We start from the raw sequence: 72,089 nt of genomic DNA on the forward strand, positions 1-72,089 counted from the left end.
GGAGGTGAGGCCTGTCCAGGGGTGCAGAGGACTAGAGGCTTGTTCAGGGGGTCAGAGGAGGTGAGGCCTGTCCAGGGGTGCAGAGGAGGCGAGGCCTGTCCAGGGTGCAGAGGAGGTGAGGCCTGTCCAGGGGTGCAGAGGAGGAGAGGCCTGTCCAGTGGTGTAGAGGAGGTGAGGCCTGTCCAGGGGTACAGAGGAAGAGGAGCTGAGGCCTGTCCAGGATTGCAGAGGAAGAGAGGCCTGTCCAGGGGTGCAGAGGAGGTGAGGCCTATCCAGGTGTGCAGAGGAAGAGAGGCCTGTCCAGGGGTGCAGATGAGGTAAGGCCTGTCCAGGGGTGCAGGGGAGGAGAGGCCTGTCCAGGGGGACATAGAGGAGGTGAGGCCTGTCCAGGGGTGAAGAGGAGTAAAGGTCTGTTCAGGGGATCAGCGGAGGAGGAGATGCCTGTCCAGAGGTGCAGAGGAGGAGAGACTTGTTCAGGGGGTCAGAGGAGGTGAGGCCTGTCCAGGGGTGCAGAGGAGGCGAGGCCTGTCCAGGGTGCAGAGGAGGTGAGGCCTGTCCAGGGGTGCAGAGGAGGAGAGGCCTGTCCAGGGGTGTAGAGGAGGTGAGGCCTGTCCATGGGTGCAGGGGAAGAGGAGGTGAGGCCTGTCCAGGGGTGCAGAGGAAGAGAGGCCTGTCCAGGGGTGCAGAGGAAGAGAGGCCTGTCCAGGGGTGCAGAGGGGGTGAGGCCTGTCCAGGTGTGCAGAGGAAGAGAGGCCTGTCCAGGGGTGCAGATGAGGTGAGGCCTGTCTAGGGGTGCAGAGGAGGCGAGGCCTGTCCAGGGTGCAGAGCAGGTGAGGCCTGTCCAGGGGTGCAGAGGAGAAGAATCCTGAAAGGGGTGCAGAGGAGGTGAGGCCTGTCCAGGGGTGCAGAGGAGGTGAGGCCTGTCCAGGGGTACAGAGGAGGTGAGGCCTGTCAAGGAGTGCAGAGGAGGTAAGGCCTGTCCAGGGGTGCAGAGGAGGCGAGGCCTCTCCAGAGTGCAGAGGAGGTGAGGCCTGTCCAGGGGTGCAGAGGATGAGAGGCTTGTAAGGGGGACAGGGGAGGTGAGGCCTGTCCAGGGGTCCAGAGGAGGCGAGGCCTGTCCAGAGTGCAGAGGAGGTGAGGCCTGTCCAGTGGTGCAGAGGAAGAGAGGCCTGTCCAGGGGTGCAGATGAGGTGAGGCCTGTCCAGCGGTGCAGGGGAGGAGAGGCCTGTCCAGGGGACATAGAGGAGGTGAGGCCTGTCCAGGGGTTCAGAGGAGGAAAGGTCTGTTCGGGGGGTCAGCGCAGGTGAGGCCTGTCCAGGGGTGCAGAGGAGGTGAGGCCTGTCCAGGGGAGTGCAAAGGAGGTGAGGCCTGTCCAGGGGTGCAGAGGAGGAGAGGACTGTCCTGGGGTGCAGAGGAGGAGAGGCCTGTCCAGGGGAGTGCAGAGGAGGTGGGGCCTGTCCAGGGGTGTAGAGGAGGTGAGGCCTGTCCACAGGTGCAGAGGAGGTGAGGCCTGTCCAGGGGTGCAGAGGAGGTGAGGCCTGTCCAGGGGGTCAGAGGAGGTGAGGCCTGTCCAGGGGTGCAGAGGAGACAAGGCCTGTCCAGGGTGCAGAGGAGGTGAGGCCTGTCCAGAGTGCAGAGGAGGTGAGGCCTGTCCAGGGGTACAGAGGACTAGAGGCTTGTTCAGGGGGTCAGAGGAGGTGAGGCCTGTCCAGGGGTGCAGAGGAGGCGAGGCCTGTCCAGGGTGCAGAGGAGGTGAGGCCTGTCCAGGGGTGCAGAGGAGGAGAGGCCTGTCCAGGGGTACAGAGGAGGTGCGGCCTGTCCAGGGGTGCAGAGAAAGAGAGGCCTGTCAAGGGGTGCAGAGGAAGAAAGGCCTGTCCAGGGGTGCAGAGGAGGTGAGGCCTGTCCAGGTGTGCAGAGGAAGAGAGGCCTGTCCAGGGGTGCAGATGTGGTGATGCCTGTCCAGGGGTGCAGGGGAGGAGAGGCCTGTCCAGGGGGACATAGAGGAGGTGAGGCCTGTCCAGGGGTGCAGAGGAGGAGAGACCTGTCCAGGGGTGAAGAGGAGTAAAGGTCTGTTCAGGGGATCTGCGGAGGAGGGGAAGCCTGTCCAGAGGTACAGAGGAGGAGAGACCTGTCCAGGGGTGCAGAGGAGGTGAGGCCTGTCCAGGGGTGCAGAGGACTAGAGGCTTGTTCAGGGGGTCAGAGGAGGTGAGGCCTGTCCAGGGGTGCAGAGGAGGCGAGGCCTGTCCAGGGTGCAGAGGAGGTGAGGCCTGTCCAGGGGTGCAGAGGAGGAGAGGCCTGTCCAGGGGTGTAGAGGTGGTGAGTCCTGTCCAGGGGTGCAGAGGAAGAGGAACTGAGGCCTGTTCAGGGGTGCAGAGGAAGAGAGGCCTGTCCAGGGGTGCAGAGGAGGTGAGGCCTGTCCAGGTGTGCAGAGGAAGAGAGGCCTGTCCAGGGGTGCAGATGAGGTGAGGCCTGTCCAGGGGTGCAGGGGAGGAGAGGCCTGTCCAGGGGGACATAGAGGAGGTGAGGCCTGTCCAGGGGTGAAGAGGAGTAAAGGTCTGTTCAGGGGATCAGCGGAGGAGGAGAGGCCTGTCCAGAGGTGCAGAGGAGGAGAGACTTGTCCAGGGGTGCAGAGGAGGTGAGGCATGTCCAGGGGTACAGAGGAGGTGAGGCCTGTCAAGGGTGCAGAGGAGGTGAGGCCTGTCCAGGGGTGCAGAGGAGGCAAGGCCTGTCCAGAGTGCAGAGGAGGTGAGGCCTGTCCAGGGGTGCAGAGGATGAGAGGCCTGTCCAGGGGTGCAGAGGAGGTGAGGCCTGTCCAGGGGTGCAGAGGAAGAGAGGCCTGTCCAGGGGTCCAGATGAGGTGAGGCCTGTCCAGGGGTGCAGGGGAGAAGAGGTCTGTCCAGAGTGCAGAGGAGGTGAGGCCTGTCCAGGGGTGCAGAGGAAGAGAGATCTGTCCAGGGTGCAGAGGAGGTGAGGCCTGTCCAGGGGTGCAGAGGAAGAGAGGCCTGTCCAGGGGTCCAGATGAGGTGAGGCCTGTCCAGGGGTGCAGGGGAGAAGAGGTCTGTCCAGGGGGACATAGAGGAGGTGAGGCCTGTCCAGGGGTTCAGAGGAGGAAAGGTCTGTTCAGGGGGTCAGCGCAGGTGAGGCCTGTCTAGGGGTGCAGAGGAGGTGAGGCCTGTGTCCAGGGGTGCAGAGGGGGAGAGGCCTGTCTAGGGGTGGAGATGAGGTGATGCCTGTCCAGGAGTGCAGAGGAGGTGAGGCCTGTTCATGGGTCCAGAAGAGATGAGGCCTGTCCAGGTGGGCAGATGAGGTAAGGCATGTCCAGGGGTGCTGAGGAGGTGTGGCCTGTCTAGCGGTGCAGAGGAGGTGAGGTGTCCAGGGGTGCAGAGGGGGAGAGGCCTGTCCAGGGGTGCAGATGAGGTGAGGCCTGTCCTGTGTTTGGGTGGTTCATAGAAGGTGGGGCCTGTCCTGGAGGGATGCAGTGGAGATGAGACCTGTTCGTCCAGGCAGGGTGGTCGAGAGCTGAGTTTAAGTTTATTAATTGTTGTCCCAAGAGATTTGTGGAAGAGTGGAAGTTGTTTGTAAACTGGCCAATTGAAGAGCCACAGAGTGAAGCGCCTCAAAATATTTTATTATATATTACAAGAGATGAATGCATATTTACAGACAATATTGCAAAGTCAAAGACCGGGTGAAAGAGGATGCATCATTTAGCGTTGCATCCAAAGGTTAGTGCACATATCCAGCAAAATGTGAGGGGCTGCAGACCAATATTCTGGATGAGACTTTGTTGTAACCAAAGTACTCTAGTGACAATTTTATTACTAAGCAGAAAAAGATCAAAATAAAAATAATGATGGCTCAGACAAACTTTTTCCAAACGGGTGATGAAAGTGGTTCTCACGGATTGTATTCTCGTTTTGATTCTGGGTTTGTTGCTGGTGTGAATTTGGATATGCACGGCTTTGGTGTGCAGAATAATGATGCTCAGCATGTGCAAGGAGGAAATGGTGTTCCTCTGGGTCAGGACCGCACTGGGAACCCAAACCAGGCCTGACAATTTTGACGGACCAGCTCCCTGCCTCTTTTGTTGCTGGGGGGTGATATAGCAGCATCACAGCAAAACCAGCCCCCAGTGACCTGCACTGAACAATCGGTCCCCACTGTTCCAGCCTCCTGGGGAAACCCAGGAAGCCCGTTACGGCCAGTGCGGCCCCGCTTAGGGTATAGGTTTTACTAACAGTGGCAATTTAAATACCTCAAACACTAATATTGTGCAGAGTAAGACATGATCCTTGCGATTTGTGCACGAACCTGGGAAACTGGAACATGAATCAGATAGCACCGAATGGGATGTCTCAGTCAATGGTCCCAGCCCAACTGGCCTCTGTACCGAGCATGCAGATTCAAAGGCAGATATATTGGAACATGCCTTCAGTCCCGATGGCCCCACAGCCCAGTGCAGACTAAAACGCCAAAATCTCAACAAATTCAGAATTTCAACAAATTCCTTTAGTGATTAATAAGGATTTTCCACATTTTGCATCTACACTAGGAGTTTTTACTGGACTGAATCAGACACAATGACGGTGCCTGAGACGGGAGAAGGGTTGCATGCTTGGGGCAGTCCTAGAGGTCACCCAGAGCGGCCCTTTTGTAGAAGAAGAAAATGGGAATCCAGCATCTCTTTTAATTTTAATCAATAAATGTGCTACCCGTTCCACAGCCAGACTGATGGGAGCACCCAATCCACCCCTCTTGGGAAAGGAGTCCAAGTTGTAGGCGTTTCTACTAAACAACTAATAAGCTGTCAGCAAATGTTCCCGTACAAATTGGGTCAATGTGATTAAGATCCAGTTATGACGTTAGGGAATCACCTTGTAAAATTACTTATGGCTTTTTGGGGAAGAGTCACAATTAATTATTCATTTTGTAGGTGTGGTTTATTACATTACATTATGTTGTGCCATGTTTTCATGACTCTTCATTGATTGCTGTCAATTTTACCTCATCATGAGCCATGTCAATAATGTGTTCTCTCAGTCTAAAAACGTATAAAATGTACTGGTTTGGGATATTTGCTGGAATTGTTTTATTTTACACTTTTCCTAAAGGCAGACTACATGTCATTCCTCTTACTGATTTTGTACTTAATAACTTTTCCTTGATTTCTAACTAAGCATGTCCTATGTCAGTTTGCCATTTGATATTATAAAAAAAGTTTCTTATTACTTAGCACACATTTATTGTGGTGGTCTGTCTATTGACTTTACAGCTAAAGTTGTTTCTGATTCTGGCTTTTGATATACTTTAGAGGTTACCATTATGTGATCCTCCTGCAAATATTATGATAATTATTTCTCTGATTGAGTAACCATGTTTTTGCCTTCAGTAATTATTTGAAACCTTTAATATAGCTTTGTAGCTTGTTGTAGCTCCAAAGGCAAGGGCCTTTACCAAGGGAGCGGTCCTTTAATGGGCAGTATTGCCAGCGAAGGCTGACTATAAGGTCATTACACTGTTTGCCCTATGAGGGCAGAATGTGTTAATTAATAAAACAACGTTGTCTCATAGACCGAGGGGCTTGAAACACCTCCGGTACTCCGAACTGCTGTAAGTGTGAATGTTGAACAGTTAACAGCCGCAAGCAGGACCACGGCGGTTAATTGTTGAACATTCACAGCAATAGCTGGTAAAGGAGGCTGAAGTCAGCCCCTGGCTCTCCCTGGGCGCGGCTAAACTGCTTTTCATCATGCAGGTGAGTCGGGAGATGCAGGAGATGAGCAGAACCCCCCTCTTCCCCCTGAGACGCCAGTGACACTGCAAACTGCGGGAGGAGGAAGGTGTGTTTCCTGCTGCAGGTTCTATCTTCTGCCTTCTCCTGCCCAATCCATATATTTTGGAGAGGCAGAGGCTGTGTATTAGGACATTGTAATGTTGAGAGCAGCGGGCCTATATCAGGTTTTAGACGCTTCTGCTGCTCTGTTGTTTTCAATAGATCTCAACATTCCGATGTTCTAAGCTTTGTCTTATAAAGGATTTATTTCAAATTCTATTCCTTGGGTCACCATCCTATATGGCTCATAAGACCCTGACCCTCCACATCATCCCTTTAGATAATTTATCAATAAAAAGCGGCAACACATTGATGCCTTGTTGCTTCCATTGCTCAGCATTCAAACTCTACATCAGCTTGAACTTGAATTGCAGTTTCTCCGAGAGCATGGTTTGTATAGATCTAAGAGTATGGTTGACTGATTTATGAAGTGTGGGCAGAATTATGTACAAGGACATTAACATACCTTTGCTAACCAGATTCTTTTGATTTGCAAGTTTCATGATCTGTAAATGGAAAGATGTGGTTATGAAGTGGACTGGGTTGTTAGGGTTTGTTCTCTGAGACTGTGGGTGCACTCTATATTCACAGAGACCTTTTCCAGCAAGGGACCATGGTTCTTGGTGAACCAAAAAAGTACTTATTCATTAACCATAGTTGCTTCACAATGGCCTCCAGAGAACAAGAGATTCTTTTGTTTTGTAAGTTCAGGACGGTTATTTGGAAGATGGGCTGAAGTGTGATTGCCGACACAAAACTATTTCTTTCCTTCCTTTCAAGGTATTCTGGGATGACCAGGCAGTGCAGCGTGGCTGCCACCCTTGGAAGAACACAAAATAAAATAACTGCCAGGTAAGAATTCCAATAACTCTAAGTTTCCTTTTCCCCTGTTTCTTCTTTCGCTATTCCCTTTCTTGTTCTCTGTTTTGTTTTTGTCTCTTCACTTCAACATTTGACTCCCTGTGTGCACTATTCTTGTTGTTATCAAACTTCTTATAATTACCATGTTGGGTTGTAGTGCAAGGTCAGTTCCTTTTAGGTCAGTTTTGCCCAGCAGATCCTTAACTATTGGCACATTTGTCTCCTCCTCTACACCACGTTATACTATCCTCCCTTTGCCCGTTCTTTCGGCATCTTTTCTCTCTGGATCTGTCTTCCATCTCTTTACGCACTCCCATCCTGCCCTTTTCTGTCCTGTCTACTACAAGCAAAAGACACAGTACATATGTGTGGACACATGCACACAAAGCTTGCTTTAGGGTGGTGCAACCGGTGGAGCCGCACCTGGTGCTGACCTTGGGGTCACAGTGTTTAGATGTAACTTATGGGTTCACACGCATCTGCTGCACAGTTTCCTGTGCTGGAACATGTGGTCAAAGTGGAAGATAGCTTTTTTTCTCTTTCCTCTATTTTGTGTTTTTCTTTTCTTGGCCTTTTTTAGTTTCCTTTACTGTTGTGCTGTTTTTTTCTCTTTTTCAGATGTTGCAGTGCATGGGTCCTGTCGGAGGAGCGTGATGAGTTCTGAGCCACCAAGTAAGTCCTTATCATCCGCACAATTTGAAATTGTGAATTCCACTGAGCTAACTGGACACAGCGTCAGCCTACAGTGGCATTTAAAGCACTGAGTGCAAAAAGGCCAATTCCTTTGGTCAATAAAATGTCCCTTCCTAGATCACTGGAAAAAGGAATATATGAATAGTTTAAGTGAGTAAGGGAGTAAGTAACATCTAATAATTCATTAAAAGAATTACAAATATCTCACTAGCATGCCAGCCTGTTTCACAGAGAGTGTAAATTGATAGTGTTGGCTGCTTCTGAGAATCTGTGGTGCTATATATGTGCAACTTGAGTTTCTTTCTTAAATATGCACTATGTTTGCTCCCCCATCCTTGATTTCCAGTGATCCCAAGCTCCCGATCTACACTGTTTCACCACGATCAGAAATGCAACTCAAACTGATTTCCTATCTTGTTTTTGTCAATACTTTCTTTGTGCAAAGTATATAGTCATAAATATTTTTCTTTGTGTTTATTTACAATCTCTGACTCCGTTTCTACAGGTGACTGAAGCATGAACAGAAAAAAGTTTTACATTTAGTGAAACACAATGAAAAGGATTATTTCAAGTAGAGTTAAAACATTCTGGAGCTCTAGAGAAGAAGCACATTCTAAGTGCCAGGAATGGTGAGGATGTTGGAGCGGAAGAAACTGGTGACTGTGAAAGTTGTCAAATCCCTAAAGTAAACTGACCATAAATGTTTATTGAGTGTCAGTAACTGAGATTGAGGAGAACATTGGGCGCAATTGATGCACACGCAGTGCGCATGGGAATACTCAGTGTTGTAAATTCTGTTTGATGGTTTATGAGAAAAGCTTTATAGACCCAAACCCTCCCCAACAGATCAGCATCCGTGGACGTGTTGTGATGGAACAGAACTGTCAAAAAGACTAATATCCTCGGTTTACAAGTGCAAGCTTTTGTCTCTGTCTCCTGGAGACGAGAGGAGAGAAAAGGTTGTTTAAAAGAAAGTCATTGTAAATGCTCTTTCTCAGATGTCGTTACAGCAAAGACGCTGGATTATCATTTCCAATATAGGAAGATTTTTCCCCACCAAATCTGTATTTTGGGTTGATCCGAGTGGTTTCCAAGTTTCCCAGACCTTCAAACCGTACATGCCTTAGCCGATGAGTGTAAAGTGTAAAAGGCATGTACTGGCACAGAAAGCTTAAAAGGGGCCAGTATTGCACGATTGATAATACATAAAACCACCCTGGCATGCCCAAATCATCTGTCATTACTTGTATGAACAAATACACTTAACAGACAAGCACTACACCTCAAAGACCTCGTCAGGGCTTTTAAAACTCCTAAATCAAATGTAATAAACTGGAGTCACAAAATCACAAGGTATAACTTGGAGAAAATGAATCCACGAGGAGCATCTTAATAAACACAAGGGGCTCCTCAGTGAAAGTTTATAAGGGAAGTTAGATAGGTGTCTTTAAAGGTAGGAACATGTTCTCCAGGTAAAAACTATAATTAGTTAAATACAAATGTTATGAAGATCATCTGCAGTGCATTTTATAAGTTAATGTTGTGTGTAACATAAACAAGTACAGACTCTGGAATCAGATTTAGTCTTAAGATGGCATATATCCAGGAACAGACCCAAATTAGAGAAACAAACAACTTGAATACGAGCAAAGAATGTGAAAGCAGCTTTAGTTTTCAATCCCACCTCACTAAACACAAGAGAAATCACACTGGACAAAAACCCTACCAGTGCCCTGAATGCCAGAAAAGCTTCAGTCACAAATCTTCTCTCATGCAACATGCGAAAACCCACACTGGTCAAAAACCATTTCAGTGCTGCACGTGCCAAAAAAGCTTCAGTTATTGGTGAAGTCTGATTCAACATCAGGGAACTCATACTGGACAAAAAACGTATCAGTGCTCTGAATGCTGTAAAGGCTTCAGTCGGAAATACAACCTTACTGTGCATGAAAGAACCCACACTGGGCAGAAACCGTATCAGTGTTCTGAATGCCCAAAAAGGTTCCATCAGAAATTCAGTTTAACTGTACATGAGAGAGTCCATACTGGGCTCAAACTGTATCGCCGCTCTGAATGCCAGAAAAGCTTCAGTCAGAAAATAACTCTCACTAACCATGAGAGCACTCACACTGGGCAAAAACCTTATCAATGCATAGAATGCCATAAACGATTCGGTCTGAAATCCAGTTTAATTTATCATGAAAAAACCCACACTAGGCAAAAAACGTATCAGTGCTCTGAATGCTGGAAAAGCTTCAGTCAGAAATCCAACCTCACTGTACATGAAAGAACCCACACTGGGCAAAACCCATATCAATGCAAAGAATGCCATAAACAATTTAGTCTGAAATCCATTTTAATTCATCACGAGAGAACCCACACTGGGGAAAAACCTTATCAGTGCTCTGAATGCTGGAAGGGTTTTAGTCATAAATCTGAGCTCTCTCGACATGAGAATACTCACACTGGACTAAAACCTTATCAGTGCTCTGTATGCTGGAAAAGCTTTATTCAGAAATCTGAGCTCTCTCGACATGAGAGAACTCACACTGGGTATTAACTGTATCAGTGTTCTGAATGCCAGAAAAGCTTCAGTCAGAAAATAAATCTCACTAGACATGAGAGAACTCACACTGGGCACTAACCTTCTTAGCTCTCTGAATGCTGGAAAAGTTTCAGCCAGAAATCTGGTCTCACTCAACCTGCAAGAACTTACCGGGAAAAAACCTTGTAATTGTTCTAAATGCAAGGGAAGGGTCTGCTGGAGATTTAATTTGATTCAACATGAAAATCCACAGCGAGAAAGAAAATTGTCAGTGCCCTCAATGTGACAAAAACTTCAGTTGTAAATGTAAACTTTCTACATAAGAGATACAATGTGGGAGAATAAAAGGTGCTCACTGTAAACCCTGGGGGGAGGTTTCAGAATCACAAAACCTTCAGATGAAGCAGCCACAAAGTCACCGCTCCATTGATTGCCCAACAAACCGAAAAGAAAAGCACACAATGAGGGATGGAAATGCTTGTAATAACTTAATTCCTTAGTAACTATTTGTGGCCTCATTCCATTCAGTGTGTTTTGCTCCCTGAGTGTTTATAAGCAATGACTGACCCACAAAGGCCATTCGATCCTGAACTTTGAGGCCACGCTGCTAGATTCAGGAATGCATGTAACCTCAAACTGTTTCCAGATTTAATGAGCCTCACCAGGGAGCTGCAGCAGGAGTCCCTTTGTCGTAGGTTTCTATGGGACCAACATCTGTTCTGTGCCACTTAGGGCTGATCATTGAGAAAAACTAAAGGTGATGGATGGACTGGTAGTTAATCTCAGCAACATCCCGCCACATCATTCTCTAGTCTTTGTGTAACTACAGACAAGGTCAGCCATATGCATGCCACTCTTGGCCCCATCCCAAATAGTCCTAATGACTTCTGTTCCAAAAGGACACAGCCTCGTATTACAAAGATCCACTGTAGGGGCCTCTTTCCATGTTGTTTTTGCTACAAATGGAACCTGCTTCCCATCTGCTGAGGACAGTTTCACAAGCTTTACAATCACATCAGATACACCCAAGAGAGTCTCACAGATAATCAGGTCTATTCATAAACTACTATAGGATGACTAAAATACAAGAAAATGCGATTCACAAACTACGTGCAGTCGTTCTGCCTCTCCCATCTTTTTCTTTGTGGATTTGTCTGCCTCGACTGCTTAGTTTCTGCACATGTATACTTGTGTGTAGTAAATGTGAGAGGGACAGAGGGGAGTGGGTGTAAAATGTGAACTACTTATGAATAAAGGGGAGGGGCTAAGGAAGGAGTAAGGAGGAATTTAGGGAATCACAAGTATTCACCCACAAAGGAGTAAACCCATTGCTATTTATAAACCACAGCTCTAAAGCCACTACAGCCATAATGTACCTAAAACAATTCTAAATGTACTCCAGCTCAGAGCCGGAGTAAGGGCAACAGCACAAACGGCCATCCACTGGAACTGCAACACACTCCCATAAATAATAATGGAGCTACGGAGGGAGGAGCCAAGCTCGCGAGCGTAATGGTCGCCTTTTAGCTCGGCTCCGTCAGCCCTCCGGCCTGACTCGTATATCCTGCTGCATATCCTGTCCAGAGACGACACATTGCAGAAGAATTAGGAACGCAACATTTCGCTCTTACTCACCGTTTGACCCGGAAGCTCCGACGTGCTGCGGTTCCGAAGTTGTGCCCCCCGAATGGACCGGGGCCTCCGTGGAGCTGGGACCGGGGCCTCGCCTATGTGATCCGGCCTGGTGTTGCTGTGACTGTCGGCCCCGGCCGAAAGAGTGAACCACTGGTGAGAGCCGTTGTGCGAACATCCCGGTGACCCTGATCCGGGCCTGCCTTGGTGGCCGTGAGGCTGGTGCGGGGCACGATGCTCCGGGGACTGATCATGTGAAGGGGTCCCCCCGCCGCTGCTCCGTCCGGCGACCCTGGACCCTCGCGCTCGGACTCTACTCGTGAGGAGCGCCAGCGATAATATAGGCGGACCCCCGCACTGGGCGGTTCTCCTTTTTGCACCAAGGCCGCCATTGCTGGGACCCCCCGGAGATCTGTAAAGTCCTGCATTTCTGAACTGTCCCGAAAGTCGCGGAGGGTGGTGAAGAGGCTGAATTCACAAAATGGCTGCCAACGATCTGGGATGTGGATCACCTCGTGACGGCGGACTTAGGTTGCCGTACTGCACGGGGGCATGGACATGTGTGCGTGAGCCTACGATTGGAGATGTCCTTGATGCCTTGAGATCCTTGCACGCGTCCTTGGCCCCCGGTGCCCCTGTAAACTCGCCGCGATCCGCCGCCATCTTGAGTGGACGCTTCTTCATGCTCCCCTCTTGTCCCAGTGATCCCATTGCCTCGCCCCCCTCGGTTGCTACGAGGGTTGTTACCGCTGTTCATCGACCGGTTTGTAGGCCAGTGGCTTTTGCACCTCCTGCTCTTCGATGTTTGGAGTTTCGGGACTTGGATATCGTGCAGGGGCCCGATCCTCCCCGGGTGCCTGAGAAAAATGGTGGACTGCTGCCTGTTTCTGCATGGACGAGCTCGTATTTCTGTTTTGCAGGGAAACCCCCACATCTCCGAACGGCGAGACTGAACTCCGGTCCTTTACTGCCCGTGTTGCTATTGCTGAGACATTTGAACTACCTATTTGAACTTTTGCTCACTTGCAGACTGATTGACCTCCCTGGTCTACGTCTTTATCGTAATTTCTTTCAATTGTGTGCTTGCCTCGCATCATGTTGCTCACTTCACATTGTCATGTGGCGGGTGGGATTTGTGGTTAGGAAAGGATTGGGGTGAGATACACGACTCCCGGTGGATTATTGGTGTACGAATTCGTGGCGCAGTTGCTTATATTCATAGCGCGGTGGGAGACCCCCCCTGTAAGTTTTATGGCGCTAGAGATCGTGTCGTTCTGGTTCACTCGTAATATGATTGTATGGTTGGGCGGAGGGCTGTGGCCGACCGTATTTGTTTCTGCCCTCTGGCTCCTCCCTCCCATTTATTTCCTTTGCTTCATGTCCTCTTTTTGTCTTGTTATTCTTCTTCTCTCTTCTCTCTACTGCATTTCGGGTTCTGGTTTAGGGTGACAGGCACGCTGTTTGGAGGGTAGGCCGTAGCCTTCTGCAGGGGTGCAGGGTGGGGTGGGTGGGTTGGGTCTTATTTGATGTTTTATTTTCCTCAGTTCTATGGCCCTTTTGTATCTCTTTATTGGAGTGCCGCGTCTGTCCTTGCCTTCCATGGTATGTTTGGGGTGGAGTCTGTAGCGTCGCTGATCTTCTTCTTATAGTTCTGCTGTTTTCCATCGCGACTTCCATACCCTCCTCGTTGCTGATACTCCTGCTCTCTCCTGTGTTTCTCGCCACAGGACGCCTGTTTCGGCGTGGCGTTCTTCTTCTTTTAGTCTGTGTTTTCCTTTCCCTCTTTTCTTTCCTCTCTCCTGTCTCATCCTCCCCCCCCCCTCTCCTCCCCTTCCTTTTCACCCAAGGTCAGTATGACGGGTTAGTCTTGGTGTCGCCGCTTATCCGACCCCTTTGTCCTGGTTCCGATGTGCTACTGGGTGGTGGGCATGCAAAGTTGATAGTAATTGCATATTGATTTGTATTTACCGCACCTGTTTTTATACCTATGTATACAGTGCTGCCCCTCCTGCATTGCGGCCCTATACCCCTTTTTGTTGCCAATGGTTTGTTTGGGGAATCCAGATTCTTCTATGTTGTCACTGAGCCTGTCATACTCCTTATCCCCATATTATAAAATTAACCTTCTATGCTCCTGTTTACTGGCCGTCTAGATCTTCTGTCTTCCCCCCTTCTAGGATTGTATTGCTTATGCTCCTTAATGATTGATTTTGTAATGTTCGCTTTAGATCTTTTGACTGCTCCTTGTATTGTGGCCGGCCAATTTGGTTGTAGGCCCAGACTTGTATATCCTTTTTGTACAAATAAAGGTTTATAAAAATAAAAATAAAAAATAAAAATAATGGAGCTACGGACATTAATTAAAACCCCATAGGAAATCATGTTAAATTAAATATTTCAAACTAGTTAAAAATCTAAATAAATGTTATTCAATGGCAAAAAATATCTAAAAAGTTTACAAAATTCATTATTTTATAATGTTTTAATAACATCTGTTTGATTGAAACACTAATAAAACATTAATTTTTAGAAACTTATAATTACATTTCTTATAATGAATGCCCTACATCACATTTAAAAATTATTAATACATAATATAAATGTTAATTTAGGTGGGACACCTTTAATTGAACCTTAAAACAATTATAATCTTCTATATTTTCAACTTGGGTGGAGTTTTCCCTGTGTAAAAAATATAAAGAATATTTCAATTGTTCATTACACTTGTAAAAAATGTAATATTGTTATGTTAAATACAAATGCAAATTTTTTATACTTTAAATATAGAACAACGTAAGAAATGCTACTTGTATTTTAATTAGATATTTAATTGATTTTAAATGTAAAAAAAGTTTTTTAAAGATCTGTTTAAAAATCCCAACTTGGTAAAAATTAAAAGATTAACATATGTTATCAAAAACTAATGAATTTTAAAGTATATGTCATTTTATAACATTCTTTTGAAGGTATATGTAGTTTTAAAAGACGAAATACATTATTTTATCTTTATTTTCTAATGGGTTCGATTTTTAAGTCTCTCCCTCTATTATTTTCTAGGGCAGGGTGTTGCATTACCAGTGGTAGGCCATGTGTGGTACTGCCCTTTCTATTGCTCCACTTCGGATGCAGTAAGTTACATTTGTAAATTTTACTCCACCTCTGTTTAAGCGTGCGCAGATGTGCAAGTCCACCCTTTTGAGTAACTTTATACTCGCAATAGCAAATAGCTAAAAGTAGCAAAGTTACTCTAAGGGCATCCTTGCATGTATAGATTACTCACAGATGTAAGGTACCTTTGTGAGTAGCCCTCGAGGCGTCCATCTCGACCTGAATGTTTCATTTTTGTGGTAATGCATAAGTGGACGCAGCACTTGGGTGGTTATTAGAGCGAATTGGATGACCCTGCTTGAGCACCAGAGCACTCGTCCAATGCACTTGTTTGGCTGAAGAGCGGCAACGAATATCTTGCAGTAATTTTCCTGTACTTCCTTCATCACTCCGTCTCCTGAGGGACTCTTGTAGCAGCTATTTGATACTGTAGTAGTAGGATCAGGTACTTTCTCCATTTTGTTAACCATGTTATCATGATTTGATTTGATATTTACCCTTCTCTTCTTCCTTTTACCTGTTGTTGTGTTCACCGGCACATTGTTGCTGAAATCTCATCTGCTGTTAACTGGTTCTGAGGGGCTGTTATTCTTCATGTACATTTTTATACGATGAACAGTTTTTACCCTCGCTGTACGGCTACAATGTAAGCACAGAGAGCCCAAAATCTGAGATCCCTGCACCTTGTTCTTCCTTTATTGGTATTCTACCTTTACAAGTGGATAACTGAGATATGGGTTTGAATCGTTGATTGACCTTTGAACCTGCTGTGATGTAACTTGACGATTGCAAGTTTCATGTTTGAACCGTCAGCGTGAGCTCCAGTACGCTGCTTGTTCTCACACCATGTTCCGTGCTTTCGCTGGGATCATCAACCTTGAACCAGCTCCATAACTCGGAGCTCTGAAGACTTCGCAGCTGTTGTAACTGCCTGAAGTTTCTCGCATTTTGATGCCCGTAAAATGAGGTTCAACTTGATGACCCAACTCTACTTTGTGTTCATTTTGAACTTCAAGCCACTTCTGTGCATCTCGTCAGCTTCTGGGACTGATTGAGCCCAAAACCTTATATTAAATTCCAGTGTTAATCATTACCAGAAACTGGACTTACTGGTGCCACCTTGAGCATGGCTAATGAGGACAACTACTATTTTGTACGTGGCTCCATCATTGAGTCCTTGGGTATACTTTTTTTTCTTAATTTTCCTTTTTTGTGGTTTTGAAGACAGAACTAACTGTGTCCTTTATTTCCTTTGGGACAGTTGTTTTTGCTAATTAATAATCCTTAAATCACTCACCTGGTTTTGATTTTACTCCTGAGTAATTATTAAATATTCCTTTTTATCTGAACTTGGTTTGAATGTTGAATTTCGTTGTCTCCTTTTACTACATTGTATTGAAATTTGTGACTTCCACTGTTTGCTTTACCTTCGAGCGTGGCCTTATTGATCAAGCCACGTTACCAAAAGCGAGCTAAGGACACTTTAGTGAAAGGCACATTTACCTTTGCTGACCAAAGTATAGGAACAGGAAAGCAAGCTGATTCCAGGAAGCAGACCATCAAGCTGGAAAGGTTACAGTCTTAGGTGGAATATGCACCTACTAGATGCAAAAAGTAAAAACCATGAGGGGAGCTGTTTGCAGCTGTGTCCCCAGAATGTGAGACTGCCGCCCTCTCTCAAACAGTTGAAAGAGCTAAAGATGCACCCTGCAGACATTCCGGTCTCAACAACTAACACTGCCCACTCATGTCATACAACAGTCACACTGTTACCTGAGTCACTTTACCCTGTGCTGTATACTAGCATTTTACAGAAACAAGTTGTGTTGTGTGTTGCGAACAGGCTGTCATCCCCTTTGTATGTAAATGAGCTTCTGTGACCAGACACCCGAGGCTCCCATCTCTTCTAGTGCGGATGATAACGTGAGCACTGTAACGTAAGCACAAACAAAAGCTGTATTGAGAAAAAATAGGCTTCCAAGTCACACAACTGTGGTTATGTAGTTCTTTATAACCGTGGGCAATGAACTACGCATTTCATTAAAACACAGAATTCATGTAAATAAATCCGACTCTGCTACGTAGTGGAGTTAGATACTCTACCCACAACCCTTTGATAAAAACAAATTTTCCTTTACATGCTAAAAAGCATATAACGAATACACAAAAGTGAACTTTGAAAAATACCAGGCAATGAGAGAGGTGAATATTTTGAAGTCACCCCTAACCTAGGCGGAAGTCTAGAAATAAACAGACTGCTTTAGATTCAGCCGCCGCTTAATGTGGGTTTACAACCTCGGGCGTTGTTGTGTGCAGGGCTGCAGTCCCTGCATGGAGAGCATGTGGCTTTTCTTGCATGCACTCATTGTGAATGGGTTTGAGCCTCCTGCGTGGTCTGCAATGCGCACTGTGAGGCATGTGGTGAACCATCAAACAAGCTTATGTAAGGGCACACCAAGAACATGAGAATATTGTGTGAGGCCTGTCCAGGGGTGCAGAGGAGGAGAGGCCTGTCCAGGGGAGCAGAGGAGGAGAGGCCTGTCCAGGGGGTACAGAGGAGGCGAGATCTGTCCAGGGGTGCAGAGGAGGTGATGCCTGTCCAGGGGTGCATGGGAGGTGAGGCCTGTCCAGGGGAGCAGAGGAGGAGAGGCCTGTCCAGCGGTTGCAGAGGAGGTGAGGCCTGTCCAGGGGTGCAGAGAAGGTGAGGCCTGTCCAGGGGTGCAAAGAAGGTGAGGTGTGTCCAGAGGGAATAGGTGGTAAGGCCTGTCCAGTTGGTGCTGAAGAAGTGAGGCCTGTCCATGGGTGCAGATGACGTGAGGCCTCTCCAGGGGTGCAGAGGAGGTGAGGCTTGTCCAAGGGCGCAGAGGAGGTGAGACCGGTCCAGGGAATGCAAATGAGGTGAGGCCTGTCCAGGAGTGCAGAGGAGGTGAGGCCTGTCCAGGGGGCTGCAGAGGAGGCGAGGCCTTTCCAGGGGTGCCGAGTAGGGGAGGCCTGTGCAGGGGATGCAGGAGAGGCGGAACCTGTCGAGGGGGTGCAGAGAAGGCATGTCCAGAGGGAAGAGGAGGTAAGGTCTGTACTGTCCAGGGGGGTGCAGCCGAGGTGAGACCTGTCCAGGTGGTACAGAGAAGGGGAGACCTGCGGAGAGGGGGGAGAGGCAGAGGAGGTGAGACCTGCCACTTGCAGAGAAGGTAAGCCCTGTCCTGTTGGGGGAAGGTTAGAGGAGGTGAAGGCACAAAGAAGGTGAGGCCTGTCCAGCGGGTGCAGAGGAGGTGAGGACTGTCCATGGGATGTAGAGGAGGTGAGGCCTGTTTGGACGGAGGTGCAGAGGAGGCGAGACATTTCGGGGGGGATGCAGAGGAAGTGAGGCCTGTCCAGGGGGCTCAGAGGAGGTGAGTGAGGCCTGTCCAGGTGGTGCAGAGGAGGTGAGGCCTGTCCAGCTGGAGCAGTGGAGGTGAGGCCTGTCAAACAGGGGGAAGTGCAGAGGAGGTGAGACCTGTCCTGGTGTTGCAGAGGTCCTGGGCTGGGGGTCAGATTAAGTGAGACTTTCCAGGGGGTGCAGAGCTTGCAAGGCTTGTCCAGTCCTGGGGGTGCAGAAGAGGAGAGGCCTGCTCCTTCTCGGGAATGTAGATGATGTGTGGCCTGTTTAGAGTGGGTGTATAGGAGGTGAAACTTATACGGGAGAGGTGCTAAGGTAGTGTGGCCTGTCCAAAGGGTGCCGTGGAGGTGACGCCTGTCCAGGGGTTGCAGAGGAGGTGAGGCCAGTCCAGGGGTGCAGAGGAAGAGAGGTCTGTCCAGGGGTGCAAAGTAGGTGAGGCCTGTGTCCTGTGCTGGGGTGCAGAGGAAGTGAGGCCTGTCTTGAGGTGTGCAGAGGAGGCGAGGCCTGACCTGTGTTTGGGGTTTCAGACGATATGTGGCCTGCCCACAGGGATGCAGAGGAAAGAAGGCCTCCCTGTCTAAAGAGTGCAGAAGAGGTGAGGCTGTCCAGGTCGGTACAGAGGAGATAAAACCTGTTATGTGGCGACGCACAAAGGAGGTGAAGCCTGTCCGGTCCCGGTGAGTGCAGAGGAGGTGAGGCCTGTCTTGGGGGTGCAGACGATGTGTTACCTGCCCATGAGATTGCAGAGGAGATGAGGCCTCCCTGTCTACAGGGTGAAGAATAGGTGAGGCCTGTCCAGGGGAGAGCAGAGGTGAGGCTTGCCCTGTCCAGGGATTTGCAGATGAGGTGAGGCCTGTCCTGTACATGGGGGTGCAGAGGAGGTGAGTCCTGTCCATGACAGTACAGGGGAGTTTATGTGTGTCCAGGGGGTTGAAGAGGAGATACGGCTTATCCAGGGGGTGAGAGGTCTGTCTAGGGGGTGCAGAGGAAGTGAGACCTGTCCTGGACTGGGGTTGCAGAGGAGGTGAGTCGTGTCCAGGGTATGCAGAGGAGGTGAGATCTTTCCAGGTGGTACATATGAGTTAAGGCCTGTCCAAGGGGTGCAGAGAAGGTGAAGCATGTCAAGGGGGGGCAGAAGAGGTGAGGTCTGCCCTGCGCGTTCAGAGGAGGTGAGGTCTGTCCTGCGGGATGCAGGGGAGATGAGGCCTGTCCCTGAGCTGGGGGTGCAAAGGAGGTTAGGCCTGTCCTGAGCTGGCGGTGCATTGGAGGTGAGGCCTGTCCAGTGGGGTGCAGAAGAGGTAAGGAATGTCCTGGGGGTGCAGAGGAGGTGAGATATTACCAGGGGGTGCAGAGGAGGTGAGATCTTTCCAGGGGCCGCAGAGGAGGTGGGGCCTGTCCAAGGGCTGCAAAGGAGGTGAGGCAAGTCCAGATGGCATAGCATAAGACACGCTCCTTGCCATGCTTGTGGCAAACTGGTAGACGGGAACATGATTCAGATGGCACAGAATGGGATGTCACAGCCAATGGTCCCAGCCCAACTGGCCTCTGTACCGAGCATGCAGAATCAAAGGCAGTCAAATCGGAGTATGCCTTCGGAACCGATGGTCCCACAGCCCAATACAGAATAGCATGTCAAATTCTCAACAAATTCAGGATTTCAAAAAAATCCTTCAGTGATTAATAAGAAATTTCCACAACTTGCATCTACACTAAGAGTTTCTACTGAGTGAATCAGACACAATGACGGTGCCTGAGGCGGGAGAAGGATTGCATGCTTGGTGCAGTCCTGGAGGTCACCCAGAGTGGCCCTTTTGTGGAAGAAGTAAATGAGAATCCGGCATCTCTTTTAATCAATAAATGTGCCTCCCGTTCCACAATCAGACTGACGGCAGCTCACAACCCACCCCTCTTGGGAAAGGTGTCCAAGTTGTAGGCATTTATAATAAACAACTAATAGGCTGTCAGCAAATGTTCCCGTACAAATTGGGTCAATGATGAATGGCCAGAAACTTAAACTGTGAGTCATTAAGATCCAGTTATTATGTTAGGGAATAACCTTGTAAAATGACATGTGGCTTTTAGGGGAAGAGTCACAATTCATTATTCATTTTGTAGGTATGGTTTATTAAATTACATTTTGTTGTGCCATGTTTTCATGAACAATCATTGATTGCTGTCTTTTTTACCTCATCATGAACCATGTCAATAATGTGTTCTCTCTGTCTAAAAACTTGTAAAATGTACTGTTTTGGGATATTTGTTTGAATTGTTTTATTTGACACTTTTCCTAAAGGCAGATTACATGTCAGTCCTCTAACTGATTTTGTACTTAAGAACTTTTCCTTGATTTTTATCTAAGCAGTTGCTATTTTAATATTATAGAAAAACGTTTTCTTATTTCTAAGCACACATTTGTTGTGGTGCTCTGTCTATTGACTTTACATCGAGAGTTATTTCTGATTTTGGCTTTTGATATACTTTAGTTTTAAATTTGTTTTATTGGTTTCAAAAACAATGACAGGCAATGCATCGCAGTAGAAAGGCATCTTGTAAAGGAAGCATCCGAGACAGACATATAAGGCTTCTCCACAAATCGAGTCGCAAGCAAGGTACATGCGCCAGGTTATGAATAAGCTGCAGAGGTCATATTTGCCAAGTATAGCAGAGACGCACAACTTCGAGAGCAAAACCCTCAAACTCCCACCACCCCCATCCCCCCCCTCCCCAGCCGGTGTGCCACCAAAGTAGAAAAACAAACGTGAAGCCACCCGTAAGGGGTATAGTTTGTCCCATCAGGAGGTCATGGAGGATCTTCAGGGATTTCTGTGAGGCGCAGTAAGCAGAGATATCTGGGACACGTGATCTCATTGAATTCAGTGGAGAGGAGGGACAGCAATGGCAGCCACACTTTCCGAAACGTGTCTGTGGTTTGCGTGAGTGTAGCTTGAATGCGCTCCATGCCTAGCATAAACCAGAGTTTATGCAGCCATCCCGTGTGGGTGGCCTTGGTAGAGGATCCCCAGAGTGACAGAATGTGTTGTGTTGCTGCCTGCATCGCAATTCCCATCTGGCGCCCTCGGACCGATTTCAAGGGGAAGGTGAGCGCGTTGGGGAGGCCTAAGATAGCATAGGCAGGGAAACTTGGGATTTTGGTATCGAAAGTTTTATCTATGTCAGTTAAAACTGCAGTCCAGTAGTCTTTGACTTCCCGACAGTCCCAGAGGAGATGGGTCATGGTGCCCTGTTCCCCACAGCCTTTCCAGCAGAGCGCACTACTAGCCGGATTCCCCTTGTTGAGTCTAACAGGAGTAAGGTGCCAGTAAAGGGCTAGTTTCACCGCCACTTCCCACCCGCTGTGTTATGTGTAGTGTGAGAGGCCCTAAAGTATATGGAGCTCCATTCCCGAGCCGACAATGTCCTCCCTAATTCCGTCTCCCAGCGTCGCTGTCCCGCCGCTCGACCCGAGTTGTTTGGGGGAGTGAGCATCTTTTAAAGGTCCGATATAAGATGTGTGTCCGTTTCTCTTGTCACCAGCCACCACTCAAAACTTGTCATATGCCTGCTCACCAAGGGAGCATAATCTGGGTGCGTGAGCCAGTGCCTGAGTTGAAAGTACTAGAACAAGTGGGGAGAGACAACATCATAACCCTTTGACAGTTCAGAGAGAGGAAGAAAGCCCTGCGGGTCGAAGAGATGGCCCGCCGATCTGCAGCTCGTGCCTCGCCATTGCAAAAAGGCGCGGGGGTCAGTGCCCGGTGGGAATTCGGGGTTGTCCAGGAGGGGGGTGAGCGGGGAGGGAAAAATTGTCAGTATTCTCTTAACTGCAACCACGTCCCACACGCGTAAGATAGTGGGAGTGATGTGAAACTTCTGGAGGTATTTCGGTCGGTCTTGGCGGCGGAGGAACGGGATTTTCCAAAGGGACGTCTGGGCCATCGCCCAATCTTGAAATAACCATCTTTTTTCAGATTCCGGCCTATACCACTCCACCAGATAACGGATTTGGGAGGCTTGAAAGTACTGCTGGAGATTGGGGATTCCGAGACCGCCCTCGTCTACACCGCGATACGCCAGTTATTTGTGCAGGCGCGGGCGCTTACCCCCCCAGATGAAATGGTGAAAGGCAGCCTGGAGATGTGCGATAGCCCCAGCTAGAGGAGTTACCGGAATGGTCTGGAAGATATACAAAATCCAGGGCAGGGCAGACGTTTTCACTGCCGCGACACGGCCCAGCAGAGAGAGCGGTTGTTTTGACCACCGCACGAGGTCAGCCCGAATGCGGGAGGAGAGGGTATCGTAATTGAGGGAAACCGTTGATTCCGTGGAGGAGGTGAGCATGATGCACAAGTAAGGGAGTTGTGTTGTCGTCTGCAGACCTCTGCCATATGATAGGTGATGCCGCGAATGCTGGGGTTATTGCGAATTATTTGCGCCAGCGGCTCGAAGTAAAGGGCAAATAAAAGGGGTGAGAGTGGGCACCCTTGCCTTGTGCCTCTTTGTATTTCAAAGGGACTAGAATAGTAGCCGCCTAAGCGGACACGTGCGGAGGGACGATGGTAACAACTCGCAATCCAAGATTGGAAGTGACCCCCGAGTCGAAATCGGGCTAATACCCGCTGGTAAAAGGTCCAATCGACGTGGTCAAACGCTTTTTCAGCATCGATGGCGACAAGAGCCGAATCCGATTGCTGGAACTGGGCCTTGTTATGTAGAATCCGCTTGGTGTTATCGCTAAATTGACGGCTCGGGACAAAGCCTGATTGGTCGGGTTCCAGAATCCCAGGCAGACACGACCCGAGGCACGTGGCCAATATTCCAGTGAAAAGCTTCAGGTCTAAATTGAGAAGAGAAATGGGGCGAAATGCCGAGCAGTGTGTGGGATCTTTGCCGGGCTTAGGCAGCACCACAATTTCGGCCGCCAGCATATCGGGGGGGATGGAACCCGGGCCAGTAAAGGAATTGAAGAGCTGGGTCAGGATAGGAGCGAGTAGGGAGCTGAAGATCTTATAAAAACCGTCCGAAAAGCCGTCAGGCCCCGGAGATTTAAGAGGGCGGAGGCGGGAGCTAGCCGCCAGTACCTCCTCCAGGCGGATGGGGGCCTCCAGGGCGTCCACCCTTCCCGGGGAGAGTGCGGTAATCTCCGCTGTCTCCAAATAGCTGTCGATATCCCCGCTCTGGACATTATCAGCGTGGTATAGTGAGGCGTAGAAGTCTCTGAACGTTTCCGCGATCTTTGTCTCCCCCACGACCGCCACTCCATTGTGGTCTCAAAGGCCGGAAATCATTGAGTGTTGTGACTTGGCTTTCAGCGTGCTAGCCAGAAGTCGGCCAGTTTTATTCCCCCCGACGTAGTACGAGTGGCGCACTCTGAGAGCCGCAAATTCAGCTCTGTCGGTATCTAGGCTGGCTAATTGGGCCCTGGCGGCTTTCAATTGCTTCCACACCCGTGGAGCCCCGGTGCGACTGTGAACTCTCTCGAGTTCAGAGACCTGGGCAGAGAGGTCCTCTCGCTTCGCTTTACAAGCCTTAGCCTCTGCTGCCGCTATGGCAATGAGGTCGCCACGGACCACTGATTTCAGCGCTCCCCACAGAGCCGTGATTGGCGTCTCCGGCGTGTCGTTAATGGTTAAGTAATCCGTGATACACGAACGGATTTGTTTAGTTACCTCTGGGCGTTGGAGCAGAGTTTTGCGTAGTCTCCACGCCCCCGGGGGACAACTAGGGCTAGGAAGCTCGAGCAGTAGCTCAACGGCATCATGATCGGAGAGGGCGGCAGGGACAATGCTGACGTCAGCGAGAGAAGCGGCCAGGTCGGAGGATCCTAGGAAGTAGTCGAGCCTGGCGTAAGTGTGATGCACATGGGAGTAGAAAGTGAATTGGGACGCAGTAGGGTGCTTAGCCCTCCACAAATCCACCCAGCCCCGCTCATGTAACCAAGCCCTACCTGCACTGGAGAGGGCGCCCGTGTCCCAATACCTGTGCCGGATCTGTCCATATGAGTGTCCAATACTAGGTTGAGGTCCCCCCCCCAAGGAGCAAGAGGGGGTCGGGTGAATGAAGCGCCTCTGAAATGGCACCCTTCATGAAGGGCTCCTGACCTGTGTTAGGGGCGTAAAAGGAGCCAATGGTGAGGTGTTGATCGCCTATGTAAAAGGTGTAGGCAAGGAATCTGCCCTTAATTTCCCCCACTTTATCCCCTATTCGCCCTCTGAAGTGCCTAGAAACCAGAATGGCCATCCCCGCCCTCTTCGATGGGAGTGAGGAGAAAAACTGCTGTGGAAAAACGCGGGAGCGCATCCTATACCAATCTTTCGTAAGCAGGTGGGTCTCCTGAAGTAGACAAATCCCCGCCTCGGAGTTTTCTAGATATGAGATCACTGCCCTCCGCTTTATGGGATTGTTCAAGCCCTTCATGTTAAGGGTCAACACTTTCAAAGCAGAATTAGCCATTACAAATCAGGTAAAGGAGAGGTTTTGTATGAGGATGACAGTGACGCGCCCTGAAACGAGGGTAAAAGATGACAAGCCCAGAATATGGAATCCCCTGTGACACACCGGCTCCCCTCCCCGCCCCCCCACCCCCAAAAAAACTCCCGTCCCCCCCCTCCATCCCCAACCCCAACAAACCCCCAGACCCAATAACCAGCCTCCCTCCTCCCTCCACCCGGACCCCAAAGGCCCAAATGTGTGGATACAATGTCCCAGTCCTGTCAGTCCGACACAGGTCTGTGGTAACAATACCTATTGGGGTGATGTCCACTGGCGGCCTTCGTGGTCCCCCGCCCGTCCCCCCCGCTCAGTGTGCAACAGTGCTGTGATACTCCCCCCCCCCCCGATAGGAGAAATCAATCAGAGGACGATGTCTCTTTGGCCACTTCCAAAATGGCCGTAGCTCTCTCCTGTGAGATGACGTGGGGTTCAGGCTTGAAGCGTAGGTCTGAGGATCGTCTTCGGCCCACCGTTTGCCAGCCTCCCCGGGAGGGTCCCTGGGAGGACCCCACTGGCGATGCGTCCTCTACCATCTCAATGCCCAGTAGTGTGCAGGTATCCTTGAGTGAACGCAGCTGTTGTAGGGCTCCATTCCATTTGAAGATCAAACGAAATGTGTGTCCCCAGGAGTAGGGAACCTGTTGTTTACGCAGAAAGTCCGTAGCCACTTGAATGCCTTCCTCTTCTGGAGAGTGATAGCAGAAAGGTCCTGATACCAAGCGATGGGATGACCGCGGAACTGAAGGGGTTGGTTCCGCCGAGCTTTTTTGATATACTTTAGGGGTTACCTTTATGTGATCCTCCTGCAAATATTATGATAATTATTTCTCTGACTGAGTACCCATGTTTATGCCTTCAGTAATTATTTGAAACCTTTAATATAGCTTTGTAGCTTGTTGTAGCTCCAAAGGCAAGGGCCTTTATCAAGTGAGCGGTCCTTTAATGTGCAGTATTGACTGCTACGGCTGACTATAAGGTCATTAAACTGTTTGCCCCATGAGGGCAGAATGTGTTAATTAATAAAAATAACAGTGTCCCGGAGACCGAGGGGCTTGAAACACCTCCGGTACTCCGACTGCTGTAAGTGTGAATGTTGAACAGTTAACACCCGCATGCAAGACCACAGTGGTTAATTGTTGAACATTCACAGCAATAGGTGGTAAAGGAGGCTGAAGTCAGCCCCTGGTTCCCCATGGGCTCGGCTAAACTGCTTTTCATCATTCAGGTGAGCCGAAACAGATGCAGGAGATGAGCAGAACCCCCCCTCTGCCCTCTGAGACGCCAGTGACACTGCGAGCTACTGGAGGAGGAAGGGGGGAGGCTCCTGTGTGCCCTGCTGCAGGCTCTATCTTCTGCCTTCTCCTGCCCAATCCATATATTTAGGAGAGGCAGTGGAAAGAGCAAGGAAGAGGCAGTGGCTGTGTATAAGGACATTGAAATTTTGAGAGCAGCGGGCCTATATCAGGTTGTATAGGCTGCTGCTGCTGCTGCTCCGTTGTCTTCAATGGAGGTCTAAACATTTCAAGGTTTCAAGCTTTGTCTCGTGAAGGATTTATTTATACTGACCCTCCGCATCATCCCTTCAGATAAGTTATAGATAAATAGCATCAACACGTTGATGCTTTGTTGCTTCCATTGACTGTCTGGTTGACTGATTTATGAACGGTGGGCAGAATTATGTACAAGGACATTAACATACCGATGCAAACCCGATTGTTTTGATTTGCAAGTTTCATGGTCTGCAAATGGAAAGATGGGGGTTATGAAGAAGTGGACGGCTGTTAGGGTTTGTTCTCTGAGTCTGTGGGTGCACTCCATATTCACAGAGACCTTTTACAGCAAGGGATCATGGCTCTTGAACCAAAAAAGTATTTATTCATACCCATATTTGCTTCACAATGGCCTCCAGAGAACAAGAGATTCTTTTGTTTGTAAGTTCAGGACGGTTATTTGTAAAATGTGATGAAGTGTGATAGTTGTCTGACGCAAAACTATTTCTTTACTTCCTTTCAAGGTATTCTGGGATGACCAGGCATTGCAGCGTGGCTGCCACCCTTGGAGGAACAAAATATAATATAACTGTCAGGTAAGGATTTCTATAGCTCATAACAGTCTAGGTGGGCAGGGGAGTAAATAACATCTGATAATTCATTAAAAGTATTACAAATATCTAATTGTGATGCCAGCCTTTGCCACAGAAATTGAAAATTGATAGTGTTGGCTGCTTGTGAGAATCTGAGTCACAATATATGTGCAACTTGTGTTTCTATCTTTAATATTAAAATACGTTTACTCTCACATCCTTGAGTTCCAGTGATCCGAAGCTCCCGATCTACAGTGTCCCCGAGCTGTTTCACCACTATCAGAAATTATACTCAACTGATTTCCTAGCTTGTTTTTGTCCATACTTTCTTTTTGCAAAGTATAAGGTCACAAATATTTTTTCTTTGTGTTCATTGAAAATTTTTGACTCCATTTCTACAGGTGACTGAAGCATGAACAAAAAAAAGAAGGTTTAAATTTAGTGAAACACGCGAAAAGGATTATTTCAAGGAAAGTTAAAACATTCTCGAGCTCTTGAGAAGAAACACATTCTATGTGCCAGGAATGGTGAGGATGTTGGTGCGGAAGAAAATGGTGAATGTGAAAGTTGTCAAATCCCTATAGTAAAATGGCCATAAATGTTTATCAAGTGTTAGGAACTGAGATTGAAGAGAACATTGGCCTCAATTGATTCCCACGCAGTGCACTTGAGAAAAGTCAGTGTTGTAAATCTGTTTGATGGTTTATGAGAAATGCTTTGGAGACACAAACCCTCCCCAACAAACCAGCATCCGTAGACGTGTTGTGATGTGACAGAACCGTCAAAAAGACTAATATCCTTGGTTTACAAGCGCAAGCTTTTGTCTCTGTCTCCTGAAGATGAGAGGAAAGAAAAGATGGTTTAAAAGAAAGTCATTGTAAATACTCTTTCTCAGATGTCGTTACAGCAAAGATGCTGGATTATCATTTCCAATATAGGAAGATTTTCCCCCACCAGCTCTGTCTCTTGGGTTGATCCGAGTAGTTTCAAAGGGTCCTGTAACTCCAAAGTCGCTCATATACCTGTCTTAACCACTGAACAAAAAAGCATATACTGGCACAGAAAGTATAAAAGGGGCCAGTGTTACGCTATTGATAATTCATAAACCACCCTGGCATGCCCTAATCATCTGTCATTACTGGTATGAACAAACATACCTAACAAATGTGATAAACTGGAATCACTAAATGAGACTCATTAAACTTGAGAGAATTCACCCGGGCATAACTTGGAGAAAATGAATCCATGAGAGGCCTCTTAATCAATACAAGGGGCTCCTCAGTGAAAGTTAATAAGACAAGTTAGATCGGTGCCTTTAAAGGTAGGAAAATGATCTTCAGGTTAAAACTATAATTAGTTAAATAAATGTTAAGAAGAGCATCTGAAATGTATTTTAGAAGTTAATGCTGAGTTGTAACATAAACAAGTACACAATCAGAAATCAAATTCAGTCTTAAGATGGCTTGTATTCAGGAACAAACCCAACTTGGAGAAACAAACAACCCTAATAAGAGCAATGACTGTGAGAACAGCTTTAGTTATCAATCCCACCTCACTAAACATGAGAAAACTAGTGCTGGACGAAAACGCTATCAGTGTCCTGAATGCCAGAAACTCTTCAATCACAAATACAGCCTTACGGTACATGAAACAACCCACACTGGGCATAAACCTTATCAGTGCTCTGAATGCGGTAAAAGCTTCAGTAGCAAATCCAATCTCACTTCACATGAAAGAACCCACAGTGGGCAAAAACCTTATCAGTGCCCTGAATGCCAAAAAAGCTTCAGTTTTAGTGGCAGTCTGATTCAACATCAGAAAACTCACACTGGCCAAAAACCTTATCAGTGCTCTGAGTGCCGGAAAAGCTTCAATCATAAATCCAGACTTACTGCACATGAAAGAACCCACACTGGACAAAAACCTTATCGGTGCTCTGAATGCTTTAAGAGCTTCAGTCATAAATCTAGCCTTACTGTACATGAAAGGACCCACACTGGCCAAAAACCTTATCAGTGCTCTGAATGCTGTAAAAGCTTCAGTCATAAATCCAGCCTTACTGCACATGAAAGAACCCACACTGGGCAGAAACCGTATCAGTGCTCTGAATGCCAAAAAGGTTTCTATCACAAATCCGGTTTAACTCAACATGAGAGAATCCATACTGGGCTCAAACCCTATCAGTGCTCTGAATGCCAGAAAAGCTTCAGTCAGAAAATAATTCTCACTCACCATGAAAGAACCCACACTGGGCAAAAACCTTATCAGTGCACTGAATGCTATAAAAGCTTCAGTCATAAATCCAGCCTTACTGCACATGAAAGGACCCACACTGGACAAAAACCTTATCAGTGCTCTGAATGCTGTAAAAGCTTCAGTCAGAAATACAACCTTACTGTGCATGAAAGAAACCACACTGGGCATAAACGGTATCAGTGCCCTGAATGCCAAAAAGGTTACTATCACAAATCCGGTTTAACTCAACATCAGAGAATCCATACTGGGCTCAAACAGTATCAGTGCTCTGAATGCCAGAAAAGCTTCAGTCAGAAATACAACCTTACTGTGCATGAAAGAACCCACACTGGGCATAAACCATATCAGTGCCCTGAATGCCAGAAAAGCTTCAGATTGAAACAGACTCTCACTCACCATGAGAGAACTCACACTGGGCAAAAACCTTATCAGTGCTCAGAATGCTGGAAAAGCTTTGGTCAGAAATCCAACCTTACTGTACATGAAAGAACCCACACTGGACTCAAACCGTATCAGTGCTCTGAATGCCACAAAAGCTTCAGATTGAAAAAGACTCTCATTCGACATGAGATAACTCACACTGGGGTAAAACCTTCTTAACTCTCTGAATGCTGGAAAAGTTTCAGTCGGAAATCTGGTCTCACTCAACCTGCGAGAACTCACCGTGAAAAAACCTTGTCTTTGTTCTAAATGCCTGGGAAGGGTCTGCTGGACATTCAGTTTCATTCAACAAGAGAGAACCCACAACATGAAAGAAAATGATCCGTGCTTTCAATGTGACAAAAACTTCAGTTATAAATGTAACCTTTCCACATAAGAGAGACAATGTGGGAGAATAAAAGGTGCTCACTGTAAACCCTGGGGGAGGTTTCAGCATCGCAAAACATTTACATGAAGCAGCCACAAAGACACCGCTCCATTGATTGTCCAACAAACCGTCTACTCAGAAAAGAACACAGCGTGGGATGGAAATGCTTGAATTAACCTTATTCTATTGTAACTATTTGTGGCCTCATTCCATTCAGCGTGTTGTGTTTGCTGAGTGTTTATAAGCAATGACTGACCCACAAAGTCCATTGGATCCTGAACTTTGATGCCACGCCCCCAAGGGTCTGGAATGCATGTAACCTCAAACTGTTTCCAGCCTTAATGAGCCTCACCAGGGGGCTGAAGCAGGAGTCCCTTTGTCGTAGGTCTCGATGGGACCAACATCTGTTCATGTCTGTACAACGTAGGGATTATTATTGAGAAAAACTAAAGGTGATGGATGGACTGGTAGTTAATCTCTACTAAGCATGGGCGGATTTTGCGGATTGGCAATCCGCGAACTTGCGTATTTACGGATTCGCAATCCGCGAAGATCCGCGAACTCTAGCGGATTTGCGGATTTTTCCGTTTTTTGTGTTGGCGCGTGTTCGCGCCGATTTTGGGACAAGTTCGCAATTGCGAACTTACTTTTCGGCTTGCAACGGCCGCGACTATGTTGTTTCTACGTCTGGTTTATCATCACAGGTTCACAGCACCCTCTGTTTCACCACTGCCACCCTCTGGGACACCCATGCCACCCTCTAGTACATCCTCACAGGCACCTATTAGGTTTATTTATTACTGTAGATTATGGTGGTTGAAAAAAGCTAGCACACCTGCCCTTCTTCAACTGCCATCAATTAATTTGTGTTTCATTAATGTGTCAGTAATTTTGAAAGTTCCAGTCTGGCTGGCACCTGCTTCCTTCCTTATCTGTAATTTGCTTTTTGTTGCAGTGAAATTTTTTTTTTACAGGACCTTTATGGTGCTATTCTATGAGCCTGCTGTTTGGGTCATAGCAGGGTCATAGAATTGTTGCAAACTCTGGAGGGGCCCATCAGGAAGCACTACCTTGAATGTTACTAATGTTAAGTTTGAACTTTTGCACCTGCTCATTGCTTTCATTTTAGCTAAAATCGTTTTTTTTGCAATTTCGCGCGATATTTGGGGCGCGAATCCGTGCGAGATCGATTTCGGAAGCCGCGAATACGTGCGAATACAAAATTGTTTTTGTTGCGACGTGTATGTTCGCGTGATCTTGCGCGTGTTCGCGAGGCGCTTCTAGCTATTCGTTTGCCAAGTTACCCTATCGGTCGTACACGGGCGCGGCCATCTTGTTGGCGTGACGTAATTCCGTTTCCGCCCGCTATGTGTAATCTCGCAAAGTGTGCTGCTCGCGAGTACAATTTCGCGCGTACTCGCAAGGAAAATCTCGCGCGAACTTACCCACGCGGTCGTGAACGGGCGCGGCCATCTTGTTTCTCATTCATTGCTATGGTTCTGGGCATGCTTTCTGTATCCTCTCTCAATCTCTGCCATCCTTTGCTTGTTTGAAGTTTTTTTGATCTAATTTTACTTATTATCTAACCCTCAATTTTTCTAGCTCTATATTTTTGTGTTTTCTTCAGCTTTTATTTACTTTTAAACTACTTTTTTAAACTCTTTTCTTTTCTTCTTCACTATTCTATTTCTTCTTTATCATTTAAGTTTATTTCTGCCCAGACCATGGTAAAGGGAGCCGGGAAGCACCCTGAGAAGGGGAAGGGTCCCGCACCCCGTGCCCGGCTCCCGTGCGGGCGTTTAAGGGGGGAGCAAGTGGTCCCGAGGGAGATCTTCAGCGCGGAGGAAGTGGCGGTACTGATCTTCCATGTCCAGCGCCGCCTCCCCAAGACGATCCTGGGAGGCGGCAAGATCGCGACCGGCTATGGCATCCGGGAGCGCCGCCAGCGGTGGGAGAAGGTGTGCCGGGCCATGTACAAGATCTCTGGGGTCCGGCGCACATATAACCAGGCCACCCACCGCTGGACCGATGTCATGGACCGGGAGCGGGACTTGCTGGACGCGCTCGGCGTAGAGGTCCCCGGGCTTGGTGAGTAGTAGTAGTAGTACATTTACTACTCTGTTTTATCCTGCTCTGTTATTTGCAAATCTTTGTTCTTTACCAAGAGCAATAATGCTGCCGATTACATTGAGGTAAATTATATTTCAAAATCTTCTATGCATTTCATTTTCAGGTGCACTGCTCTCCTTCTCAGTAGCCTTGCTTGCTACTATGCTTCTTTGTTTTGTATGTTGTGTTCAGAAGCATTTCATTGGCCTGAGAAATTATGTATCAGTGTACTGTAAAGAAAAGAACTGCGTAATGCTAGACAGTAAGGGTCATATTTTCAATTACCGGCGCATCCCTGCAAAGTAGCAGGGATGCGGCAGTAATTGTGTGCCATGCCACCACCACCCATTGGCCCAAAACGTCACAGAAGCCTTACGCATCTGTGCCGTAAAGGCAGCGCATTGCTGGAGTTGCGTGCCAACGATGGCGCAGCTCCAGCAATGCTCTGGGGTACCCTATCTCCCCAATGCTGCATCAAGCCGTACGTCGGCTTCAAGCGCGCAGGGTTTGAGTCATGCATCATTGTCCTAAAAATGACTGATTGACATCTTGTAGATTTCCCTCAGCCACTTTTAGGATTCGTTCCTGCGCAGGTACGCCCTCCCTTGCGCCGGAACGCCCCCTGATGGCGCAGGGCTTTACAACGTGATGCATCGCCCATATGCCCATATGTGTTTTTTTTTTTAATATATACGCCGCACCAACACCATGGCGAGTCTTTTGTTCTGCCGCTGCGTCAGAAAAGGCACGCAACAATGGAGGAAAATCAGCCGCAACTTCCGCAAGGGACTTATAAATCAGCCCCAACAGACTGAAGTCCAGTGTCCTTCCTTTAGACAGTCACATGGCTATCAGAAGAAATAGTGGCGGTGGTGGCGGGTGGATTGATAGTTTGAGTATTCACTGATCTGCAAGCAGGATGGACTTTGTCTGTCACGTGTTGCGCACTGCTGCCTGCAGTGCCAGGCCTAGGCAAACCTCTTTAGTAGTCTGTTTATTGAGTTACATAGGAACTTTCTAAGTCAACGTTCCGCAAATCAGGCAATACGAATAACGTAGTATACCACATGAGATAGATCCCGTGGAATAGTTGTCTATCTATTTGCTATTTTTCCAAAATATGTTGTTATTGTTCTTTTGAAATGTTTGATTTGGTTGAAAAATCTCATCCATGTTTTATGGTTTTTCTTTCTTTCATGTTGTACATCAGCTCCCCCCAAGGGCAAGAGGACACAGGAGGAGGGTGCTGAGGATGCAGGCCAGGATCGGGCAGGCGAGGGCTCCTTTGCTGGCCCCAGTAAGTTTACATTTTACTAAACAGTACCTATTTTTTCCTAGCGTTCCTCATTCGATTTTTTCTAAATCGTCTTTGATCTTCTTGTAGACTGGATATAAATTCTTATCCTGCCTCGAATATGACTCCCTGTGGTATTACTAGACTATTCTTATTAGTCTGTCTGTGTAGCTAACTAAGATTGGACATTTGGCAATTCCATTGGACTCCCATTATATTCAGCAATACCTCTATGCACTGTCTCCTTACTGACTAGATAGTGTGGCAGAGTCATTCAGCTCCCGAAGTCACCGATTATAGATCCCCAATGATCTCTAGATTATCGTACGCAGGACAAGAGAGTAGTACGGAGTCACAGCACAGTCAAGAAGTGTCAGAGGCACTCATGCTTGCAAAAATTCCAAAACCTTTAGCTCATCCACTCTAGTCTAGAGGAACAAAAACCACAGAGTCTATTTAAGTGTAAAAGCTTTATTAAAAGTAAACACATTTATTAAAATCTACTTTGTCATAAAACTATTTAACTGTAAACGGAAAAGTGGTTAGTGCTGACGATTAATTGGACACATTTCTTGTGGTCGAGCCGAACTCTCACCTACTTTGAACTTGATCCTGGTCGTGTTCTTAGGACTCAGGAGTCAAGCTTCTGTCTGTTAGGAGAAAAAGTGGTGCGTGTTAAAAATCAAAAGCAAGCATTCATCAGTTGTGCATAAAAGTGCAGCAAGACAACAGCCTTCCCTGGAAAATGGGACATTTTTACTATGGAGTAGACAGTCACAAATTATTACATTGTATTCTGTTTTTTTAACATTTCTCCTAGACCAAATATTATATAGTAGTGAGTGGTGTATTCTAACTTTCTTAAATGTACTTTGTAGGTGTAACATCTGGTGACGGGGCCAGCGCGGAGGTGGCTGTGTTGGACTTGGACTCGGAGGCCTCTGGGGAGGATGCGGCGTTAGAAGAGCTGGTGGCCGTTCCTGTGGGGGATCAAACGGTGGTGGCGGAAACAGGTAAGCTATATATTCCTTACTTATTGAGATTGAAGACTGCATAGTGTGCTTTCTGCACGGGTGTATTACAATTACAAATCAACCAGGTAGTAGCCTCCTCGAAATGTACTTCGACTTAGCTGTGAAGTTTTTGGTGAGAAGAATCCCAATAAGTTCTTAGACGAACGTGATGGATGGGATGAACGAAAAGCGAAAGAAGGGTGTAAGTAAGTGGGACGCGAACTTGTATGATGGCTGGCAAAGAAGAACGATATGTGTTTGCTTGGACCCAGAGGTGGCTGGGAAGGAAAGAATATGGTATGGTGCATGGCTGGGTCAATGATGAAGCAAGGATGGGTGGAAGGACAGCAGCCTGGGTGGGTGAAACAGAAACTGTATGTGTGCGTATACTTTGAATGAATGGATGCCTGGAGCATGGTATTCTCTGACTCTTACATAGCAAATGTGTATCTAGAGAGAGTAGATGGTCGCCAGGTGAAGTAAGTGTTACCTTGAAGAGCATGTACCACCGCACCCGCACGTCCGTCCCAGTGCAGGGAAGGCAAGGAAAAGAAATTGTAAATGTGTCCAATACTACCATGAATAGTAGCAGTACTTTGTATTGCGTTTGCATTCACAGCATATATCTGGTTATTACGGTGGACACTCCGTACCTCTCTTAATAACTTTAGTTTACTTGTAGTACGTCATTCATGTGTGGGTGTATCACTGTGTTCACTCAATATTAAGCAAAGCACCTAAAGTCATCTCATCTGTCATTAAATACGTCCCATGTGAAGTGATAGATAATCAAATTAGTTAGCTTCTTCAGTTTCCTTTTCTAGTACTCATTTGCACTGTAGGGTGAAAGGTAAATTAATTAAGCAGTAGCCCTTGTAACAGAGTATTCTCAGTGCCACCCGTAATAGAAAAGTAATAGCTTCACCACCTGCATGTACTGGACCGGTACAGTAACGCAAGTCTGTCTCCATCATCATGGTGTGCAACTTTTTTTCTCGGGTGCAACTTCACTGTGCTGTGTCCATGTCATTCTGCCGGCTTGCATAAGATAACGTACCCATTTCCCTAAACAAGAGAGAAGAAGAAGAATAAGACTGGTGTACTGTCATAGTCGACTGTAATGGAAGTCCATAGTGGTCGTAGAATTAGTTCATTAAACTACCACTACTGTTAGAGCAAGGATGCAGAAGTGGGAGGTTACATAGATACTGTCCTCAATAGTTATGTACTGTGCTTTCAATTTGCTACTTGTACTCTGTGACCCAACTTTCGGCTCAATCACTTTGTGTTATTAATAAGGAGCATTGGTTACAGACTATGTCTTTCTTTCTTCATATAGTTGCTCCTTCCAAATCAACAACAAGGAGGGAGCAGGCTAGATTGGCCCGGCAACGGAGGCTGGAGGCCACAGTCGCCGAGTATCGGCGGCTGGTGGCCCTGGAGGAGGAGGAGGACACGCAGTCGAGCGGGGCAACATCTTCGACTGTGACCACTGCATCCTCCTCCGTGACTAAACCAGCGGGACCGAGCCGGGCTAAGAAAGCCGACCGCCACCGCCAAGCACCCGAAATACCAGCTGCCCCCCACAGGAGCTGCAAGGAACGCCAACGCCGCCTACGAGTCCGCATGTCCAACCTGGAGCAGGAGGTCCTGAGGTATAAGACCTTGGTTAAGGGCCTCCGCTCCGAGCTTGCCACCCTCCGCAAGGAGTATGATGCCCATGCCGCATCATGCACCAGCACCAGCACCCTCCAGTAGTGGAGTGTCCCTTGCCCTTTTTTTATAGACTTTTGGGGGGTGGGATTTGGGAGTTGGGATCGTTTTGGGACGTTTCAGAGACAATCGTTGGGGTTAGGGTGGGTGAGGGAGATTATTTTGTTAGGGATAAATAAATATATTTTTCAACTTTATCTGACCATACCTGTTTTTTACTGCTTTTCAGTCTGGTGGGTGGGGGGCGGGGGTGTAACAGTAACTTTGTTTTCATGAACAGTCGTAGGACTTTAGTAGTACAACCGTCAATCTCTTGTCTACTCCGAAATAATACTCCATTATACTACCTCCCACCAAACGCTTATCTTACCTGTAATTTGTGTTAGAAATTAGGGCTAGGCCCAGGGCTGGCTCCAGGTGAAATGGGGATTAACGTTGTCATTCCTGGGCGGGTGACATTTCCTCATTGCGGTGTTACTAGTGGTGTGACACAGTGGCAGTTGCATGCCTATGGAAAAAAAGAAAACGAAACCTTGTTTGTACTCCTTACTGTAGCATTACAACGGTTACGGTACGATCGAGAAAATAGCAGGTGACAGTACACTAGAACAGTGCCATAATGTAGCCTAACAAATGGTAAAGTATTGCAAGTATAACTAGTACTTGCGTTGAATTTATTTGACATTGGCTACTACTACTAGAAGATATAGTACTGAAGCTGAGTAAGTCTAGAAGATATCCTCGTATTCCTTCACCAGTCTGTTGCTGCTATCACCTTATCCTCCCCAGCAAGTGTGTGGAATTATTGATGTCATTTTAGTCAGACATCAAGCAAAACAACACAGCCCGGGGGAAGAGGGTTAGGGTTTGTAAAATGGATGGGAATGGGGGTTTCTTTTTGGGTAGGTTTTGTTGAGAGAAGAAAAAAAAAGCAGAGCATGGACAAACAATAATTGAAGATACAGAGTTTACAGACAATCTTTGGTTACAAAGTAAAGGTAAGCACATGCAGCAGTCACACTCATAGAATAAAAGACAACAATGGATACTGTATCTGTATTGCGTATGTTGTTGGAGTTGTCCTGTTGAAATTGGTAAGTAAGTTGCATGCAGCAAACAATTCCTCTTATTGGCGGCACTCCTCCATTCCAGCTGACGCTTCGTCCATCAATGTGGTGGTGAACACTGACAGAAGAGACACCCTGTCCACTGCCTGCCTGGCGGATGTTGACTGAAACCCGGCCTGTAATTATTGAACGGAAAACAGGAAGTGCTATTACAATACCACTGATAAATAAATAAAAGGTATGTACGCTGTGTGGTTCAAAAAGTGACACTTTGATTTCCCTAATAGACAGTACAATATTTTTGAAATTGCGTGCTCTGTCTGAGTCACCTTTTTAAGGATCAATAAGTATGGCCAAAATATTATAGCGGATCTTTCCCCTCAAGGTGGGTGTACTACTGTGTTTTAGAACAAAATTTGACCTTCCCAGCAATGCTCCCACCAAGACCCTTACTAAAGCCAGTCGCAAAAATGTAGAAGAACCCAATCATATCTCCAAAAACGATGCCTAGCAGAAAAATGGTTACAAAACGTACTTTGAAAGTAACAGTAGACCCAAATACAGACCGTGGATTGTATTCAAACCACTTGCCTGCAAGCAAAAGTATCCATAGCCAGCATCGCTCCAACAGTGCTCTACAACAACAGAACCGCGTTGCAATAGAACCCCCCTAAACACATGCAATCCTGCTGCTAGGGCTAACCCTAACGAACCCTAACTTACAAAAAGTGCAAAAACTGGTGTTTCCTTATGGATTTTGTCCAACAAACTTCTAGCCGGTATTAGACCTTCCCAGGAATGCCCCAGGCAAGACCCGCCAACCCACCCGCAAAAAAACACGCGACACAACACCACCAAACAGCGAAAAAGCTAAATCTCATACTTACAATGTCTCTCGGCCTTCGGTCCAAACGCGGCGCTGTGCAGCTAGGTCGTCATCATCATCAATCATCATAACTCCTGTTTTCCACCACGGATTTCCTGAAAAGCAAATGCAATCAAGATTAGACTGTCGCAGCAGTGCTTCGACAGAGACCCCGGCCGCAACCCACCCACGAACAGCAGGAAGCCCCCCCAAAACGCTACATTGAGCAAGATGTCTGAAGAAATGGCAAAAAAAAGGCTTTTCCTTAAGGATTTTGTCCAAAACACTTCTATCCGGCATTAGACCTTCCCAGGAATGCCCCAGCCAAGACCCGCCAACCCACCCGCAAAAAAACACGCGACAACACCCCCAAACAGCGAAAAAGCTAAATCTCATACTTACAATATCTCTCGGCCTTCGGTCCAAAGTAACGCGCTGTGCAGCTAGGTCATCATCAATCATCATAACTCCTGTTTTCCACCACGGATTTCCTGAAAAGCAAATGCAATCAAGATTAGACTGTCGCAGCAGTGCTTCGACAGAGACCCCGGCCGCAACCCACCCACGAACAGCAGGAAGCCCCCCAAAACGCTACATTGAGCAAGATGTCTGAAGAAATGGCAAAAAAAAGGCTGTTCCTTATGGATTTTGTCCAAAACACTTGTATCCGGTATTAGACCTTCCCAGGAATGCCCCAGGCAAGACCCGCCGGCGCCAACCCACCCGCAAAAAAACACCCGACAACACCCCCAAACAGCGAAAAAGCTAAATCTCATACTTACAATATCTCTCGGCCTTCGTTCCAAATGCCGCGCTGTTCAGCTAGGTCATCATCATCAATCATCATAACTCCTGTTTTCCACCACGGATTTCCTGAAAAGCAAATGCAATCAAGATTAGACTGTCGCAGCAGTGCTTCGACAGACACCAAAAATTACACACAAACCCCCGGAACCCCGCCAAAGAGCACCTCAAAGGCAAGCAAGTCAGCAAAAACGGCAAGAAATTTCCACCTCATATTTGGTCCAAAACACTTTTGTCCATTATTAGAGCTTCACAGCAATGGGCCCAAAACCGTCAACTCACCCGCAAAGAAGTACAACACCCCCACAAGTGCTGAGTCTTTCTTCATTGTGCGTAATCCAGCACTCTGCTTGGAGGGAAATCGCAGTCTGGAGGAGGAGGATAGAGGAGCATGTTCTTCAGAACTTGTGAACCTGAGGAATGTAGACTGCGGCACCTTCAAATCAATAAGCAAACAAGTGAAGACAGTTCTGATGATGGTCTTGTTTTTGGGATTAGGTGATTAAAGTTTGAATTAAATTAACTGTGCAAAACAAAGAAAGAGAGACACAAAGCACACAGGAATAAAAGTGAATAAGGACGAAAAAGAAAGTTCTTGATTGATTGTCTCATTTTCAGGGCTCGGTGTCAGGGAATAAGAACAAGATTTCGTCATCATACTCTGCGAATTCAGGCTGGATGAGGTCAGTGGCACCGAACAGAGAAAAAATCCCCTCATCTACGTTGCTGTCCTCATCGTCTTCATGTGGCGTGCTTTCTCGCACTTTGTAATCTGGTGGTATGAGGTGCTGATTCATCTTGATCATTGTCAGCCGCTCCACATTTTTGGGCGATAGGCGGCTCCGTTTGGCAGTTACAATGCCACCAGCAGCACTGAAAACACGTTCAGAAGACACACTTGCGAGTGGGCAAGACAAATAGTTTATAGCCAGGTTGTAGAGCTGTGGCCACAATTGTTTTTTGCCATGCCAATACTGCAATGGCTCCTCATTAAGAAAGACCACTGTTGAGTCATTCAGATAGTCCTGCACCATCGACTCAAGGTCATCAACTGTTCCTCCACTTTGCTTACTTTTTGCTGTGCCTGTGACATTTTTTCGAGAACCATACCCCATCAAACTTAGCCAATCCTCCTCCCCAGCCACTGTTAGTGTTGTCATTGTGTGTGGTGCAGATGATCCAGTTGCCGGTGTCTTTAACGGCTGAGAGGTCACTTGTGCCCCAGCCACAGGTGCAGAAGTGGATTCTTGTGACTGCGGATGGCCTGCTGATGCTGATGCTGATGTACTGGCTTCTCCTTTAATAACCTGCCGTTCTTTTTCAAACCTCTTGGCTGACCAGGCTAACCAATGTTTGTACTTTTGAACATCTGCATCAGCGAAAGGAAAGAATGCGTTGTCTGCCAGCGCCTTTTTGTAGCGTGGATCCAGAATAGTAGCACAAATGTAATGCTGATCTGAGTTGATGTTTTTAAGACGTTCATCACCACGTAGGCGATGTAATAATTTCTCAGACAAAATGAAATGTTTTTTTTTTTTTTCATCTTTTTCAAACTCAGAAGAAACCGCCATCAGTTGGTGCTCCAGTATGCACAACAATGGGATAGCTTTTCCCAAATTACAGTCCTCCTGGCTGACTGCACGCGTGAAGAACTCAAAAGGACGAAGCATGTCTGTCAGGCTTTTAACTATGGCCCATTGCGCCTTACTCATCCGCAGGTCCTCCTTCTGAGATGTAGCCTCTGTCAAGAAATAGTGATCGAGTACCGTATACTGCTCATGCAGACGCTCAAGCATGTAGAAGGTTGAGTTCCAACGTGTTGCCACCTCCTGGATGAGTGCTTTCACTGGCATTCCACGTTGAAGTAGCAGTCTCCGCAGATGCTTCCGGGCCTTAAAAGAATGGCTGAAATGGTTGCACATTTTGCGGCAGGTGGCCATTACCTCGAACGCTGGACTCTCTTTATCACTCAAGAATTTTTGAACTACCAGGTTGATACAGTGCGCCAAACACGGCACTCTAACATGGTGACCCTGTAACATGGCCTTAACTACATTGGCGCCATTATCCGTGGAAACATAACCAATCTTGCGTTTTAGGGGGGATAGCATTGACAACACCTTTTTGTCAAACTCTTCCAAAAGGTTTTCTGCTGTGTGACTTTTCTCCAAGGCAAACATGGCTAGTGTTGCATGTTTCCGAGCAGCTTTGAAAACTTGGTCCGGGTCAACACCTGCGTTTAGCTTTGCTATAACACCTGAAAAAGAGACCCAGTGTGCAGTGATGCACATGTAATCATCGCCTGGGCCACTGGTCCACATGTCTGTTGTCAGATGTATTGTGTGAACAGCACTCTTCTGCAAAGCTGCCCCAATCGCCTGCAGCACATCTTCATGTAGTGCTGGAACCGCAACTCTGGCAAAATAGAACCGGCTCGGAACCTTCCATTTAGGGCAGAGCGTTGCAACTAATTCAAGAAAACCTACCGCTTCTACAAAAGAAAAAGGTAGAAGGTCCATAGCTAGCATTTTAGCCAGCTTAGTGTTATACAGACGCGTCAGTGGGTGGTTGCGTTCATATGGCACCTCTGAAGTAAGCATTGTTCTAATGTTGCCCTGGACCAACCATTTACGGGCTGATAATGACTTCGTTGACCCAATTTTGCTCGCTGGTGAACTTTTGTGCGTTGGTGTCTCACTCGCTCCAACACTCTTAGTGTGCCTCACATTGGGTGTGCTGCTGAGAGGGGTACTGGGTGTAAGGGAAGTGTTTGACACGTCTTCTTCCTGCTCGTCAACATCAGATGAAACATCAACGTTTCCTTGATTTTGGCCTTTCTTGATCGCAGCTAGGTGCGCAAACCATTGGACAGCGTGCTTTCTGTCAAGATGACCACTCTGGCCGCCGGTACCATAGTTGCTACCTGGCTTACCACGACTAACTGCAAGCTTACAAAGGGTACAAATGGCAAACCTTGGATTTTTGGGACAAACAGTAAAGAAGTCCCAAACTGGGGACTTGAAGTGTCTGTGGGACCTGGAGGAGGCGGCGATACTGGTGGTGGTGGTGGTCATGAAGCTAATGCCAGATGAAGTGGAGGATCTGGATTGGCCAACTTTTGTACGTTTTCCACTTTCACCGCCACTAATTAAGGTCGAGGTTGACGCAGGTCTCTTCTTGCCAGAAAGAAATATGGAAGCGGGACGAGTTGGTGTACTACTTAACTCCAATGATTGTGGTGTTTCCACTGCCTCCTCATCGACAACATCATCATCATCATCATCACGCGCAGCAGCTCTTCGGGCTAGGGTCAAAATGTCTGTTTGCTGCATGCCCGCTGGGGCTGCAGTGACCTTTATGATGACTGGGTCGTCGTTGGCAGAGTCTTCATCAGCAGCAGTATCCGCCACTTCTTGTTGAGCCTCATCACACTCCATAAGTCTGAGACTTTGGACGAGCTTCCTTTTACGCTTAAGTACCTTTGTTGGATCATGGTGTGCCTCACTCTCAGACGGCTGTGGTGCTGGTTCCCAAGTTTGATCCGTATCATCAGAAGGAGGTGTGCTTGAAGAGGATGTAGACACCACCCTTGATCTCTTCCTTGCTAGGGTTGTGGAAGACAATGAAGGATCATCAGGAGGAGTGGCTTCCTCAAATGATACCTCGCCTTGATTGTCGATTTCCTGATGTGCCCCTACTTCGGGAGGAACAACTATTGTGGGCACTTGTTGTGACCCTCCATGCACCTCTGCATGCGCATCTCCTTGCGCTGCCTCTCCTTCCACATGTACTTGGGCTTGTACTTGCACATGTGATTGTTGTTGCCGCTGTGGTTGTTCAACACTCGTCAGATGAGCTACAACAACCTGTGTTGATTGAGGGACATTGCTGCTGCTTTCTTGCGATGAGCCAACATCACTGGTCGATGGTGATTGAAGAAGTATACTGGCTGCCTCTGCAGCACTCAAGGGCTTGGACTTAAGTTGGCGTGGTGGTGGTGGTGGCACTGAGCCCAATGGAGCGGGGGTGCTGCTGCCAGCTTGGTCCCCAGCAGATCCCGCTGCAGCTGCTGCAGGCATACTTTTTTTTTACTCACAAAAAAAGGGGCGGGCGGCACACCAGTGTCCTTGGTAACTTGCTTCTTCTGCTCCTTACTGGCACCTTTCTTGCTAGAGGAGCTACGGGTTACTTTTTTTGGGGCCATCTTCTTCAGAGCAGGTCAGCAGGCAGCAGTTGCACGAGTTGCAGAGGGTTCTGTGTCCAGACGTGACGTCGCGTGACGTTATGCTGCACACACCGCTGCAGGACTTCTTCCTGGCACTGGTGGTTCTATTGAGTCTTCTTGTGCACCTAAAAGCAATGGAAGACAGAGGAACATCAGTTCAGTTATACACCCCAAAAAATCGACAAAACACAGAAAAATGAGCACAATCCCATGCCATCCATGATGTTTACATTGAAGACACCCCACAGAAAGACTAGGGACATGCAAGTATGCAACACTCACTACCCCTGGGCATAAGGGATGAAAAGTAGGCAAAATAAGTGCAGGCCTCAGACACTGCCTCTCCTCAAAATGGCCCCCTTACACCCCAAGCACATGTTGCCTGTACCAGCCAGCACTCAAGATGGCCACCACCACCACCCACATGGCCAGTCCACATCAACAGTACACCCCCAAAAAACAGAAAAACAGCCAGAAATCACCACAATCCAATGCCATCCATGATGTTTACATCAAAGAGAGTGAGACAACACCACAGGCACACTCAGTCCATGCACCACCACCACCCCTGGGCAAGCAAAAGGCCACACCAGCAGCCCCCCAAAAACGACAAAAAACAATAAAATAAGCACAATCCCAGCCCATCCATGGCCTCAATTATGTTTAAATTCAAGAAGACACCCCACAGAAAGACTAGGCCCATGCAACACTCACCACCCCTGGGCAAAGGGCCACACCAGCAGCCCCCCAAAAACGACAAAAAAAAATAAAATCTGCACAATCCCAGCCCATCCATGGCCTCAATGGTGTTTAAATTCAAGAAGACACCCCACAGAAAGACTAGGCCCATGCAACACTCACCACCCCTGGGCAAAGGGCCACACCAGCAGGCCCAAAAAAACGACAAAAAACAATAAAATCTGCACAATCCCAGTCCATCCATGGCCTCAATGGTGTTTAAATTCAAGAAGACACCCCTCAGAAACACTAGGCCCATGCAACACTCACTACCCCTGGGCATAAGGGATGAAAAGTAGGCAAAATAAGTGCAGGCCTCAGACACTGCCTCTCCTCAAAATGGCCCCCTTACACCCCAAGCACATGTTGCCTGTACCAGCCAGCACTCAAGATGGCCACCACCACCACCCACATGGCCAGTCCACATCAACAGTACACCCCCAAAAAACAGAAAAACAGCCAGAAATCACCACAATCCAATGCCATCCATGATGTTTACATCAAAGAGAGTGAGACAACACCACAGGCACACTCAGTCCATGCACCACCACCACCCCTGGGCAAGCAAAAGGCCACACCAGCAGCCCCCCAAAAACGACAAAAAACAATAAAATAAGCACAATCCCAGCCCATCCATGGCCTCAATTATGTTTAAATTCAAGAAGACACCCCACAGAAAGACTAGGCCCATGCAACACTCACCACCCCTGGGCAAAGGGCCACACCAGCAGGCCCAAAAAAACGACAAAAAACAATAAAATCTGCACAATCCCAGTCCATCCATGGCCTCAATGGTGTTTAAATTCAAGAAGACACCCCTCAGAAACACTAGGCCCATGCAACACTCACTACCCCTGGGCATAAGGGATGAAAAGTAGGCAAAATAAGTGCAGGCCTCAGACACTGCCTCTCCTCAAAATGGCCCCCTTACACCCCAAGCACATGTTGCCTGTACCAGCCAGCACTCAAGATGGCCACCACCACCACCCACATGGCCAGTCCACATCAACAGTACACCCCCAAAAAACAGAAAAACAGCCAGAAATCACCACAATCCAATGCCATCCATGATGTTTACATCAAAGAGAGTGAGACAACACCACCGGCACACTCAGTCCATGCACCACCACCACCCCTGGGCAAGCAAAAGGCCACACCAGCAGCCCCCCAAAAACGACAAAAAACAATAAAATAAGCACAATCCCAGCCCATCCATGGCCTCAATTATGTTTAAATTCAAGAAGACACCCCACAGAAAGACTAGGCCCATGCAACACTCACCACCCCTGGGCAAAGGGCCACACCAGCAGGCCCAAAAAAACGACAAAAAACAATAAAATCTGCACAATCCCAGCCCATCCATGGCCTCAATGGTGTTTAAATTCAAGAAGACACCCCTCAGAAACACTAGGCCCATGCAACACTCACTACCCCTGGGCATAAGGGATGAAAAGTAGGCAAAATAAGTGCAGGCCTCAGACACTGCCTCTCCTCAAAATGGCCCCCTTACACCCCAAGCACATGTTGCCTGTACCAGCCAGCACTCAAGATGGCCACCACCACCACCCACATGGCCAGACCACATCAACAGTACACCCCCAAAAAACAGAAAAACAGCCAGAAATCACCACAATCCAATGCCATCCATGATGTTTACATCAAAGAGAGTGAGACAACACCACAGGCACACTCAGTCCATGCACCACCACCACCCCTGGGCAAGCAAAAGGCCACACCAGCAGCCCCCCAAAAACGACAAAAAACAATAAAATAAGCACAATCCCAGCCCATCCATGGCCTCAATTATGTTTAAATTCAAGAAGACACCCCACAGAAAGACTAGGCCCATGCAACACTCACCACCCCTGGGCAAAGGGCCACACCAGCAGGCCCAAAAAAACGACAAAAAACAATAAAATCTGCACAATCCCAGCCCATCCATGGCCTCAATGGTGTTTAAATTCAAGAAGACACCCCTCAGAAACACTAGGCCCATGCAACACTCACTACCCCTGGGCATAAGGGATGAAAAGTAGGCAAAATAAGTGCAGGCCTCAGACACTGCCTCTCCTCAAAATGGCCCCCTTACACCCCAAGCACATGTTGCCTGTACCAGCCAGCACTCAAGATGGCCACCACCACCACCCACATGGCCAGACCACATCAACAGTACACCCCCAAAAAACAGAAAAACAGCCAGAAATCACCACAATCCAATGCCATCCATGATGTTTACATCAAAGAGAGTGAGACAACACCACAGGCACACTCAGTCCATGCACCATCACCACCCCTGGGCAAGCAAAAGGCCACACCAGCAGCCCCCCAAAAACGACAAAAAACAATAAAATAAGCACAATCCCAGCCCATCCATGGCCTCAATTATGTTTAAATTCAAGAAGACACCCCACAGAAAGACTAGGCCCATGCAACACTCACCACCCCTGGGCAAAGGGCCACACCAGCAGGCACAAAAAACAATAAAATCTGCACAATCCCAGCCCATCCATGGCCTCAATGGTGTTTAAATTCAAGAAGACACCCCTCAGAAACACTAGGCCCATGCAACACTCACTACCCCTGGGCATAAGGGATGAAAAGTAGGCAAAATAAGTGCAGGCCTCAGACACTGCCTCTCCTCAAAATGGCCCCCTTACACCCCAAGCACATGTTGCCTGTACCAGCCAGCACTCAAGATGGCCACCACCACCACCCACATGGCCAGACCACATCAACAGTACACCCCCAAAAAACAGAAAAACAGCCAGAAATCACCACAATCCAATGCCATCCATGATGTTTACATCAAAGAGAGTGAGACAACACCACAGGCACACTCAGTCCATGCACCACCACCACCCCTGGGCAAGCAAAAGGCCACACCAGCAGCCCCCCAAAAACGACAAAAAACAATAAAATAAGCACAATCCCAGCCCATCCATGGCCTCAATTATGTTTAAATTCAAGAAGACACCCCACAGAAAGACTAGGCCCATGCAACACTCACCACCCCTGGGCAAAGGGCCACACCAGCAGGCCCAAAAAAACGACAAAAAACAATAAAATCTGCACAATCCCAGCCCATCCATGGCCTCAATGGTGTTTAAATTCAAGAAGACACCCCTCAGAAACACTAGGCCCATGCAACACTCACTACCCCTGGGCATAAGGGATGAAAAGTAGGCAAAATAAGTGCAGGCCTCAGACACTGCCTCTCCTCAAAATGGCCCCCTTACACCCCAAGCACATGTTGCCTGTACCAGCCAGCACTCAAGATGGCCACCACCACCACCCACATGGCCAGACCACATCAACAGTACACCCCCAAAAAACAGAAAAACAGCCAGAAATCACCACAATCCAATGCCATCCATGATGTTTACATCAAAGAGAGTGAGACAACACCACAGGCACACTCAGTCCATGCACCACCACCACCCCTGGGCAAGCAAAAGGCCACACCAGCAGCCCCCCAAAAACGACAAAAAACAATAAAATAAGCACAATCCCAGCCCATCCATGGCCTCAATTATGTTTAAATTCAAGAAGACACCCCACAGAAAGACTAGGCCCATGCAACACTCACCACCCCTGGGCAAAGGGCCACACCAGCAGGCCCAAAAAAACGACAAAAAACAATAAAATCTGCACAATCCCAGCCCATCCATGGCCTCAATGGTGTTTAAATTCAACAAAACAGTTGTATCATGCACCCATAACCAACCCTGGTCCTACTGGATACTGTGGCTACCCACAATATAATTTATTTAATTTTCTGAAAAAGTTCCAAAATTGTACTTGCAGCAACTGTAATGCCCCAAACAAACTTACTTGTGAAAGTTGATTTCTAATCCAAAAGTGATCCAAAGACAGTCAAAAAGGCCTCAAATCCAAATATCCAGCAGCACCCACAAAAAGTAATCCTTCCAGCTCCAGATCCAAATGAAAGTGACCAGGAGATGGACAAAGCACTGGGAGGAGCCTGCTGGACAGGAACAGGAAGTTGGAGACTGTGGGGCACTTCCTTCCTCCCCCCCCCCCCCAAAATGGACTCCTTGCAAAAAAAAAGGCCATGCAAATGTCAACCTGAGGAGTGATTCTGATAAAAATCATAATTTTCTGAAGGTTTATCCTGTTTGCTGGTGATTTTCTTGTGCGAAATTGCAAAATCTCTATTTCGCAAGTGCGAGATTGTTCCTTTCCGCCGCAACTACGTGTTCGCAATTGCGAACTCTCGCGAGGTGTGCTGTGCAAGGTGGCAAGCCGCGAGTACGTATTCGCGGGCGACAAACTCCCGCGGGAACACGCAGCAAGATCTAAAATGGCGCGTCACTCGCAAAGAAAAACAACTCGGCAAACGCTAAAATGACGGAAAGTGAACGCCGTGCACCACGCCGCGCGCCGCAACCAAGCAAAAAATCCGCCGCGAGCGGATTCACGGATTTTCGACAAATTCGCGAGAGTTCGCGGATTGCGGATTTGCCGAAAATCCGAAAAATCCGCGAGCGGAGCGGATTTTACGCCCATGCTTAATCTCTACAACATCCCGCCACATCATTCTCTAGTCTTTGTGTAACTACAAACAAGGTCAGCCATATGCAAACCATTCTTGGCTCCACCCTAAATACTCCTAATGACTTCTGTTCCAATGGGACATGGCCTCGTATTACAAAGATCCACACGAGTGGCCTCTTTCCATCTTCTTTTTGCTTCAAATGGAACCTGCTATCCCTTTAACCATGCCTCAGGCCTGCCACGTTCCATGCTTTGGCTCTTATCTCGTCATCAACCTTGAACCATCTCCATAACTTGGAAGCTCCGAAGACTTCGCAGCTGTTGTAACTGCTTGAAGTTTCCCGCATTTTGATGGCCGTGGATTCAGGTTCAACTTGATAACCCAACTCTACTCTGTGGGAATTTTGCACTTCAAGCCACTTCTGTGCAGCTCGTCACCTTCTGAGACTGATCCAGCCAAAAACCTTGCTTCAAATTCCTGTGTTAATCATCACCAGAGACTAAACGAATCTTTGTCTTCTCGAGCATAGCTATCGAAGTCAGCTACAATTTTGTAGGTGACTTCCTGATTGATTCAGTGGATCTGCTTTTTTTCATTCATTTACCTTTTTGTTTGGTTTTGACAGTGGTTTTGCTAATTAATAATGCTTAAATCACAGCCCTCCTTTAGATTTAGCTTCTGAATAATTATTAAATATTCTTTTTGATCTAAACTTGGTTTGAATCTTACAGTTCCTTGTCTATTTTTAATAAACTGTATTGAAATTTGTGACTTCCACTGTTTTTCTTTACCTGCGAGCGCCCCTTAGGCCATACTGCTCAAGCCACGTTACCAAAAGCGAGCAAAGAACACTTGAGTAAAAGACACATTTAACTTTGCTGACCAAAGTTTGGGAAAAGCAAAGCAGACTGACTCGAGAAAGCACACTAAGGTTACTCTCTTAGGTGGCATCTGTACCACCTGTAGATGCAAAAAGTGAAGATTATGAGTGAAGCTGTTGGTATCTGTGCCCCAAGAATTTGAGACTGCCACCCTCTCAGTCTCAAACAGTTGAAAGAGATAAAGATGCACCAGTCAGAGATTCATATCTCAGCAACTAAGACTGCTCGCTATTGCCATACAACACTCACACTGTTACGTGAATCACACTCCCTGTGCAATGTACAAACTTTTACATAAACAAGTTGTGTTGTGCTTTGTGAACAGGCTTTCACCCCCCTTTGTATGCAAATGAGTTTCTGTGATCAAACACCCCTGGCTTCCATTTCTTCTACTGCGGATGATAATGTGAGAATGGTAACGAAATCACAAACAAGGGCTGTATTGAGAAATAATCGTCTTCAAGTCACACAGTAGTTTGTAGTTCTTTATTAGTCTTTTAAATGTACATCCCCCATCCCGTTCCAAGGTAGAGTATAGTTGCTGAAGCGCGACTCTCTCGTGGCCCGCTCCCCTGATTAAGTCCATAAAAACAGAAACAGAGTCCAATTTCCTGAAGAAGCGCCGGGGCGGGTAAACTGGAGGGGTCGAGAAGCAGTATAAATGTATTAACAGCATTTTTGCAACTTTCACTCTACCCATGGGTCGATAGTGGCAGGGAGCCCCAAAGTGACAGGGAGCTGCAAACATTGGACATCATCTAAGTTGCCCTGTATAAGTTCTTCTTCGGTGTAGTAAATTCACCCCTAAATACCTGAAGATGTAAGGGTGCCACCCCAGTGCTAATTGGGGCAGCACTTCCTGTTCTCAGTTGTGAGTTTGCGCATGGGATATAAGCTGGATTTGGTCCAATTTAGCCTCAGTCCAGAATCCCTACCAAAATCATCTAGAACCTCTATCACCTGAGGTAGATACGCCTGCACATTCCTGAGGTACACAAATGTGTCATCAGCATACAGTGAAATGACCTCCCAATTTTGCCCACTTGGTATACCGACTGCTGGGTCCTGCAAACGAAACTGACCAGCGAACAGGTCCATGACTAGGGCGAAAGTAATCGACAGCAGGTATCTTTGCCACATGCTTCAAAACAAACTGAGATCTCTGCCTGTCCAGATGCGGGCCAGAGATTTATCAAGTGCGGTATTTCTGCACCTAGTTCCATGCACATCAGCACTTTCGTTAAATAAAACTACTCCGGGGTGTCGAAGGCCTTCTCTACATCTAGTGAGAGTGTTGTTTATGGAGGCAAATTCTTGAAGATTCTTTTCCATCAGCTGCAGAGGCGCCATAGGTTTAGACACATTTTTCTCCCAGGTACGAAACCATTCTGGTCTTGGTGCCAATGTAGAGAGGCAGGGGAGCAACCTGTTTGCAAGGACCTTCCTGCGAATCTTGTTGTCGGTGTACGGTGGCCAGTAGGAGCGTAGCTCCAGGGGGTCCCTGTGGGGCTTAGGCAGCACCAATATCATAGCCTCCCATAGGGATCCCGGCAATGTGCCCTCCTGCCGGGCCTGTTGGTACATTTGGAGTAGGTTTGGAGTGAGGGTTGCTCTATAGGTGAAGTAAAAATCCACCGGGAACCCGTCCATCCAAGTTTTGTTGCACGCGATCTAGTCAATCATGAAGCCAATTTCCTCAGTGGTCAGGGTTTCATCTGGTGAATGTCCCTGAAGGGGGTTAAGTCTGGGGATCGACAGTCTATTCAAATACTCATCTAATTGGGGCACTTGCACTCCCAACACAGCCTGGTATACAGACGTCTGGTACTACAGGAAAGCCTGGTTTATATCTGCTTGCACATTTCAAAAACTCAGTTATACATAAGGATAAACAGACAAAACAGACCAAAAAATATATGTTCACCAAGTAATTTAATGTACTAGTTTTTCTGGTGAATACTCAAGTAATATTCAAGAGACAGGTAATATTCAAGAATTACCGGTTAAGTAAAGGTTGCTCCAAAAGGGGGAACGTGCTAATAGGATGAGGAGTGCTCAGTGTTAAGAAGGAACGAAATCAGTGACCTAGGAGAAAACAAGAGATGCATATTATTTTCAAAAACACTATGATCGGTTGTCCTTCACCGTCATAAGCAGCCCAGCTCCACACGTATTTGTACACAATTGAAGTCATATGTAAAATTGCAGAATAAAATTCAAAATTTGCATTTTAGAGGACACAAAAGGGTAAGTCTAGGCCTATCCAAGAGCGTCGACGTTTCGATCCGACTTAGGGCACAAGGGAATTTCACAACCTCAGCCGTGCGGATCTTCTTCAGGCCTGGGGTGGTGTGGGGCAACCTGGATGAAGGTGGATAAGTCGCCTAATGGGAATAAAAGCTTGGGTCAGGTCCGTTGCTGTATGTAAAGGTGCGCATCAAGAAGCAGTGCGCGTGGTTGAAAAAGGTAAGGCTTACCCTTCGCATGTGGTGAGAAGCCAAGGGATGAGTTCATCAAGCCATGTCGGATTCACTAGTAAATTCCATTTGGGGTAACCATCAAGGAGATTAATGAACTAAGGAGGAAAAATGGGGATAAAATGCCTTAAGTACTGGACCGGCATCGAGGATAGCGTATACGTCAGTTACATTGCTGATCAGACATACCTCAGTGTTATTCAGGAATGAAGCCTAGGCAAAGTTGTAAAGGTGGGGGCGCCATCGTGGTCCGTGTATTAACCACGGTTCAAGGCGATCAGCAGTCTGTGAAGTAAATGTGCGAAAGCTTAGTCATGCTGGCAAGGAAAGGCAGCCGGCTGTAAAAGCATTACAATTACGCCGCGAGTTGTGTGGTTAATTACCTGAAGACAGGGGTCCTCACAGTTCGGTGTCTCAGCAACAAATGAATTGCAAGCGTGGCCCCGCCAGGAGGATAATTAAATACCGGAGGCCGCGGGAAAAGGTTACTGAGGACGTGCACTAATGGCCAGAGTTGAAAGACTCGCAAGGCCATGCGCCGATTACCGGAGAAGGAGACGAAAGCTCCCGTCACGTGTGACAGGTGCCTGAGTTATGATAATGCATTAACACTGGCACAATAAACCTGAGACATCATTATTTCCGAGAAGTATATACATTGTGATGAAACACATAAAAAACATTGAAAGCTAATTAGTCCCGAAATACATGTGCTATATACAATGTGAAAGCGGGAAGAATTCAACATGTTTGAACATTCAGTATATGAGGGAAAACATGTTTGGAGAATACAAGAAAATACTTATAAAATGCGATCATGAGTACTCAAATGGATGCACTATTAAAAGCACGATGCAAAGTTAACAGTTACACATTGTATATAGCACATGTATTTCGTGACTAATTATGGATATGATTTTTCAGGAGAAAAGTAATTGACACACAGATACAAGTACATGGAAGATACATAGATGCACAATGGAAGAAAGTACATGTAGACCAAAGATGATTTTTTATTTTTTTTTACAATTTTTTATTAACAACATAATTATTCTACATGTTTATACAACGCAATACACAAAGATAGGTACACATTTATAGTGAGATAAATGCTTATATACAGAGGGATATGCTGTAAGTTTCTCTTGGTGTATAGTGCTTCGGTGGGGAAGAGCAAATTCTTGAGTAGTTTTCTCAAGATAAGGTGGTTGTTAGTGGATCTTATGTTGGAGGGTAAAGAGTTCCATCGTTTGGCTGCTTGAACAGAGAAGGATGTGCCACCCATGTTTTTTGCTGGTATCTTGGGATTTTGAGGCACAATGCCCCTTTAGAGCAGATGTTCCTTTGTTGAATGTGTTTGGTGATTTTATTCCTGATGAAGAGCGGTCCCATTCCATATAGTGCTTTGTGGGTGATACAAAGTAGCTTGAACGTGGATCTTCTGGCAACCGGTAATCAATGCAGGGCTTTCAAGACAGGTGAGATGTGGTCTCCCGGTTTGATATGCAAGAGTAGTCTGGCAGCCGAGTTCTGTATCTGTTGTAGTCATTTGATGGTTGTTAAATGTGATCCGTGGTAGAGGCTATTGGCATAATCGAGTTTGGACAAAACAAGGAAGATGGTACCTTGGATCTTGTGTGGAAATCCCAAATGAGGGAAAATTAGTTACAGTGTTTTTATAGTGACAAAACTTGTTCTTGCTAGTTTGTCCACTTGGGTATTCATTGATAGCTTGGAGTCCATGGTAATTCCGAGGTTTCTAACTTCCTTCAATACGTTAGGCGGTGATTCCAGTTCATCAGGCCAGGAGGAAAGCGGGTCATAATGTTTCGAATCGAAACATGTGAGTATTTCCATTTTTGGAAGCCTTCAATTTGAGATGGCTCCAAGTCATCCACTGATCCACAGCTCTGAGACAACTGAACATTGGGGATTTTCCAATCTCTTTGTGGCACATCAGTTGAAGGAGTATTTGTGTGTCATCTGCATAGTTATAGCACGTGAGATTAATTGATCAATACTGGTAATGACTTTATGAAGATGTTGAAAAGCATGGGTGAGATGATAGAGCCTTGAGGGACCCCTGCTTTTGTAGAATACGGTTTGGATGAGAAAAGTGGGGTGTGGATGACATTAGGTCTGTTACGAAGGTTGGATGTGATCCAGTCTAGAGCAGTCCCCTCTATGCCGGCTTCATAGAGTCTTTGTTTCAGAGTGTCATGGTCAACCGTGTCAAAGGCAGCCGAAAGCTCCAAGAGGAGTAGCGCAGCAACCCCGTTGAGGTCTACTGTATTCTTTAGGTCATCCCCGATGGCAAGGAGGGCAGATTCTGTGCCTCTGCCCGGACTGTGGTAAATAAATAATTAATTACCGGTACTATTTTTCAGGATACTCATACAAATAGATAGCTCAATAAATAAGAGTCAAGATACGAGGTAGCTAGAGTTGACAGGCTTTAATCAAGCATAAAAGGACAGGAACAGGACAGCCTGCATGGGAACGGGATGGCAGGGCCCGACAGGGCACGACGGGGGCCCGACAGCTGCCGGGCAGGATCTGGGAATGGCTAGCAAACTTTAATAACAGTGCACAATACTTATAGTTAAACAAATACATGACATTCAATACAGTAGGCGTAGCAGTAGGCGGAGTTTGTAGCAGTCGCGAAAGATAAGGCATAACTGATGCAACAAGAAGGCGTGTACAGGGCGTATACATAGACATGTGATGCAAACGTAACAGAATATGTCATAAACGGGGCGGAAACATGGAGGGGGCTCCCTGAGCAGCTGGGACCTCTAACCTAATGGTGCGCGCAAACTGGCAATGACGTGTTACTAGGGAGAACTGGGGGGCTATAACTTCTGCGCTAGAAGAGGAGACTAAAGTCTGGAGTGTCACAGCGACACGTACCTAAAGCCTATCTAGTATCTAGTGTTTAGAGAACATGTTGATAGAATCCAAAAGTTATCAGGGCAAAGGCTAACAGACATTAAGACTGGTGCATACATAATCCTACATGTAGTGCGTGTGCGGGGAATATTCTATGAATATTAATACAGTATTTCTTTTACATGGAGACATAAAGGCTAGACTATGACGGAAACTATTGATGCGATTCAGTAGCTTAGGAATGCAGAGAAGGAGGGCTGGACTGATAACTAGAAACATAACATACTCTTGGCAGACTAGGAGGCAGAGCCAGGCCGAGCCGGGCACTGCGAGACATGAAAGTAAGCTAAGGGTCAGGGATACAGGTGGGGGCTGTATCGCTCCTCGGAGAGGGTTCAGAAAACAGGAGCTGAATCTGAGTCCGGGCCCTTTTGAGGCCTAGAAACGGGGATATTTCAATGAATTAACGTGCACACTGTGAAACGTGGCAACGTAGCTTTACATAGGCCTGATATTCGTTGTATTCACGAAGACTGAAAACTGGCATACTAGAGATGGACACAACTGTAATTGCGTCTTTAATCGATCAGAAGGGAATACATGCATATCGATCATGCACATATGACATAACATGGGGAACACGTAGGCACATATAACATGGCAAAATTTACTTTTCCACATTCCCTCCTTGTGCCCTACGTTTCCATCAGGAAACATCTATATTCATGATACCATCTATCATTTCATACAGCATCATTTGCTCGTCTCGAATTGTCTTGGAACGGGACTTAGAGCTGGACTTAGGACTAGGAATACAAGAGGTAGCACAAATGCCACAAATCGCAGGGCCACATTGTATACAGAGGCAGCAACTGAATATGATCATTACTGCAATACCTAGGAATGACAATACTTTCCATCCCCAAGCAGATATGATACTCCAGAGCCAACCGGACCATGTCCAGGTGCCTGGATTCTGGTGTAACTGATGGGCAATTTTATGAAGTCTGGTTATAGCTGAATAAACAGACGGCGCGTTATTAGGAATGAAAATGCAGCAACTAGATCCGATGACTCTACATGCTCCTCCTCTATCGGCCAGTATGACGTCAAGAACGAGACGATTCTGGAGCACGACAAATCTCATAGCAGCTTGCTCTTCAGTTAAGTTACCTAGAGCAGAAGTAGTCTCATTCACTACTGCTTCAAGGGTTCTGGTTAATCTACGGATTGACTTACTATTCTGGACAGGGCCTATAAAGAAGAAACCTCTATTGAAATCTGTATACTGTTCTAGAGCAGTTTCAGTTTGATCGACAATTGGGGACTCAATCTCCCGTCTATGTCTGACGTGTACTAGATGTGTGTTTCTGTGATAATCAGATGGGGCTAGAAAAACTGGTGGCAGTAGGAAGGCAATGTAACATGTTCCATCCCAATCGAGGGGCAGACGAACATATGCGGTCTGACCACAAACAAAATAAGAATGACGTGAGGCTTTGAAAATAGATTTCCCACTGTCACTATACTCGACAGTAGTAGTACAATCACTATGTCCTACATGTACGGAACCATTATTTCTGACACATAATTCGCCTTTGACTGGTAGTACTGAAATAGCAGGTAAGTCTGGAGTAGTATCAGACTGAACATTCAGGACCATAAAATTCGAAGAATAATTACCTAAATTATAAACTTCATTCTCTAGATCTAGCCCTGTTCTATGGGAGAGACCTTGCTTGTCTGGAAAACATGTTCTATTCAGAAGGGACATATCATTTGAAGATGACGTTAACATGGGCCATGCTCCACACGAACCATTATGTGAAAACGGATAAGGAAAGAGTGGCAGAACTCCCTTCGGTGTCTGGAAAGGGGGGAGTCGACCACACACCCAACAATTAGTAGCATTGCTGGTCTGGTGTGAATAATGCAACATTCTAATGAATGTATTATTTCTCATAGCAAGACGATAGGATAACTCGTGAGGAGGCAGATCACTAAACGTGTGCTCTACTGTAGCATTAGAAAACTTATTTACATGAGAAATTGGAAAACATAAATGCAATGCATAACTTGTGCAGGTAACCATCAAACTTAGAAACAATAGAAAACTTAGAAAAACGATACATCGGATAGAGCTTTGACTAACTCTCTCACTATGGGGGTCTATCTCATACATGTCAGATACCTGTCTAACCGTTTCACCCGAGGGGGACTTAGACAATTAAACTGGCTGACTTATTTTACTAGACCGGAGCTTTAATTTATACTCCTGCTGCGGAGTTTTCTCTAACAAAGGAACTTTCAGTTCGGGATTGAGATTAATGTCTGATTTGGAGTCTGGTTTCAGGCAGTCTTTAGAAATGGAGCAGTCTTTGGCATTGTCATTCAACAAAGTCTTTTTCCGGATTCCATGAAATTTCTTGATATGCGACAGATGGACCCATCCCTTGCGGCCTTCCATCTTCACGGCCGTACGGGTGGTCAGGAGGACAAGTCGCGGTTCTTTCCAACGAGGCTCCAGCGGACTTGAACGATCAAAGTTCCGTATGAAAACTAGATCCCCTGGGATGACCTCGTGCGGTTTCACTTCAGTATTGTCTGGAAATGCGGCGGCAACCTGTGAACGACAAGAGTGTAGGGCAGACATCAAGGAAGCTAGGTAATCTGTCAGCATATTACTGGAAACATCTGTAATACTGCGGGGTCTAGGTGTACCCCACATATTTGGGGGGCGGCCGAATACGACCTCATAAGGGGACAGACCTGATCTGGAGTGTGCAACCATGCGCATAAAGAATAAAGCAACTGGCAGGGCAACTAGCCAGTCTACACCTTTCTCTTTACATGTCTTAGCAATACGGATTTTCAGGGTCTGATTATGTCTCTCTACGAGACCGGCTGCTTCAGGATGGCGCACACAATGGAACTTCCACTGGTACCCTAACAAGAGGGAAACATGCTTCATGAGTTCAGATGAGAATGGCTGGCCGATATCAGAATACACGACCCTAGGGAGTCCATAACGGGGGAAGAATTCACGAACCAACTGCTTGGCAGTGGTCGCTGCTGTGTAATCTGGAACTGGATATGCTTCTGTCCACCTGGACAAAGCGCATACAACTACAAGGACATATTTGAAACCTCGACATCGCTCCATCTGAATATAATCCATCTGGAGGACCTCAAAAGGGTGGTCAGGGGGCTGGAATCCACCTTGTTCCACCGGGACACTTTTACCTGGATTGAACTGGCAACATATCATACAAGTACGGACTTTCTGCTTGGCTGCAGCTCGTAAGTGCTTGTTAAACCAAAGGTTCTGGATACTGTCTAACATGGCTTTTTCTCCTAGATGTGCTGGACTATGTGCGGTATTGATAATGACTTGAACCATAGAGTCGGGGAGAAACCATGTGGCTTTTCCCTTCGTCACCCATCCCTGATCTGTCTGGACCCCTCCTTGTTCGGACCATTTCTTGATTTCTTCGGGAGTAGCATGTAACTGTATGTCTATGACATCTTGTGTAGGATCCTTAACTGTCATACAAGTAGTCTGTTCTGGAGTGGATGTCTGTGTCTTGTTAACTGGAATGTCTGGTGTCTGAGCTGTAAGCTTGGCTGTTCGATCTGCTAGATCATTACCTTGGGAAATAATGTCTGTAACTTTCGTGTGTGCCTTGCACTTCATGATAGCGATAGCTGTCGGTAAATGTATTGCATCTAACAGAGCTTGAATGAGGAGACCATGCTGAATCTTGGTTCCATGAGAAGTCATGAAACCTCTCTCTTGCCAGAGCACTCCGAAGTCGTGTACAACTCCGAATGCGTAACGTGAATCTGTATATATGTTTACTTTCAGGTTCTTGGCACGTATGCAGGCTTGGGTCAGAGCAACTAGCTCTGCTGCTTGAGCAGACAAGGTGTCAATACGGTGTGTTTCAATAACTTTAGTGTCAGTAGTCACTGCATACGCGGCTACTAGTTCTCCTGTACTAGTTCTCATACATGAACCATCCACATAAAGTGTCAGGTCGGGATCAGGTAAGGCAATGTCTGTCAGGTCTTGTCTGGGCTTAGTCATAGTGTTAATGACTTCCACACAGTCATGTGTGGCAGGATTTGAAGTAACTGACGGTAACAGTGTAGCAGGATTTAGAACGTTGCAGCGTCTGATTTCTATGTGTGGCTGGAACAATGTCAGTTCATAACCTGTTAAACGTGCAATTGTCAAGTGCTGAGTCTGTGTTCGGTTTAAAAGAACTTCCACGGAGTGTGGAACTTGTACTGTCAGGGAGTGTCCTAATACTATGGAATCACTTTGTCTGATTGCTAGAGCTGTGGCTGCAACTGACTTGAGGCACGCAGGCAAAGCCTGAGCTACTGGATCTAATGTGCTCGAAAAATAAGCACAAGGCTTGTACTGTCCGGCTTGATCTTGTGTGAGAACAGATAATGCTGTACCATCACGTTCTGTGACAAAAAGTGTAAAAGGCTTACTGTAGTTCGGTGTAGCTAGAACAGGTGCTTGGCATAAAGCTTTCTTTAATTCATTAAAACTAAGTGTATGTTCAGATGTCCAAGGGAGAACAGTCGATACGGCTGCCTCCTGTGTCGTTAACTGTATCAGTGGCTTTGCTAGAAATGCATACTGAGGAATCCATTGTCTGCAGTAAGAAGTAAGGCCAATAAAAGCACGTACCTCCTTCTGTGTCTTGGGCTGTGGAAGACTCGCTATCAACTGGATACGGTCTGGTGTCAACTGCCTACCCCACTTGGACAGTAAGTGGCCTAAGTAGATCACTTGCTGGACACAGAACTGAAGCTTCGAAGGGGACACCTTGTGCCCCATCTCGGCTAGGAAATACAGAACTGTAAGTGACGCTCGCTCGCAGTCACGTTCAGACCGGGCTGTGATCAGTAGATCATCGACATACTGGAGCAGGGCAGTGTCAGTTGGCATGTGAATATTGTCTAGTTGTCTTTTAAGTGCTTGACTGTAAATGCTAGGACTTTCTGTGAAACCTTGAGGAGCTCGTGTGAATTTATAGCTCCTTCCATTTAAACAAAAACCGAAAAGGTACTGGCTATCTGGATGAATTGGAACACTGAAAAATGCATTCTTGAGGTCTATTACAGTGAAAAATGTAGCTTCAGAATCAATAGCTGTCAATAGAGATGAAATATCTGGGACTACTGGATACTGGGGTATGATACATTTATTAAGTTCTCGAAGGTCAATCACTAATCGATATACGGGGGGTGCATTTGGATCAGTACGTTTCATGACTGGAATGATAGGAGAATTACATACATTGGAGTCAGTTTCTACAACCACTCCTTGAGCAATGAGTTTGTCAATAATTTTGGATAAGGCTGCTACAGCCTCAGGTGGCAATCTGTACTGTCTGATTCGTGGCAGGACTATACCTTGCTTGAGGGTCACACGATGGGGTGTGATTTGCATAAAACCTACATCAGTTGGACCTTGCGCCCATAAATGCTGCGGAACATTTGACAATCTTGGATCAAAATCTCGTAATACATAGTGACCTTTAAAATCTCTTAAGAACATACGTATTCCTTCTGGGGAACAGCAAATAACTGCACCTAATTCCTTCAATGTTTTAATACCTAACAAATTTTCTGGACATGATTTCGTAAGTAACAAATCAGTAGTTCGGGACAATGGACCAACTTCTAGAGTAACTGGCTTTGATATCTCGTTTACAATAGGCTTTCCTGAAAATCCAAGGGAAACATTTCTAGAGCCTGAGAGCGGAGCCCCTGGAACCTCGTCATGACTGATAGTAGTCCTACTTGCCCCTGTATCAATCAAAAACTTTCTGTCTTTCCCTAATACCTGGCTATGTACATAGGGACCCTCTTGATCTACAGGTATCTCGATGAGAGGCAAGCCTACCTCCCTCTCTAGGCTGTTTCATGAATACGGTTGATAATCTGGATACTCTGTCTGGGCATACTGGTACATCTGCTGTGTAACATGCTGGGTTGCAGCAATAGGCTGCGGTGCTGGAACTGTCTGTTGTGCATTCTGTGGTGACTGAGAAGTCTGGGAAACTTGTTCTTGTCTAGGCGGACGTGGTCTTTCTTTAGTCTTACCAGTAGCTATGTTGTGTTTCAGAACTGCACACTCGTTTATAAAATGACCTGGCTGTTTACAATAATTGCATGTCCCTTTAACGGGAGCTGCAGGATGACTGGCTTGATTCGGACCCCTCTTCTGACTGTCTTGTGGAACAGATTGTGCAACTAGTACTTTCATTTTCGTGTCTTTCATACGTCTCCTTTCGTGTTCTTGCTCTTCCCTGATTCTATTCTGGTGATACTGGAGCATCTGAAGCATCTGTGACGGGGTACTAGCTTGCCAAGTACTTTCGACTTTCAAAACTCGATTTTTTACTTGTGGACTTGAATTCTCGACTAGTTTAGTAACAAAAAGATGAGGGTATGACTCGCTACCTGTCTTCAAACCACTGTTGATAATGAAACATTTCTCGAATCTAGAATAAAAATCACTAGTATCTTCATCCTGTTTCTGTTTACATGCTGAGATTGCATCCCAATCTTCCTTTTTTGTGGCTAATAACCTAGGCAAAACCTGGATCAATAACTCTGGCAATTCTTTACATTTGTCTCCAAGACCGGTACCTGGCACTCGTATTTTATCTTCAGCTTCTAGAGCTGTCCAATCAATCTTTTTCTCTCCCACCTCCCATTCCTTTTCCTTGAGTTTTTCATATACCCCTGCGGGCAACAGGACCTTTAACATTTTAATAATATCTGGATACGTGTATTCTCCCATACGGAGCATGTCTTTTAATTCTCGATGGAACCCTGCTGGATCTTTGTCGTGACAGGGAATTAATTTCTTCATCTCTAAGAGTTCCATCTTTGTGACAGGGGTGTAAACAAATACTCGTTGCATTTCACCATCCGGTGTCCTAACTGGGTGTACTTCTCGTAGCGGATGCTGTCTATCTATGTAAAATGGTTTACTTTCTGGAGGTGAGACGTGAACAAAATGCGGGTTCAGAAACGTTCTATATTTGTGGCGCTGTTCTAGAATGACACTAATTAAATCTGTACCTAAACCTTTCCATTTATACTGGAGTAACTCATTCAGGATATCAGGTAACGGACCTGGATCAGAATGTTGACCCTCATACAATGTAATGAGGTGCTGGATCATATACATACCCACCAGTCGCTGCTCGGCTGGGGGCAGTTTCAGAAACATTTGTGCCACTATTTCGTCTGGAAAAGTGGTAGAATCAGTAATCCATCGGACTGCTGATCGGGCTAGTTCTTGTTCATGCATGGTACTAAGTTCACTATAACCGATTCGTGATTTCAGAATGTGATCGGTAGCTTGAAATACTTGTTCTAGAGAACCTTGTTCTGGTGCTAGATGATGAAAGACTTTCTTGTGTTCTAGGCGTAAATGTCGGTCTGGAAATCTAGATTTACCTACATACGCTATTCTGGCGGGATTCTCGTCGTCTACTTCTTCAGTATCAGATTCGTTTTCTTTCTCGCTTACTTGTGCTGTTTTACGATTTTCGTGTAACCTTATTATTTCCTTACGTATTTTCTTGTACATACTCTCTATACTACTGAGTGTCTTGTGTCTACCCTCGGCTATATTATCACTCCACCTTGTCAGAACTTTCATTTCGGTCGGATCTTTAGTCGGATAATCTTGTTCCCTTATTAAACAATTGATTAGAAACTTTAATAGCATAAGCTGGGTCTCAGCTTTCCTTAAAGACATGATTTCGCCAATACTTTCTGGATCTTCTCCTGTACGGATGAATCGATACATTCTGTCTAGATCTTCTTTCATATTCGGTAGGGTGTCCAAATACTCGGTCACCCGTCTTACACGCAATGAATATAAAACCATATTATCATCGCCTGGGACTGGATCATAACAGCATTCGGTAAGAGCTCGCCTGATTTCTGCAACGGACTGATGTTTGGGCGTACGCTGTAACGCACGTTCATGTAACTCGACTAAAGTTATACGCTTGTTTGGCGGCGGGGTGCCAGGAGGACCTCCTCCCGCGGCCCCTAAACTGGAATCGTCGACTGATACTCTTCGTGCTGGCAGAGTGACTGATGTAACGGGAACTTGTATTACAGGCTGGACCGGGGGTACCGTAACAGGTGCTGTAGCAGGTGCCCCGGTGGCTGGAGGAACAGGGATTACATTATTTACAGGAGCTGGCGGAGCAGGATTCGCATATTCTGGGACTGTGTCGTCCAAATAGGACGAGAGAAAAATATCAGCTGCGGTCGGTTTGTGACGTAGCTTAATCGGAACTAATGGTGGCGGAAAATTACATGATGCTTCCGGGGTTGCTTTTGGCAAGCCCTCGGCAAGAAGAGGATACATACCCTTAATGAGGGCATTTCTCTGTCTGTCTGACTGTTCGGCTTTAACTCGTTCACCTACTTCGATTAATTCCCTTTCTTGGGCTCTTTCTGAGGATTCTCTACTTAATTCTGACTTTCTGATTTCTTTTTCTGTTCTTTTATGAGATTCTTTGCGCCATAACTCGATGGCATCTTTCTGGGACTGTCTGGCTTTCTTTTTCCATAATACTTCTTCTACTCGCATGATGCACTCGGCATCCCACGTACCTGATACGGGCCATCTATACTTTTCCTCTAATTGTTTGGTGTATTCCACCCATAAATCTAGATATAATATGGCACTTATGCCATGCTTTTGATACATAAAATGACCTGGACTGTCCCTAGGCGGGACAGGAACTGCTTCTTCGAGCAGACCTTTTCTAGTCTTTAACTGACGTAACTTTGAGAACAAAGGCATAACTAGGCTGGAGTCTGGACACAATACAATACACAATGAACACAATAATTACTTGAATACAAATCATTCATACCACGACATTGAAAACACATGGAATAACATTTAAAAATAACGGTTCGGACAGAATACTACCTGAAATACTGAAAACAGAATACATGAATTTTCTCGAGAAACAGAACTGGCTAGAATGACTAGATGCACTGCTGAAACAGTACGAACTTACCGGTCCCCTAAAGAGACACGTCAGGACCCGCATCCACCTAAGTGGACACTTCGTGTTGGATCTGTGTACCCAAACCCACGGACCAGAGACAAATCAATTGACCCTGTCTAGATACTACCCCAGCAACGGTACTCACCGGGCAGCAAGAACGGAAGGCCTCGGACTGGACTGGACTGCTACGACGACGGACGGACGAACTTCGGACTTCAGTTACAGGTGGGCCTCCGGATACCTCGGACCTTGGACTCTCGGCTTGGGCTCTGGTCGGGACTCGCCGCGTTCCTCCACCGCCTCGTCTGGACGCTGGACCGCAACCTCCGTCTCCTCCGTGGGCCTGAGGGATACTTGAAGCAGAAATATCTGCACGTGCACGGTATGGTTCCGTCACGGCTGCAGAGGATCAGGGGGCCTGCGTGGCTTCTCCGGCGCGTGGGGAAAGGGCAAGTCCCTATTCGGGCGCCATTATGTGGTAAATAAATAATTAATTACCGGTACTATTTTTCAGGATATTCATACAAATAGATAGCTCAATAAATAAGAGTCAAGGTACGAGGTAGCTAGAGTTGACAGGCTTTAATCAAGCATAAAAGGACAGGAACAGGACAGCCTGCATGGGAACGGGATGGCAGGGCCCGACAGGGCACGACGGGGGCCCGACAGCTGCCGGGCAGGATCTGGGAATGGCTAGCAAACTTTAATAACAGTGCACAATACTTACAGTTAAACAAATACATGGCATTCAATACAGTAGGCGTAGCAGTAGGCGGAGTTTGTAGCAGTCGCGAAAGATAAGGCATAACTGATGCAACAAGAAGGCGTGTACAGGGCGTATATATAGACATGTGATGCAAACGTAACAGAATATGTCATAAACGGGGCGGAAACATGGAGGGGGCTCCCTGAGCAGCTGGGACCTCTAACCTAATGGTGCGCGCAAACTGGCAATGACGTGTTACTAGGGAGAACTGGGGGGCTATGACTTCTGCGTTAGAAGAGGAGACTAAAGTCTGGAGTGTCAGAGCGACACGTACCTAAAGCCTATCTAGTATCTAGTGTTTAGAGAACATGTTGATAGAATCCAAAAGTTATCAGGGCAAAGGCTAACAGACATTAAGACTGGTGCATACATAATCCTACATGTAGTGCGTGTGCGGGGAATATTCTATGAATATTAATACAGTATTTCTTTTACATGGAGACATAAAGGCTAGACTATGACGGAAACTATTGATGCGATTCAGTAGCTTAGGAATGCAGAGAAGGAGGGCTGGACTGATAACTAGAAACATAACATACTCTTGGCAGACTAGGAGGCAGAGCCAGGCCGAGCCGGGCACTGCGAGGCATGAAAGTAAGCTAAGGGTCAGGGATACAGGTGGGGGCTGTATCGCTCCTCGGAGAGGGTTCAGAAAACAGGAGCTGAATCTGAGTCCGGGCCCTTTTGAGGCCTAGAAACGGGGATATTTCAATGAATTAACGTGCACATTGTGAAACGTGGCAACGTAGCTTTACATAGGCCTGATATTCGTTGTATTCCCGAAGACTGAAAACTGGCATACTAGAGATGGACACAACTGTAATTGCGTCTTTAATCGATCAGAAGGGAATACATGCATATCGATCATGCACATATGACATAACATGGGGAACACGTAGGCACATATAACATGGCAAAATTTACTTTTCCACAGGACGGAATACTGTTTTGAAGTCTGAAAGGATAGCATTTTCTTCAATGAATTGTGACATCTGGGCAAACGCTGCTCTTTCTATCAGTTTGCCCAGGAAAGGTTGATTTGTAGTGGGTCTGTAGTTGTCAGGGTTCAGCTGATCCAAGTGTTTTTTTTTTCAGTAACGGGTGTATGTGTGACTTTTTGAGTTCTTCTGGAAATAGTCCGGTAGTTAAGGAATCGTTGATGATTCTTTTTACTGGAGTGGAAGCAGAGGTTGATAAAAGAATTGTCTTGAAAGCTTGTGGTAGACACACGTCAGAAGGGCCGCCGGCAGGCCTGCTTGCTTTGACCAGGTCCATAAATTCATTGTGTGAGATGTGTTGGAAGGAACGGAGAGCCTGGGTTATAGTACTCTTGGGTTGTTGTTTTGTACAAGGGTTAGTGCTGGTGCTTTGTCTCTGTTTTAAGTACGAGTCCAGTGTGTCTGCTTTGTCTGTGTAATGATTTGCCAGTTTGTCTGTGAAATCTTGAGTAACAGGATGAATTTCTTCAAGGCAATTTGATTTGTGAAATTAAGTATTTGATAGAATTCTTTATTTGCACATTTAGCAGTTTGAATTCTGTCTGAATAGTATCTTTTTTAACTTTTTTGATAGCTGACTTGTATAATCTGTTAATTTTCTGTAGGTGAAGTTTGTCTTGTTTGGTGTTTGTTTTGAGCCAGGTACGTTGCAGCTTTCTAATTTATTGTTTTATGTCTTTTATGTCTATGTAATGTAATGTAATGTAAGCACACATTTTTATAGCGCGGCTATCGCTCCGAGGAGCATCTTGGCGCTCCACACCCAACCCTGATGAAATAGGTTGGTAGACAGAAGGCAGTAACACACTGTACAATCACTACACCAATGCTCTGCAGGCTACATCAGAGAGCGAGAAGATGCATGTTTTCAATGATCTTCTAAAGTCAGTCTCCTTGACTATACAGCGGAGCTGAGCTGGCAGTTTATTCCAAGCTTTTGATCCCAGCACAAAGAGAGACTTCCCTCCCTTGGTGGCTAATCTAAATCTGGGAACAACTAAAAGGTTTTGATTAGAAGACCTCAAACAGCGTGTTGGCATATAGCGTTGAAAGCCCCTCAGAAGATATCTAGGGCCTTGAGACTGAAAGGCTCTAAAGGCAATCACAAGAATCTTAAAAAGTACCCGCTTGTGAATAGGCAGCCAATGTAGAGTTTTTAGTGCCGCCGAAGCAGATGATCTTTTCGGCCAGCGTAAAACCAGGCGAGCTGCAGCATGTTGAACCATCTGCAGTCTGTGCAGCACCGCTTTATTGGTGCCTGCATAAAGACTGTTGCAGTAGTCCAATCTAGATGTTATAAGGGCCACTGCAACAGTCTTCCTGGCCGCCAGGGGCAGCAGATCAAAAAACTTCTTCAGTGATCTGATGATCTGAAAACACGAGCCCGCCACAGCTACTGCCTGCGGTTTAAAAGAAAATTGGTCATCAAATTTGACTCCAAGATTTCGTGCAGAGGCAATAGTGTTAGGGGGAGCTTCAGCACCCTCAGGCCACCATTGTGAGGGGGAGAACGTGTTTAGAGAGCCAAAAGATATTATTTCTGTCTTCCCCGAGTTACATCTGAGGTGATTGTTGGTCATCCACTCAAATGTGGCCCGGAGACAGTTCCTCAGGTTTTCTTCTGCCCCCGGCAACTCCCTATCCAGCACTAAAATCAGCTGAGTGTCGTCAGCGTACGCTATGACTTCAATCTGGTAGGACACAATCAGCTCTATCAAGGGGACCATATAAAGGTTAAATAAGACAGGACTCAAGCTGGCGCCCTGTGGGACCCCTGAGTTGATGGTCTTTTCCTCAGATTTATAGTCACCTAGTACTATTACCTGACGACGCAGAGATAGGAAATTAGTAAGCCATGCCAGCACCGTTCCACCCACACCTGCATTCTTCAAACGGTCGGTCAAGATTGAATGGGCGACCGTATCGAAGGCCGCCGATAGATCGAGTAAAATCAAGACGGCCTTCTTCCCCTGGTCCAATGCCATACATAATGTCTCGGCCGAGAAAAAAAAGGACGGACTCAGTCGAGTGCTTGGACCGAAACCCTGATTGGTTGGAGTGTAGAATATTATTCTCCTCTAGGAAACTTGACAGCTGGTAATTGACAAATTTCTCTGTCAGTTTAAATACTGCCGGGAGTAGGGAAATTGGCCGCAGGTTAGACAGGGTGGTTGGGTCTGACAGGGCTTTTTTTTGCAGTGGCATAACCGCTGCACATTTCCAATCATCTGGGATTACAGCAGTGGCCAGCGAAGAGTTAATGATACTGTTAATCATTGGATTTAAATCCGCAACCAAAGTTCGAAGAACTATGGGCGGGCATGGATCAAATGGGGAACCAGATTTTATAGCCGAGATGGCTTGGTATGAGTCCTCCAGGGAGACCTGTGCAAATGATTCCAAGCAAGAAGTATTGGATGTCAAGGCGTCTGTCCTCATTTTGTCCGGATTAACCGGAATGGGGGAGCTCGATGGAAACTCCCTGACAATATCCAAGATCTTCTTTTCGAAATAATTAGCTATATCATTACACAATGATTGCGAGGGGGGGATCTCCTGGGAAAGTGCGATGGGATTGGTAAAACTCTTAACTATCTTGAAGATTTCCTTCTGTCCCCCTTCCGAGGAAGCGATAGCCTCCAGATAGTAGGTTTTTTTAGCCAGCTTAATTGCCGCATGATAGTTCTTACGTGCAACTACATAGGTGTCACGAGCAGCTGGCTCATATTTCCTTCGCCATCTGCGCTCCAGGGATCTTACTGCACTCAATTCCATTCTCAAAGCTAATGTGAACCAAGGGGCACTCTTTTTATTTGTGGAGCCATGTGTGTTACCACACTTCTTCCTTACATCTAAAGATGAGCCAAATGTTGCTAACCATTCGCAGTATTGCTGGTTATCTATTAACGTACACCCTGTTAAACCGGGTTTACTAGCCCTCAACTTCTCTATGAGCAGCGGGCGCGCCAGGGCATTAATCCAATCTGGCTTATAACCGGCCATGTTCGAGTCTGCCTTGGGAATCGGAACCTTCTGTTTTGCAGAAAGGTAGAATGGGATGAGTTTGTGATCTGACCATGTCAAGGTATGTGGGGCCTTAACTGACAAACCCTCCATATTAGTACAAATGCAGTCCAGGACATGGCCTGCTGCATGCGTGGGTTCCGATGTCAGCAGAGTAAGGCCGAGTGTGTTTATAATGTCCATAAAATCACTGGTTCCTGGCTCTTTGATGGAGTCCAGATGAAGGTTAAGGTCTCCCAATACTGTACAATGTGCGAACCTAAGAGTAAGCTCGCTCAGAGTATCTCCCACACTATCCAGAAAGACTGTCCGAGGGCCAGGTGGACGATAGAATAGGGCACCGGAAAAAGAGAGGGTGTCATTGATGGTAAGACAAAAGGCCATGGCCTCAGCTCCTTTAATGTTGCTCCAATGAGCTTTTTTTCTTTTGTTCTGTTGAGTGGTTTTGAGTTGTATCAGTATGTCAAAAGCTTCCTGTAGCCACTTATATAGTTTTTGAACAGAATGTATTGTTTCCAGATTTGTACTGGATGTTAGTTGTGTTTCTAAATGAATAGGTGGATGGACGTAAGGTAGTTTTAGGTGATTCGCTTAGTGTTGTTTTATGTTGGAAAGCAAGCAAGTGGTGGTCTGACCATGTGACTGGAGTTATAGTTTGAAAGGTAACTAGTTCAGTATTAGCAAAAATGACATCTAGGATATGTCTGGCGATGTGTGTGGTTTGTGGACAATCTGATGCAAGTTCAGTGCGTCTAGGCCAGTAATTATTGTTTTTGGATGGGTCATATTGTGTTTGTCAAACCAAATGTTGAGCAAAACACACAAGATGATGGACAGAATGTTGTACAATGGAAAAACATTCACCCCAGTCACAGATCTGGGTTTAATCCATCGTTACTTTGCTCACCAAGCCACCCCAGTTCAGACATGGCCATATGCAAATCAGTCTTGACCCTGTGCCTCATGGGAACAGTCCAGCCCGAACTGCCAAGCCATGTCTTCCCCGGACCGGAATCAAACATCCTAGGACCGGTTTCTGGCTATCTGCCATCTTCAGCCAGGATAGCTTGACTCCAGTGGCCTAGTGAGCACGGGATCCACGTCTGGGCATACCCTTCCCACATAGGGTGAACAGCAATACACACAAGATGATGGATGGAATGTTGCACAATGGCAAAACATTCACCCCAGTCACAGATCTGGGTTTAATCCATCGTTACTTTGCTCACCAAGCCACCCCAGTTCAGACATGGCCATATGCAAATCAGTCTTGACCCTGTGCCTCATGGGAACAGTCCAGCCCGAACTGCCAAGCCATGTCTTCTCTGGACTGCAAGCAAACATCCAAGGAACGGTTTCTGGCTATCAGCTGTCTTCAGCCAGGATAGCTTGACTCCAGTGGCGTAGTGAGCACGGGACCCACGCCTGGGCATACCCTTCCCACATAGGGTGAACAGCAAAACACACAAGATGATGGACGGAATGTTGCACAATGGCAAAATATTCACCCCCAGTCACAGATCTGGGTTTAATCCATCTTTATTTTGCTCACCGAGCCACCCCAGTTCAGACATGGCCATATGCAAATCAGTCTTGACCCTGTGCCTCATGGGAACAGTCCAGCCCGAACTGCCATGCCATGTCTTCCCTGGACAGGAATCAAACATCCTAGGACCAGTGTCTGGCTATCAGCCGCCTTCAGCCAGGATAGCTTGACTCCAGTGGCGTAGTGAGCACGGGACCCACGTCTGGGCATACCCTTCCCACATAGGGTGAACAGCAAAACACACAAGATGATGGACGAAATGTGGCACAATGGCAAAACATTCACCCCCAGTACCAGATCTGGGTTTAATCCATCGTTATGTTGCTCACCAAGCCACCCCAGTTCAGACATGGCCATATGCAAATCAGTCATGACCCTGTGCCTCATGGGAACAGTCCAGCCCGAACTGCCAAGCCATGTCTTCCCTGGACCGGAATCAAACATCCTAGGACCGATTTCTGGCTATCAGCCGTCTTTAGCCAGGATAGCTTGACTCCAGTGGCATAGTGAGCACGGGACCGACGTCTTGGCATGCCCTTCCCACATAGGGTGAACAGCAAAACACACAAGATGATGGACGGAATGTTGCACAATGGCAATACATTCACCCCCAAACACAGATCTGGGTTTAATCCATCGTTATTTTGCTCACAAAGCCACAACAGTTCAGACATGGCCATATGCAAATCAGTCTTGACCCTGTGCCTCATGGGAACAGTTCAGCCCGATCTGCCAAGCCATGTCTTCCCTGGACCGGAATCAAGCATCCTAGGACCGGTTGCTGTCTATCAGCCGTCTTCAGCCAGGATAGCTTGACTCCAGTGGCGTAGTGAGCACGGGGCCCAAATGTTGAGGTCACCCAGAACGCATGGATTGGAGTGTATTGAAATTGTGTCTAGAAGCGTGTCTGGGAATGTCGCCTTGCTAGGTGGAGGCATGTAAAGGAGCAGGAAGTTATGGAGGAAGACGGTGTAGGATTGCATCTGGTGAGAAGAGCCTCACAATTCTTTATGGTAATGTTGTCAACTTTAGTGATATGTAATGTTTGTCTGAACACAACAGCTAGACCACCTCAGTTTTTTGCCTATACGATTTTGTGTGATTGTTTGATAGCCTAGAGGAACGGCTTCATGCAGGACTGGAGCCATATCATCTCCCAACCATGATTCGGTTATGAACAGTATGTCTGGTTTTGCATCGGTGAGAAGGTCGTAGATGTGAAGTTTGTTTTTAGAGAGGCACCAAGCATTTCTTAGTGGACAGTTTAGAGAATGGGCTTTGGTGACAGTGAGAGTTTGTTTTGTAGAAGAGTGATCAGTATTGTGTGGGTTTCTAGCAGATGTGTTTTATAGTGCTGGTATTAGCTGTATAAGGAAAGCAATCGTGTAGCTGTTCTGTATCATTTTCCTCATCCGGCATGCTAAGAAGGCATTTTGATGGGTCTGCGTGTGAATGTGGTGAAGATGGTGTTTGAGAGTGAGTTGGTGGGCTGTGTTGTTTTTGTGGTGTAACATTGTTGTGCAGTAGACACGGGGAAGCAAAGTTGTGAGGTGTGGCACATTGCTTATTTTGTTTGCTTGTTTAGGGCGGCAGGTGTATGAGTCAAGGGTGGTGGTGCAGCAGTGGGTCATGAAGTAAGGTTCTAAATTGCCAACGGATGAGAGACGTTTGGAGGAGTGTTGCTGTATTGCTGTGTCTTTGTTAGGTGTGGTAGAAGAGAGAAAGCTTGGCATTGGAGTTTGTTCCTTTATGTTGTTTAAAAAGTCGGTGTATGTTTGTATTTTGTGATGGTAGGTATTAAGAGGTGTTGCGTTTTGAAGATTTTGTTGTGCTGGTGTGTGTGATGTTTTGTTTTTGAGGAATATTGAAAAGAGGTTCTGGTGTATTTGTTTCATGTGATGGATTTGTTTGTATAGTATTGTTTATGAGTGGATGTTGTAAGGTAGAGCGGTGGTGATGTGTGTATGAGTAGAGTGTATGTTGTTTGTAGGAGGGGATGAAGTAGAGGTAAGAGTATTTGTCTTTGTCTTAGACTGATTTGTTGCAAGAGTTAAAAAGTGTGGTTCTGTGCAGTGTATGTGTTGTGCGTTAGTGCTAAGGGAGAAGGAAGAGGAGGGTGTTGGTTGGACAAATGATGGAAGGCTGATTATATGTTTGTTGGTGAAATAAAGTGGTCTGATAGGGGTGTTTAGAGCAGGGAGTGAGTGTCTGAATGAGATGTAGTTATGTATGGTGTTGTGTTAGTGATGAATGAATTGGTTAGTGGTATCCAATAGAGTTATATACTGCTTATAGGTGACGGTGTGGTAGTTGGGATAGGAGGGTGTATAGATGTTTTTTGGTTTGTTTTATGGTGTATGCTGGTAACATTTGTATGTGCATAGGGTTGTGTGTGGTGTA

The 72,089-nt window shown here is 46.6% G+C and overlaps 1 long non-coding RNA gene and 1 pseudogene across 1 annotated transcript; both read left to right on the top strand.

Annotated features, from left to right (window-relative positions):
• Nucleotides 1–6,611: 6,611 nt before the first annotated feature.
• LOC144807607 (uncharacterized) lies at nucleotides 6,612–8,226 on the top strand. The gene is made up of 3 exons (XR_013606356.1): nucleotides 6,612–6,685; nucleotides 7,313–7,366; nucleotides 7,893–8,226. It is a non-coding gene; the product is annotated as an uncharacterized LOC144807607 (long non-coding RNA).
• Nucleotides 8,227–8,875: 649 nt separating this feature from the next.
• Nucleotides 8,876–30,140, top strand: LOC144807605 (uncharacterized; annotated as a pseudogene).
• Nucleotides 30,141–72,089: the final 41,949 nt, after the last annotated feature.

This window comes from Lissotriton helveticus, unplaced genomic scaffold, assembly GCF_964261635.1.
Source record: "Lissotriton helveticus unplaced genomic scaffold, aLisHel1.1 SCAFFOLD_404, whole genome shotgun sequence".
Lineage (NCBI taxonomy): Eukaryota > Metazoa > Chordata > Amphibia > Caudata > Salamandridae > Lissotriton > Lissotriton helveticus.